This window comes from Pseudophryne corroboree, chromosome 1 (assembly GCF_028390025.1).
Source record: "Pseudophryne corroboree isolate aPseCor3 chromosome 1, aPseCor3.hap2, whole genome shotgun sequence".
NCBI classification, from domain to species: domain Eukaryota; kingdom Metazoa; phylum Chordata; class Amphibia; order Anura; family Myobatrachidae; genus Pseudophryne; species Pseudophryne corroboree.
This window is the reverse complement of record NC_086444.1, coordinates 557165375-557237463: the sequence shown is the minus strand read 5'-3', so window position 1 is coordinate 557237463 and position 72089 is coordinate 557165375.

The following is a 72089-nucleotide window of genomic DNA, read 5'->3' as shown; positions in this document are numbered from 1 at the left end:
ATATCAAATTCCAGCTTTTCAGTGAATTGTGCTGTTTCTTTGAATATGGTATCTCTAGACTTGACAAGCTTTTTGGCACATGGATTCCATCATTTCTATCCTTTGCTTTCATGGCAGTAGCCAAGTATGATGCATTTTACTGATTTTGAATCCAGCTTGCGTTTTCTTTCTTTTGGTATGTGCACACAGGCAGTACTTCCAAAAGTTCTGAGATGCTTTATACTTGTTTTTCTCTTTGACCATGCTTCAAAATCAGTTATGTCCTTTAGGGCAACTGTAGGACAACATTTTTTGAGATAAACTGCTGTGGACATGGCTTCTGCCCAAACTTGTATGTCTAGGCCTGCATTATTCAGCATACATCTACCTTGCTTCACTAGTATACAGTTTGATTGTTCACTTACATCATTTTGATCAGGAGTACAGGGCCGAATGGGGGGGGGGGGGGGGGGGTCAAGGACACTTAAGACAGTGCAACGGAATATGCTGAGCTATATAAGAAACTGTTAATAAATAAATAAGGACAGGGGGGGCCAGTGGAGGGTGTGGGGGGGGGGGGGGGGTATTAGATTGTGCATACCTCCAAACATGACCAATTCCAGGAGGGACAAAATGCTCTCTGCCTGGACTTCCCTCTTAATATAGGATTGCTGTCACCTGTGTGGAATTATTTAATTGATAATAAAGGTATTTTAACAGATGTTATGGAAATAATAAATTAAGAGAGAAGTCCAGGTAGAGAATATTTTGTCCAACCTGGAATGGGTCATGTTGGGAGGTATGGATTGTGTACAGTGCATCCGGAAAGTATTCACCCCCATTTTATAGCTTTTGATTGCTTTTGTATCCAATGGGACCACTTGTCACCAACATATAAGAGTGCTATGTTTCATGGATGTACAACTGCAGACATGCTGACACCTACTGCCTGTAGCTATGATGGTCGCTCTTCTGTTTTGAACAATGCACTTTACTTTAGCGAAGTGAACTCTGTGGTGTCTCCGTTCTAGGACACTTTTGGGGATAAGATTTGTCCCAATCTCTGGTACATAAAGCATGTCTTGCATCGTTGTGATTTTTGTGCTTGTTCCAACTCTCAAGCAGGCTTTAATTGTTTAAAATTTTGTAGCTGTAAGTACTTGATTGCGAGTTTAATTGTTCTAGATTCAGACTTGGTTAACGTGGTGAACCACTCCTCATTGGTACTGAAATGTTTTGTTGTGACCGAATTGATATACAGATGTAGCCGTGCTCAGTTTTGCCACTAAGCATCCTAGTTGGCTAGTGTGCCCATATTCTATGATGCGTATGCGCATTCACAAGCCGCTATAGGAAATACATTGGGCTATGGCTATCGCAGCCTGGTGTTTTAAGTCACACTCATGGCATGGCATACCATGTATGGCCATGCCTCTGTGCTACAGGTGCGATGAGTAATGCTACATCTGTACTGTACGGATGGTCTTCAGTTTGCCGGCTGTCGGGATCCCGGCGCACAGTATACCGGCGCCGGAATCCCGACAGCTGGCATACCGACACCTTTTCTCCCTCTTGGGGTCCACGACCCCCCTGGAGGGAAAATAGATAGCGTGGCGAGTGCAGCGATCCCGCAAGGGGCTCATTTGCGCTCGCCCAGCTGTAGGTATGCCGGCTATCGGGATTCCGGCGCCGCTACGCTGGCCGCTGGGAGCCCAGCCGCCGGCATACCCTACTACACCTGTACTGTACTAACAATCTATTCTGTGGCTATCTGTAACACACAGGGCTGATTCATCTTTGCCGCTGAATTTCTTGCTGTGAGTAGGATTCACATTCTTTTCCTTTTATTCAAATGATTTATGTCCTATCTTGTGACAATTGTAGCAATTAAACTTGAATTTTCTAAATTTTCTATTTTTTTATGCAATACAGTAGTCTCAGCATTTGACTCACAAGACACACATTATTGGAACTACAGTGACTTTGCTCTGATTGTGTCTATTTTTTAGTCTGCTGTGTTTGTTTCCAACATCACAACTAGGAAGTCAAACTCAGGTGTCAAGTTCTGTAATATTTCTGCAGCCATCTCTTCATCAACTATTTGCACTCCAACAGACATTAGCTACTGAGAAACAGATATAATGTTGTCAATATAGCCATTCATGCTGTTTCATTCACATAACTTGGTGTTGTACAACACATTTCTTAAATGTATTCTTCTCATGAGACCTTCATCCTGGGATGCTGCCTGAGTTGTTATCCACATGTATTTTGCTGACATCTTTCCATGTACTATAGAGTACACATGTTGAGCTACACTTAAGCCAATAGTACCCATGGCTCTCGTTACATCATCTGAGTTTGGATTGTCATCGAGATCTATTGTCACTTTCCACAATGACTCACACTTTAATTGCATTTCCATAACAATCTTCTCGGTTGTATAATTTTCTGCACCTTTTAGCTTGATAAACCCCAGTATGGGTGTAGCATGTACAGTATGCTTCTTATAGACATAATTGTGCATCTTCTGTGATATTTCTGATTTTTCCAACTCCCCATTTCCCCTCTCTGACCACCACCTGCTCTCCTTATACCTATCTCTCTCGACTTCCCCATCTCTACCTCAGAAGGCTACCATCACTAAGCGTAACATTGAAGCTACTGACACCACATTCCTTTCCTCCCTGTTTGACTCACTTCTCTTTCCTATTCTCTCTCTCTCATGCCCTGAACAAGCCACTTCCACATACAATGCATCCCTGACTTCTGCTCTTGACTCTATTGCTCCACCAACCACTATTCACCCTCGCAAATTAACACCTCAACCCTGGCACACCAAATGCACCAGATATCTGCAAAAATGCTCGCGTACTGCTGAGCGACACTGGAGGAAATCACGCTCTAAGGCAGACTTCCTCCATTTCAAACTTATGCTCTCATCTTTCAGTGTTGCCCTTTCTCTTGCTAAACAGTCATACTTCAAGAACCCCATCTCCTCCCAGTCTTCCAAACCCTGGCGCCTCCTTGCCACTCTCAACTCACTTCTATACCCACCTCCACCTCGTCTCCCTTCCTCACTCTCTGCTCTTGACTTTGCCTCTTACTTCACATCCAAAATTGACTCCATACGTCAGGACATCACATCACACCAGACCATCAGTAACCAGCCTTCTCCCATCCCTTACCAACCCTCCCCATCCCTCGCACCTACTCTGACATCTTTCTCCCATGCATCTGGAGAGGAAGTCATGGCCTTCATTCGTTCCTGTTCCCCTCACCACCTCCCCACTTGACCCTATCCCCTCCCACCTCCTCTGCTACCTCTCTCCTTCTGCTTGTTCCCATCTTTCCCACCTTCTCAATCTCTCCCTCTCATCAGGCACTGTCCCCTCTGACTTCAAGCATGTACTCATCTCTCCTATACTTAAAAAATCTACCCTTGATCCAAACACTCTCTCCAACTACCGACCCATCTCTCTCCTCCCTTTTGCCTCCAAACTCCTTGAGCGTATTGTCTACAACCACCTCACTTCCTTTCTTTCCTCACACTCACTGCTTGACCCATTTCAGTCTGACTTCCGTCCTCTCCACTCCATTGAAACTGCCCTCACAAAAGTATGCAATGACCTCCATGCTGCTAAATCTAAGGGACACTACTCTCTACTTATTCTACTTGATCTCTCTACTGCTTTTGACACTGTGGACCATCCTCTCCTACTGCAAATCCTTCACTCCATTGGTCTGTGTGACACTGCCCTCTCTTGGCTGTCCTCCTGCCTTTCTGACTGTTCATTCTCTGTCTCCTCTCATGACTCCACTTCCCCCTCACTTCCACTAACTGTGGGGGTACCCCAAGTTTCTGTCCTTGGTCCTCTTCTCTCTCTATACATCCTCACTAGGTAAGCTCATTAGTTCTTTTGGTTTCCAATAGCATCTCTATGCTGATGATACCCAAATCTATCTTTCCTCTCCAGACCTCTCCCCTGCTCTCCTCACTCATATCTCCTACTGTCTCTCTGCTACCTCTTCCTGGATGTCCCAGCACTTTCTTAAACTTTACATGTCTAAGACTGAGCTGACTATCTTCCCTCCCTCCCGCATAACCCCACCTCCTACAATCTCATTATCTATTGATGGCACTACTATCTCCTCTAGCCCCCAAGTGCGCTGTCTTGGAGTAATCCTTGACTCCTCCCTCTCCTTCAAACCACACATTCAGCACCTCTCACAAACCTGCCGTTTTCATCTAAAAAATATTTCCAGGATCAGACCCTTTCTGACTCAGGATGCTACTAAGACTCTTATCCACTCACTGGTCATCTCCAGACTGGACTACTGTAATCTCCTCCTGACTGGCATTCCTGACAAATACCTCTCTCCACTCCAATCTATCCTCAATGGTGCTGCCTGGCTCATCTTCCTCACCAAATGCACTACGTCCACCTCTCCTCTCTTACTAGATCTTCACTGGCTCCCCTTCCCTTTCAGAATCCATTTCAAGCTTCTCACACTTGCTTACAAAGCCCTCACCCACTCCTCTCCCATCTACATCTCTGACCTTATCTCCCTTTACACTCCCACCTGTCCTCTTCGCTCTGCTAATGCACGCCGACTCTCCTGCCTACGGATTACTTCCACTCCTATCTCCAAGATTTTTCACGTGCTGCACCACTTCTCTGGAATTCCCTACCTCTCCCCCTCAGACTCTCCACCTCTCTACAAAACATCAAACGGGCTCTTAAGACCCACTTCTTCACCAAACCCAGCCAAATCTCATCCTAACCCTCTGTTCTACGCTCTCTATGTACCCCATCTGTGTCACCCCTGTCTGTCTACCTCTCCCCTTTAGAATGTAAGCTCTCACGAGCAGGGCCCTCTTCCCTCATGTGCTTATCCTTTCTTACTTTAATAATCTTCAACTGCACCAAATCCAACAGTCTTCTGCCACCTGATACTTATTCTAGTGTCATCTGCTGATGTAACTATGTTTATTTACCCTGTACTTGTCCTATACAGTCATCAACTGTAAGTTGCTGTTTTCCTGTTTGATTATTTGTTTATGTACTCTGTAATTGGGCACTGCGGAACCATTGTGGTGCCATATAAATAAAGGATAATAATAATAATAATAATAATAATAATGATAATAATCTTCTATGTGCTAATCTGCTGCTGTGCTGCTACACTGAGCTGGAAATACTCTTTGCTGTATTCATTCTGGGTTCTATGACAGTCTATATTGGGGGGGAGGGGGCCTGGACTGCACACCCTAGCTTCTTATAATGGGATGAGCTACCTTGCTGGGACTTAGTACTACAATATAGGAACAAGATTACAGGTGCACCATACACCATAAAAATTATAACAACCATAATATCCTAGGTTTTTGACATATATTGGCCAGTATATGAGCCTGCCCACTTACTTCACGGTGACCTCATCGGACAAATCCCTAATATTATAGGGGTTCGCCTCTGGGGCTCAGAGCACCTCTAAACCACCCCAGCCAAACCACCACAGGGCATCACACAGATTATGGGAACATTACATCAATGCCGCATTTTGAGGGCATTGATGCTCCATTTAAGAGGCACAGTCCAGACAATTGAGGCGTGTCTGGACCATTGTTGGGGCGGGTCGCGGCGGCTGTGTGATGTCACATGCAGCCGCTGCAACCCAAAACATGGCGGGTAACCATCTGCCTTCACAGCTAGGCTGCGTAGGCAGAGGGCTACTCAAAACATACAAAAACATTGCCACTGTGCAATGCTTTTGCATGTCTGTGGGGGGGGGGGGGGGGAGCTGGACTCGGCATACGGGGTGGACTTGCCCTGTGATGAGTGTCCCCCTGCATGTCAATGCATTTGATCGTAGATGTGCGTTTTTTTGCACATCTACGATCAGGTCTGAATTACCCCCTATGCACTGTAATATACTTTGGTACAGAGGTAGAACACATCAAAATCCTTATGAGGAACACCTGTGAATTATTGCTGAAGTTTATACAGCTTATTTGGTTGGGAGAAATAGGTTTGAAATGGGAGGGTAAAATTCATATAGGGACTCAGCTCTTGCAAAGATCATCATTTATCATAACGCTCAAAGAATTTTACTTCATTCTGTTCGCTAATACAGTCATTTGGTCCCATATAATGCAAAAAGTGGTTTTAAGAGGAATATAAGGATTTAGACAAAGCTAGATTTAAAATAAACAATGTAAAAATGTATACTTTTTTTAGGAGATTTTGCTTGCAGGCATGGTTACCTGGAGGAAGCAGGTTTAGGTATGTTCACTAATGATTTAATAGATTTTTCTGAAGTTCAGTGAGATATTTTAAATGAAGGTTTGCAGTGTTCATTGGTGAAAGCAACTTTTTTGGTGGCATTATTGTTTTAAAGCCATGGCATGAATACAAGGAATACTTATCGACTTTGCTACCGCCTCCTCTTGTTGGCGGCCTGGTCGGTCACATAGGGCATGTGGTGGGTGTGAAGGTGGGCTGTGCAGTGGGCGTGGTGGCACAAGTGCATCATCAGGTCCCTTCAGACTGCCCACTTGTGCTCTGTATGTTGGCAGCTGAGGGGAGGAGGATGTGGGAGACTTGCCCACCTTTCTCAGGGGCCAGGAATGCCACCTGGTTTTCGAGAGCAGGAGGGTAGACAAGTATGAAACAAGGGCTGCCCTGATCATATTATAAGTATTTGTAAAGTGTTTCAATTGCAATTGGGTTGGTAAGGCCAAGTAATTATATTGTTTAATGTTTGAAGACTTTGGAGATGATACAGTGTGTTAGGTTATGGTTAAATGTAACAAGCTTTGAAATAACAGGGCTCTGGCCTGTCTACCCCAAAAGTTGTGTGGTATCTTGTGACTAATCTACTCAAACTCATGAGCTGGACAGTTCAGAATTTCACGTAACATCAAGTGAAAGGGTTCTTCATCTGATCACTGCTACCGAATACACAGGGTAAATGTAATAGGATCTGAGTTGCCGATGGTGCAGGACCAACCTGGTTTGCCTTGTAAATGATTGCAGCTTTACAAATACCGGTATTCTCACCCGAAGTCCCGCCCCTCCAAAAACTCAGACCTTATTACGTTCACCACGCTGTATTGTTAGCAAAATTTGCCAAAATAGGGAGTAAAACATTATTACAGAGACTGCAGCCAGTTCAAATCACTTTCTATTTTGTTATTGCTATATATATTTGAGTGCAGATATAGCAAAAAAAAAGTGATCTTTGATCAAGTCCTGTTGCTTACATTCTAAATTGTTTTAATTGTTTAGTTACTTATGACATGCTCACTTTTATAGTATATATATTGGCATTTAATTGTGGTTGAAGCTCTTTATTTGATGAAAAGGAACTGTTTATTGGAATGTTATGTACTCTTTATTTGTGTTATAGATAAAACAAAATCAATTATCAGCACTAATTTGTATATTTGCTATATTAATAATAGTGTATATACATTACTTGCACAATTACATTTACATATTATACTGTATATACATGTATTTATGTTTCTAATCTCTCACCAGTTATTGTACTTCTAATACATTCTATGAACATCAGTTTAACCTTATTAACTAACATCTGATCTCTAGACTTTGAAACACAGTGTCATCTTCATACAAAATGAAATGAAAGACTGCGATTTCATAACTCCTATGTCTCTCCCCTGCCAAATGTCTGACTAATTCTTTTGGTCAGTCACAAAGAACAGGCAATGCCCCACTTTGTATAGTCAAATATTTTTGCAATTTTCAGTGAAAAAAAACAAACATGTCCAACAATTGGCTCATAAAATGATTCAATATCTTTCGAGATGCACTAAAAAATAAAGGAACGGCCTAATCATTTTATTCTTTAGTGTTTCCAGATCTTCTGTTAACATTTCCCCTCGTTCTTTCGCTTGGCTACAAACATTGACTTATAAATAATCCAATATGCTTTCTCTGGCCACGCTACAGGCATTTCTGACAAGAGATAGCATAGAATTTATACATGCAAGCAAAAAAATCTGTTTTTATTCTCTGCATTTAACGGAACATTTCTAGGAGCATTTTACCTATAATTACATTGTTTTGTTGGTTATTTAAGCAACAGCTTAAAACTGCAGGAACTCCATATACCATTTAGCCAAAATGAGTTGCCTTTAGTAGTGGACTGAAATTACAAACATGCACTAACAGTAAACAGAAAATATCAGCATGCACTAATTACAACATGCTCTCAGAGTAATCATGCTACGGAAAAATTAAAATTATGAAGTTGGAAAGACAAATTTCTTATTAATGGTAGATATTTTGAAAAACTAGCTTTATCACCTAACTCCCACTTACATGAATGGTATACGGGTATGGTATATGGGTTCATGTCTGTAGTCAAACTATTGACATTTAAAATCTCAAAATCCAGAATGTTAATACGGCATAAATGTCGGCATTCAGAATGTCAACACTGACATAATGCCGATATTGTGAATGTTGACCGGCATAATGACAACAGCTCATGTTAGTGTTATAGGTAGGGAATAGGCTGTGGTAAGGGTTAGAATAGGTTTAAGGATTAAACAGGGCTGTCTTAGCAGCATTGTAGGCCCTGGGCAAAGCAATGAACCACCCATTAATGGAAACCAATAAAAAAAATAAAAATCATAACATGCCCCTCCGGCACAGCCGCATGCTTCCATACAGTGAATGGCTGTCAGCACTCTGAGTTGTGGATAGCTCCAGTCATCCACCAATCAGCATGCTGACAACCATTCACTGTCTGGCTGCAAGCTGGGAGGTAGGTAGAGAATGCGGCCTAGTCGCTCTGATTGTGTGACCGACACCCACTCCTGCTCGAAGGCCCCTAGAACTGTGGGGCCCTGGGCAGCTGCCCAGTGAACTTATACTGTACGTAAAGATGGCCCAGGGGTTAATTATACAAAAACGCTATGTTGACATGCTGTCAACATTCACAATGTCAGCATTATGGCAATGTCAACATTATGGCAATGTGTAATGTTGAGATTTCACATGTTGACATAAAGTCCATATAACCATAATAGAGGGGAGATGGAAAGATCAACTCCTATTCCTCTGCGCTGTGTACTAAAAATAATTAAAGGGAAATATCCAGCTGCACGTGAAGAAAGCTAGCAGGCTTTACTAATTAATCCAATACTGATATTCAATATATTACTGCGCTCTGATAATTCCCAATTCCCAACCCAACCTCAGAAGTGGTCAACTGCTAAGCTGCATCTCTGCCCTGGGCTTCTCCAGGAGGGTAGAAACATAAAATAGGTTTATGGAGCAAAATGATTATCCGTACAGCAGTGTTTGCCAACCACGGTCCTCAAGAGACACGAACAGTACATGTTTAAGTGATATCTATGCTTGAGTGCAGATGGTTAAATCAAAGTAACTGAAACACTATTTGTCACTTGCATGGACGTAAGGCAAACTGGAGTTTGGTGCCCCCTAATTTAAAATAAAAAAAGAAGATGAAAATATGGGGTATATGTGTGTGTGTGTATATTATATATATATATATATATATATATATATATATATATTAGTGATGTGCACCGGAAATTTTTCGGGTTTTGTGTTTTGGTTTTGGATTCGGTTCCGCGGCCGTGTTTTGGATTCGGGCGCGTTTTGGCAAAACCTCCCTGATAAATTTTTGTCGGATTCGGGTGTGTTTTGGATTCGGGTGTTTTTTTAACAAAAAACCCTCAAAAACAGCTTAAATCATAGAATTTGGGGGTCATTTTGATCCCATAGTATTATTAACCTCAATAACCATAAGTTCCACTCATTTCCAGTCTATTCTGAACACCTCACACCTCACAATATTATTTTTAGTCCTAAAATTTGCACTGAGGTCGCTGGATGACTAAGCTAAGCGACCCAAGTGGCCGACACAAACACCTGGCCCATCTAGGAGTGGCACTGCAGTGTCAGACAGGATGGCATTTAAAAAAATAGTCCCCAAACAGCACATGATGCAAAGAAAAAAAGAGGTGCACCAAGGTCGCTGGATGGTTAAGCTAAGCGACCCAAGTGGCCGACACAAACACCTGGCCCATCTAGGAGTGGCACTGCAGTGTCAGACAGGATGGCACTTAAAAAAATTGGCCCCAAACATCACATGATGCAAAGAAAAAAAGAGGCGCAATGAGGTAGATGTGTGACTAAGCTAAGCGACCCAAGTGGCCGACACAAACACCTGGCCCATCTAGGAGTGGCACTGCAGTGTCAGACAGGATGGCACTTCAAAAAAATAGTCCCCAAACAGCACATGATGCAAAGAAAAAAAGAGGCGCAATGAGGTAGCTGTGTGACTAAGCTAAGCGACCCAAGTGGCCGACACAAACACCTGGCCCATCTAGGAGTGGCACTTCAGTGTCAGACAGGATCGCACTTCAAAAAAATAGTCCCCAAACAGCACATGATGCAAAGGAAAAAAGAGGCGCAATGAGGTAGCTGTGTGACTAAGCTAAGCGACCCAAGTGGCCGACACAAACACCTGGCCCATCTAGGAGTGGCACAGCAGTGTCAGACAGGATGGCACTTCAAAAAATAGTCCCCAAACAGCACATGATGCAAAGAAAAATGAAAGAAAAAAGAGGTGCAAGATAGAATTGTCCTTGGGCCCTCCCACCCACCCTTATGTTGTATAAACAGGACATGCACACTTTAACAAACCCATAATTTCAGCGACAGGGTCTGCCACACAACTGTGACTGAAATTACTGGTTGGTTTGGGCCCCCACCAAAAAAGAAGCAATTAATCTCTCCTTGCACAAACTGGCTCTAGATGTCCACCTCCTCCTCATCGTCCGATTCCTCACCCCTTTCACTTTTACATCCCCCTCCTCACAGATTATTAATTCGTCCCCACTGGAATCCACCATCTCAGGTCCCTGTGTACTTTCTGGAGGCAATTGCTGGTGGTGAATGTCTCCACGGAGGAATTGATTATAATTAATTTTAATGAACATCATCTTCTCCACATTTTCTGGAAGTAACCTCCTACGCCGATAGCTGACAAGGTGACCGGCTGCACTAAACACTCTTTCGAAGTACACACTGGAGGGGGGGGGGGGGCAACTTAGGTAAAATAAAGCCAGTTTGTGCAAGGGCCTCCAAATTGCCTCTTTTTCCTGCCAGTATACGTACGGACTGTCTGACGTGCCTACTTGGATGCGGTCACTCATATAATCCTCCACCATTCTTTCAATGGTGACAGAATCATATGCAGTGACAGTAGACGACATGTCAGTAATCGTTGGCAGGTCCTTCAGTCCGGACCAGATGTCAGCACTCGCTCCAGACTGCCCTGCATCACCGCCAGTGGGTGGGCTCATAATTCTTAGCCTTTTCCTCGCAGCCCCAGTTGCGGGAGAATGTGAAGGAGGAGCTGTTGACGGGTCACGTTCCGCTTGACTTGACAATTTTCTCACCAGCAGGTCTTTGAACCTCTGCAGACTTGTGTCTGCCGGAAAGAGAGATACAACGTAGGTTTAAAATCTAGGATCGAGCACGGTGGCCAAAATGTAGTGCTCTGATTTCAACAGATTGACCACCCGGGAATCCTGGTTAAGCGAATTAAGGGCTCCATCCACAAGTCCCACATGCCTAGCGGAATCGCTCTGTTTTAGCTCCTCCTTCAATCTCTCCAGCTTCTTCTGCAAAAGCCTGATGAGGGGAATGACCTGACTCAGTCTGGCAGTGTCTGAACTGACTTCACGTGTGGCAAGTTCAAAGGGTTGCAGAACCTTCATTCTCCACTGCGCTTGAGTCAGGTGCATTCTCCCTCCTTTGCCTATATCGTAGGTAGCTGTATAGGCTTGAATGGCCTTTTGCTGCTCCTCCATCCTCTGAAGCATATAGAGGGTTGAATTCCACCTCGTTACCACCTCTTGCTTCAGATGATGGCAGGGCAGGTTCAGGAGTGTTTGCTGGTGCTCCAGTCTTCGGCACGCGGTGGCTGAATGCCGAAAGTGGCCCGCAATTCTTCGGGCCAACGACAGCATCTCTTGCACGCCCCTGTCGTTTTTTAAATACTTCTGCACCACCAAATTTAATGTATGTTCAAAACATGGGACGTGCTGGAATTTGCCCAGATGTAATGCACGTACAATATTGGTGGCGTTGTCCGATGTCACAAATCTCCAGGAGAGTCCAATTGGGGTAAGCCATTCTGCGATGATGTTCCTCAGTTTCCGTAAGAGGTTGTCAGCTGTGTGCCTTTTATGGAAAGCGGTGATACAAAGCGTAGCCTGCCTAGGAACGAGTTGGCGTTTGCGAGATGCTGCTACTGGTGCCGCCGCTGCTGTTCTTGCTGCGGGAGGCAATACATCTACCCAGTGGGCTGTCACAGTCATATAGTCCTGAGTCTGCCCTGGTCCACTTGTCCACATGTCCGTGGTTAAGTGGACATTGGGTACAACTGCATTTTTTAGGACACTGGTGACTCTTTTTCTGACGTCTGTGTACATTTTCGGTATCGCCTGCCTAGAGAAATGGAACCTAGATGGTATTTGGTACTGGGGACACAGTACCTCAATCAATTCTCTAGTTCCCTGTGAATTAACGGTGGATACCGGAAACACGTTTCTCACCACCCAGGCTGCCAAGGCCTGAGTTATCCGCTTTGCAGCAGGATGACTGCTGTGATATTTCATCTTCCTCGCAAAGGACTGTTGGACAGTCAATTGCTTACTGGAAGTAGTACAAGTGGTCTTCCGACTTCCCCTCTGGGATGACGATCGACTCCCAGCAGCAACAACAGCAGCGCCAGCAGCAGTAGGCGTTACACTCAAGGATGCATTGGAGGAATCCCAGGCAGGAGAGGACTCGTCAGACTTGACCAGTGACATGGCCCGCAGAACTATTGGCTTTCCTGTCTAAGGAGGAAATTGACACTGAGGGAGTTGGTGGTGTGGTTTGCAGGAGCTTGGTAACAAGAGGAAGGGATTTAGTTGGCAGTGGACTGCTTCCGCTGTCGCCCAAAGTTTTTGAACTTGTCAATGACTTCTGATGAATGCGCTCCAGGTGACGTATAAGGGAGGATGTTCCTAGGTGGTTAACGTCCTTACCTCTACTTATTACAGCTTGACAAAGGCAACACACGGCTTGACACCAGTTGTCCGCATTTCTGTATAAATAATTCCACACCGAAGAGGTGATTTTTTTTGTATTTTGACCAGGCATGTCAATGGCCATATTCGTCCCACGGACAACAGGTGTCTCCCCGGGTGCCTGACTTAAACAAACCACCTCACCATCAGAATCCTCCTTGTCAATTTCCTCCCCAGCGCCAGCAACACCCATATCCTCATCCTGGTGTACTTCAACAGTGACATCTTCAATTTGACTATCAGGAACTGGACTGCGGGTGCTCCTTCCAGCACTTGCAGGGGGCGTGCAAATGGTGGAAGGCGCCACCTCTTCCTGTCCAGTGTTGGGAAGGTCAGGCATCGCAACCGACACAATTGGACTCTCCTTGGGGATTTGTGATTTAGAAGAACGCACAGTTCTTTGCTGTGCTTTTGCCATCTTAACTCTTTTAAGTTTTCTAGCAGGAGGATGAGTGCTTCATCCTTATGTGAAGCTGAACCACTAGCCATGAACATAGGCCAGGCCCTCGGCCGTTCCTTGCCACTCCGTGTCGTAAATGGCACATTGGCTAGTTTACGCTTCTCCTCAGACGATTTTGATTTAGATTTTTGGGTCATTTTACTGAGCTTTATTTCTTTGGATTTTACATGCTCTCTACTATGACATTGGGCATCGGCCTTTGCAGACGACGTTGATGGCATTGAATCATCTCGTCCATGACTAGTGGCAGCAGCTTCAGTACGAGGTGGAAGTGGATCTTGATCTTTCCCTATTTTACCCTCCACATTTTTGTTCTCCATTTTTTAATGTGTGGAATTATATGCCAGTAATATATCAATAGCAATGGCCTACTACTATATATACTGCGCACAACTGAAATGCACCACAGATATGGATGGAGAGTATACTTGACGACAAAGAGGTAGGTAGAGCAGTGGCCTACTCTACCGTACTGCTATATATTATATATACTGGTGGTCAGCAAACTGTGCAAAACTGAAATGCACCACAGGTATGGATGGATAGTATACTTGACGACACAGAGGTAGGTAGAGCAGTGGCCTACTGTACCGTACTGCTATATATTATATATACTGGTGGTCAGCAAACTGTGCAAAACTGAAATGCACCACAGGTATGGATGGATAGTATACTTGACGACACAGAGGTAGGTAGAGCAGTGGCCTACTGTACCGTACTGCTATATATTATATACTGGTGGTCAGCAAACTGTGCAAAACTGAAATGCACCACAGGTATAGATGGATAGTATACTTGACGACACAGAGGTAGGTAGAGCAGTGGCCTACTGTACCGTACTGCTATATATTATATACTGGTGGTCAGCAAACTGTGCAAAACTGAAATGCACCACAGGTATGGATGGATAGTATACTTGACGACACAGAGGTAGGTAGAGCAGTGGCCTACTGTACCGTACTGCTATATATTATATACTGGTGGTCAGCAAACTGTGCAAAACTGAAATGCACCACAGGTATGGATGGATAGTATACTTGACGACACAGAGGTAGGTAGAGCAGTGGCCTACTGTACCGTACTGCTATATATTATATACTGGTGGTCAGCAAACTGTGCAAAACTGAAATGCACCACAGGTATGGATGGATAGTATACTTGACGACACAGAGGTAGGTAGAGCAGTGGCCTACTGTACCGTACTGCTATATATTATATATACTGGTGGTCAGCAAACTGTGCAAAACTGAAATGCACCACAGGTATGGATGGATAGTATACTTGACGACACAGAGGTAGGTAGAGCAGTGGCCTACTGTACCATACTGCTATATATTATATATACTGGGGGTCAGCAAACTGTGCAAAACTGAAATGCACCACAGGTATGGATGGATAGTATACTTGACAACACAGAGGTAGGTAGAGCAGTGGCCTACTGTACCGTATTGCTATATATTATATACTGGTGGTCAGTAAACTGTGCAAAACTGAAATGCACCACAGGTATGGATGGATAGTATACTTGACGACACATAGGTAGGTAGAGCAGTGGCCTACTGTACCGTACTGCTATATATTATATATACTGGTGGTCAGCAAACTGTGCAAAACTGAAATGCACCACAGGTATGGATGGATAGTATACTTGACGACACAGAGGTAGATAGAGCAGTGGCCTACTGTACCGTACTGCTATATATTATATACTGGTGGTCAGCAAACTGTGCAAAACTGAAATGCACCACAGGTATGGATGGATAGTATACTTGATGACACAGAGGTAGGTAGAGCAGTGGCCTACTGTACCGTACTGCTATATATTATATACTGGTGGTCAGCAAACTGTGCAAAACTGAAATGCACCACAGGTATGAATGGATAGTATACTTGACGACACAGAGGTAGGTAGAGCAGTGGCCTACTGTACCGTACTGCTATATATTATATACTGGTGGTCAGCAAACTGTGCAAAACTAAAATGCACCACAGGTATGGATGGATAGTATACTTGACGACATAGAGGTAGGTAGAGCAGTGGCCTACTGTACCCTACTGCTATATATTATATATACTGGTGGTCAGCAAACTGTGCAAAACTGAAATGCACCACAGGTATGGATGGATAGTATACTTGACGACACAGAGGTAGGTAGAGCAGTGGCCTACTGTACCATACTGCTATATATTATATATACTGGTGGTCAGCAAACTGTGCAAAAGTGAAATGCACCACAGGTATGGATGGATAGTATACTTGACGACACACAGGTAGGTAGAGCAGTGGCCTACTGTACCGTACTGCTATATATTATATACTGGTGGTCAGCAAACTGTGCAAAACTGAAATGCACCATAGGTATGGATGGATAGTATACTTGACGACACAGAGGTAGGTAGAGCAGTGGCCTACTGTACCGTACTGCTATATATTATATACTGGTGGTCAGCAAACTGTGCAAAACTGAAATGCACCACAGGTATGAATGGATAGTATACTTGACGACACAGAGGTAGAGCAGTGGACTACTGTACCGTACTGCTATGTATATAGTTATACTGGTGGTCAGCAAAATTCTGCACTCTCCTCCTACTATATACTACAATGCAGCACAGATATGGAGCGTTTTTCAGGCAGAGAACGTATAATACTGGTGGTCACTGGTCAGCAAAACTCTGCACTGTCCTCCTACTATATAATATTGCTGGTCCCCAGTCCCCACAATAAAGCAATTAGCACACTGAGCACAGATATTTGCAGCACACTGAGCACAGATATTTGCAGCACACTGAGCACAGATATTTGCAGCACACTGAACATAGAAACTGAGAGGACGCCAGCCACGTCTTCTCACGATCATCTCCAATGCACGAGTGAAAAATGGCGGCAACGCGCGGCTCCTTATATAGAATACGAATCTCGCGAGAATCCGACCATGGGAAGATGGCGTTCGGGAGCGCTCGGGTTAACCGAGCAAGGCGGGAGGATCCGAGTCTGCTCGGAACCGTGTAAAAAAAGGTGAAGTTCGGGGGGGTTCGGATTCCGACGAACCGAACCCACTCATCACTAATATATATATATATATATATATATATACATACATACATACATACACACACACACACACACACACACACACACACACACACACACACACACACACACACACACACACACACACACACACACGATTTACAGAGTTATGTAGACACTGATCTCAGCCAGTCTACAGGGACCAGTGAATTGGCATGGCTCCAGCTACACTGGCTATGCTGTGATTCAGCCATCTGCTGCATGAAGAATCAGCATTCTCTGGTGGGTAACATTACATAAACCCATGGGTGCCTACAGCTGTCAGGCCCCCGGTAATGAGGGGGGCACAGGCAACATGGGAGGTGTGGCCACACCCCCTTGTTTGAAAAGTTAAAAGGGTATAATATGTGCGGGCACAGGGGCCGCTGGTGAGAGCAATACTGGGCGGCGGGAGTATGGGTGCAATCCTTCCCCCACAATTCACACAAGAAAATAGGACTGCCTCTGCAGCTGCCTCTATCCACAGTCAGCACACAGTCGTGTGTGCTCTGTTGGGGAGAGTCAGTCTTCACTTACACTGCAATAAACGAATGAGTGGGGGAATGGTGGAAGCGGGGCCCGGGTCCTTTCAAAATGCCCAGGCAAAGAGTACCCCCCTCTCGGCGCCATTGCATAAACCAACAGCAGCAGTGGGTGCACCAACGCTTGCTGCAGCGCAAGCTGAACAGTACCAAGCAGGAGCTGTCCTGTCCCCTATTGCAGGTGTCAGCAGGTCTCCTGGAACAGAGCCAATTTACTCTGCAGCATCACTGGGTGTATTGCAGAGCTCCACTGGAAGAGCAGCGGTCACACTTCGATCCTGCTGTGAACCACACAGGTGCTGCTGCACAAGCCTAGGTGTTTTGTGGAATGCTCTTCATAAATGACATTCTCTAAGTTCCTAACAATGATAATTCAGGGGTAATGAACCAATTCATGTACTTACGGAAATCTAGTAGAAAATATATTCTAATAATAACAACAAAAACAGAATCAGTATGTTTTACCGCTGCACAGGATCCCGGCACTTGAAATACAGACAGCAGGATCCTGAAGATAAAAACACAGACAGGGGTGAGTAAGGGGTGTTCTACCCTCTCTCCACCCCATAGCGCAAACCCTCCCTACGCGCAGCCTAACCCGAACCTCCCCCTTTGTGCCCAACAGTAACCATACCCCAGAGGTGCCTAAACCTAATTCCCCATTCCTGCTGCCTAAACCTAACCCCCCTTCCCGCCCCAGCAGCCTGACCCTAATCCCCCAGAGTGTGCCTGACCCTAACCTATTCTCCCCTCAGCCTAACCCTAACCCCCTACCCATAGGCTAACCCTAATCCCCCTGCCTGATGCCTAAACCTACCCACCCACCCCCTCCCCTGCCCCTAAACCTAATTTTGAGGCCATACTTATGGTAGGGATGCCAGCTGTCGGGATTCTGGCATCAGTATCCTGATCCAGTCCGAGTTCAGACAATGGGATTCTGAAGGGTGTCGAGATTCCAGTGTGGGTATTCCAACAGCCGGCATCTTCACCGCAACCCCAACAAACATATATAGAGCTGAAATTGAAAACTGGGAAGATACATAAGATCTGAAGTCACCAATGTTTGCAGCTCCAATGCTGGGTACACCCTGCGACTGATTCAGATGCGGTCGCAACTTCGATGGTGTTGCAACTCAGCAATTATCGACATACTGTGTATGCCTGGTGCCTATGTGATGCTGCTCGCAGTGTGGAACCAGTCACAGAGAGATTGACAGGAAAAAGCCATTTGGTGCTGGGAACAAGGAGTGTCTGCAAAAACACAGGCATGTTGTGATCGTTTTCTTGCAGATATATAGGTACCTCTGGCTGTGTGTATCCACCAACCGCGTGATAGGTCAGCAGCAGCCATTGAATATGACATCAGAAGTGGAGAGGCATATTCAAATGACTCCGCTCTGTGTAAGACATATCGGCAGCAGATTGGTTAGTGTGTATGCACAAGATCGTTTGTACATACAGTCCATCCGTAAAGTATTCACAGCGCTTCACTTTTTCCACATTTTGTTATGTTATAGCCTTATTCCAAAATGGAATAAATTCCTTTTTTGCCTCAAAATTCTACACACAATACCCCATAATGACGACGCAAAAAAGTGTTTTTGAGATTTTTGCAAATTTATTAAAAATAAAAAACTAAGAAATTACATGTACATAAGTATTCACAGCCTTTGCTCAATACTTTGTTGAAGCACCTTTGGCAGCAATTACAGCCTCAAGTCTTTTTGAATATGATGCCACAAGCTTGGCACACCTATCTTTGGGCAGTTTCATCCATTCCTCTTTGTAGCACCTCTCAAGCTCCATCAGGTTAGATTGGAAGCGTTGGTGCACAGCCATTTTCAGATCTCTCCAGAGATGTTAAAGTCTGGGCTCTGGCTGGGCCACTTAAGGACATTCATAGAGTTGTCCTGAAGCCACTCCTTCGATATCTTAGCTGTGTGCTTAGTGTCGTTGTCCTGCTGAAAGCTGATCCGTCACCCCAGTCTGAGTTCAAGAGCGCTCTGGAGCAGGTTTTCATCCAGGATGTCTCTGTACATTGCTGCATTCATCTTTCCCTCTATCCTGACTAGTCTCCCCGTTCCTGCCACTGAAAAACATTCCCACAGCATGGTACTGCCACCACCATGCTTCACTGTAGGGATGGTATTGACCTGGTGATCAGCAGTGCCTGGTTTCATCCAAATATGACGCCTGGCATTCATGCCAAAGAGTTCAATCTTTTCCCATCAGACCAGAGAATTTTGTTTCTCATGGTCTGAGAGTCCTTCATGTGCATTTTGGCAAACTCCAGGTGGGCTGCCATGTGCTTTTTACTAAGGAGTGGCTTCCGTCTGGCCACTCTACCATACAGGCCTGATTGGTGGATTGCTGCAGAGATGGTTGGCCTTCTGGAAGGTTCTCCTCTCTCCACAGAGGAATGCTGTAGCTCTGACAGAGTGACCATCGGGTTATTGGTCACCTCCCTGACTAGGGTGCTTCTCCCCCGATCGCTCAGTTTAGATGGCCGGCCAGTTCTAGGAAGAGTCCTGGTGATTCCGAACTTCTTCCATTTATGGATTATGGCGGCCACTGTGTTCATTGGAACCTTCAAAGCAGCAGATATTTTTCTGTACCCTTCCACAGATTTGTGCTTCGAGACAATCCTGTCTCTGAGGTTTACAGACTATTTCTTTGACTTCATGCTTGGTTTGTGCTCAGACATGCACTGTCAAGTGTGGGACCTTATATAGGCCCTCATTCCGAGTTGTTCGCTCGCTAGCTGCTTTTAGCAGCATTGCAGACGCTAAGCCGCCGCCCTCTGGGAGTGTATCTTAGCTTAGCAGAATTGCGAACGAAAGATTAGCAGAATTGCGAATAGAAATTTCTTAGCAGTTTCTGAGTAGCTCGAGACTTACCCAGCCATTGCGATCAGTTCAGTCAGTTTCGTTCCTGGTTTGACGTCACAAACACACCCAGCGTTCGCCCAGACACTCCCGCGTTTTTCCCAGAAACGCCAGCGTTTTTTCGCACACGCCCAGAAAACGTCAAGTTTCCGCCCAGAATCACTCACTTCCTGTCAATCACAGTACGATCACCAGAACGATGAAAAAACCTTGTTATGCCGTGAGTAAAATACCTAACTTTTGTGTAAAATAACTAAGCGCATGCGCTCTGCGAACCAGTAAGCGACTAATCGCAATATAGCGAAAATCGGCAACGAGCGAACAACTCGGAATGACCCCCATAGACAGGTGCCTTTCCAAATCATGTACAATTAACTGAATTTACCACAGGTGCACTCCAATTAAGGTGGTGTAGGAACATCTCAAGGATGAACAGTGGAAACAGGATACACCTGAGCTCAATTTTGAGCGTAATGGCAAAGGCTGTGAATACTTATGTACATGTAATTTCAAAGTTTTTTGTTTTGAATACATTTGCAAAAATCACAAAAAATTTTTTTTCACGTTGTCATTATGGGGTGTTGTGTGTAGAATTTTGATGGGAAAAATTAATTTATTCCATTTTGGAATAAGGCTGCAACATAACAAAATGTGGAAAAGGTGAAGCGCTGTGAATATATGCCACACTCAGTATGCAAATACTGTAACTCTATCTCAAACAGCTTTCTTATCTTGCCTGTATGGTGAGCAATTAAGGACTTCACTATAGCCACTAGAGGGTGATATGACATAAGAATTTACACAGCTGATGCCACTCCTCTGGTTAATACGGTGAGCAGTCATTATTACATTGTGTAACAAAGACTGATTTTCAAGGCATTTAAAGATGCTGCATTAATTCACTTACAGTATATCATTCATTTATTTAAGTTCCATTCAGAGAAATACAGAAGCAGCTTTTTCAGCATGTGCCAAATAACTGTAATCCTAGTGGTCTCATGAGTGAATATATATTTGCAAAACATGTATTGTAAGAAAATGCCAAAATTCTGTTTGATTATTTTCTCAGAAGAAACAATACATTTGCATTATGCCCATCTATGTAATAAAACTGGGCCAGCTGTAACACACTGTAGCTCAGAATTTACCCTATTGCCTGATGTGACAAAATACATTTACACTAGAGATGTGCACGGACACTTCTCGTGTTTTGTGTTTTGGTTTTGGATCTGGATCCTCGCTCATGTTTTGGATCTGGATTAGTTTTGCCAAAACCACCCTTTCGAGTTTTGGATTTGGTTTTGGATCTGGATGATTTTTTTAAAAAACAAACAAACAAACAAACAAAAACAAACAAACAAACAAACAAACAAACAAACAAACACAAAAACAGCTAAAATCACAGAATTTGGGGGTGTTTGTGTTCCTACAGTATTATTAACCTCAATAACATTCATTTCCACTCATTTCCACTCTATTCTGAACACCTCACATCTCACAATTTTGATTTTAGGCCAAAAGGTTGCACCAAGGTAGCTGGATGACTTTGCTAAGCGATACAAGTGTGCGGCACAAACACCTGGCCCATCTAGGAGTGGCACTGCAGTGTCAGACAGGGTGGCAGATTTAAAAAAATAGGCCCCAAACAGCACATCATGCAAAAGAAGAAAAAGAGGTGCAATGAGGTAGCTGGATGGCTAAGCGACACAAGTGTGCAGCACAAACACCTGGCCCATGTAGGAGTGGCACTGCAGTGGCAGACAGGATGGCACTTTTAAAAACTAGGCCCCAAACAGCACATCATGCAAAGAAGAAAAAGAGGTGCAATGAGGTAGCTGGATGGCTAAGCTAAGCGACACAAGTGTGCAGCACAAACACCTGGCCCATGTAGGAGTGGCACTGCAGTGGCAGACATGATGGCACTTTTAAAAACTAGGCCCCAAACAGCACATCATGCAAAGAAGAAAAAGAGGTGCAATGAGGTAGCTGGATGGCTAAGCTAAGCGACACAAGTGTGCGGCACAAACACTTGGCCCATCCAGGAGTGGCACTGCAGTGGCAGACAGGATGGCAGATTTAAAAATATAGGCCCCAATCAGCACATCATGCAAAGTAGAAAAAGAGGTGCAATGAGGTAGCTGGATGGCTAAGCTAAGTGACACAAGTGTGCAGCGCAAACACCTGGCCCGTGTAGGAGTGGCACTGCAGTGGCAGACAGGATGGCACTTTTAAAAACTAGGCCCGAAACAGCACATCATGCAAAAAAGAAAAAGAGGTGCAATGAGGTAGCTGGATGGCTAAGCTAAGCGACACAAGTGTGCGGCACAAACACCTGGCCCATCTAGGAGTGGCACTGCAGTGGCAGACATGATGGCACTTTTAAAGCTAGGCCCAAACAGCACATCATGCAAAGAAGAAAAAGAGGTGCAATGAGGTAGCTGGATGGCTAAGCTAAGCGACAAAAGTGTGTGGCACAAACACCTGGCCCATCTAGAAGTGGCACTACAGTGGCAGACATCACGGCACTTTTAAATCTAGGCCCCAAACAGTACATTATGCAAAGAACAAAAAGAGGTGCAATTAGGTAGCTGTATGACTAAGCTAAGCGACACAAGTCTGCGGCACAAACACCTGTCCCATATAGGAGTGGCACTGCAGTGTCAGACAGGATGGCAGATTTAAAAAATAGGCCCCAAACAGCACATCATGCAAAGAAGAAAAAGAGGTGCAATGAGGTAGCTGGTTGGCTAAGCTAAGCGACACAAGTGTGCGGAACAAACACCTGGCCCATCTGGGAGTGGCACTGCAGTGGCAGACAGGATGGCACTTTTGAATCTAGGCCCCAAACAGCACATCATGCAAAGAAGAAAAAGAGGTGCAATGAGGTAGATGGATGGCTAAGCTAAGCAACACAAGTGTGCGGCACAAACACCTGGCCCATCTAGGAGTGGCACTGCAGTGGCAGACAGGATGGCAGATTTAAAAAAATAGGCCCCAAACAGCACATCATGCAAAGAAGAAAAAGAGGTGCAAGGAGGTAGCTGGATGGCTAAGCTAAGCGACACAAGTGTATGGCACAAACACCTGGCCCATCTAGGAGTGGCACTGCAGTGGCAGACATGATGGCACTTTTAAATCTAGGCCCCAAACAGCACGTCATGCAAAGAAGAAAAAGAGGTGCAATGAGGTAGCTGGATGGATAAGCTAAGCGACACAAGTGTGCGGCACAAACACCTGGCCCTTCTAGGAGTGGCACTCCAGTGGCAGACATGATGGCACTTTTAAATCTAGGCCCCAAACAGCACATCATGCAAAGAAGAAAAAGAGGTGCAATGAGGTAGCTGGATAGCTAAGCTAAGAAACACAAGTGTGCGGCACAAACACCTGGCCCATCTAGGAGTGGCACTGCAGTGGCAGACATGATTGCACTTTTAAATCTAGGCCCCAAACAGCACATCATGCAAAGAAGAAAAAGAGGTGCAATGAGGTAGCTGGATGGCTAAGCTAAGCGACACAAGTGTGCGGCACAAACACCTGGCCCATCTAGGAGTGGCACTGCAGTGGCAGACATGATGGCACTTTTAAATCTAGGCCCCAAACAGCACATCATGCAAAGAAGAAAAAGAGGTGTAATGAGGTAGCTGGATGGATAAGATAAGCGACACAAGTGTGCGGCACAATCACCTGGCCCATCTAGAAGTGGCACTGCAGTGGCAGGCAGGATGGCAGATTTAAAAAATAGGCAACAAACAGCACATCATGCAAAGAAGAAAAAGAGGTGCAATGAGGTAGCTGGATGGCTAAACTAAGCGACACAAGTGTGCGGCACAAACACCTGGCCCATCTAGGAGTGGCACTGCAGTGGCAGACATGATGGCAGATTTAAAAAATAGGCAACAAACAGCACATCATGCAAAGAAGAAAAAGAGGTGCAATGAGGTAGCTGGATGGCTAAGCTAAGCGACACAAGTGTGCGGCACAAACACCTGGCCCATCTAGGAGTGGCACTGCAGTGTCAGACAGGATGGCAGATTGAAAAAATAGGCCCCAAACAGCACATCATGCAAAGAAAAAAATGGAGTGCAATGAGGTAGCTGGTAGCTGTATGACTAAGCTAAGCGACACAAGTGTGCGGCACAAACACCTGGCCCATCTAGGGGTGGCACGCAGTGGCTGAATGTCAAAAGTGTCCCACAATTTTTCGGCCCACGACAGCATCTCCTGCAAGCCACTGTCATTTCTCAAAAATTTCTGCACCACCAACTTAATTGTATGTGCAAAACATGGAACGTGCTGGAATTTGCCCAGATGTAATACACACACAATATTGGTAGCACAGGAGAGCGTACCCCTAAACCACACACACATGGCAAAGCCTGTAAAAATAATTTGGATCATAATAACCCTTTTATTTGGAGTTATTATAATAATATGCAGCACAGGTGAGCGTACCCCTACACCACGCACTGCAAAGCCTGTAATAATAATTTGGATAATAATAACCCTTTTATTTGGAGTTATTATAATAATATGCAGCACAGGCGAGCGTACCCCTACGCCACACAGGGCAAACCCTGTAAAAATTATTTGGATAATAATGTAAGAATATAACCCTTTTATTTGGAGTAAATAATATACAGCACAGGACACCACCACTGGACTTATGGCAGCACAAGGCACGACCACTGGACTGGACTTATACAGCAGTACCACTGGACTTATACGGCACTACCCCTGAACTTATACGGCTGCACCACTGGACTGGACTTTTACGTCAGTACCACTGGACTTATACAGCAGTATCACTGGACTGGACTTATATGGCAATACCCCTGGACTTATACGGCAGCAGCACAGTAAAAAAGAAAAAAGAAAACACAGGTGCATTCGTGGGAAGCTAGCAGGCCGAAAATTTATTTCTCCGGTAACCACCTAAGTCCTTTGCTCACCTGCTCACCCCCAGATTCAAAGAACAATCAAATAGAAGTGATACCCAAAAGACAGCCCTGTGCTTTGAAGAATAGAACTGTCAACTCTCGCTTTGTGACACCCATACCTAAAGCTCCTGCACTTAACATAAAGAAAACTGAAGGCCCTTAGCTATGCCCAATCAGGTCAGTCCTTTGTAATGCCAGATCTATAAGAAACAAGACTGCAACAATTGCTGACCTTATTGAATCTGCAGATCTAGCCTGTGTTACAGAGACCTGGCTAGATGAAAATGCAGCACCTATATTGGAGGCTGCGGTCCCAACAAACTACTCTGTCATCCACAACCCAAGACTGGACCGCAGGGGTGGCGGGGTGGCTATCTGCTTCAAAAAAGAACATAAACTTAGGGTCCACCCTATTGAAATTACTCGCTCATTCGAGTGCACTACTGCCTGGAGTTCGACAGGATTAGGTTTCAGAGTACTTCTCATTTACCGGCCCCCTGGAGATGGAAAGATATTTATACAAGAAATTGCAGACACTGTTGCTGGCCTGGTTTTTAAACATCAAAGATGGCTCATTCTCGGGGATTTCAATGCATGGGTGGATGATGAGCTCTCATGCCTTGGCCAAGACCTCCTGTGTATAATGAATGGTCTGGGCTTCACACAGGTCATTCCTTCTGCCACGCATAAAAGTGGTCACACTCTTGATCTTGTCTTTCAGATTGGATTAGAAGTCACTGACCTAAAAATAAACCCAGTCATCTGGTCAGACCACCACTCCATTTGGTTCTCAGTTGCAACCCCTCAAATAAGATCTCTGCCAATGGAGTTGACCAGGTATCGTCCAAGGAGGGGTATGACTCCCCAGGCTCTTGCAGCAAATCTGGATCTCTCTGCTATACTGTGTACCTGTAGTCCGTTATTATAATAGGGATGTTATGGCTGCAATTTATATTATCGCCCCTGTGCGTATAAGACCTCATAAACCACAACGTCGAGCTCCCTGGTTTGACAACAGTGTTAGTGAGCTCAAGAAAAGGGTGCGTAGACTGGAAAGACGATGGAGAAAGACTAACCTAATTGATGACAAAATAAAACTAATAAAGCATAACGAAGAATATCAATCGACAATCACTCATAAGAAATCACAGTTCCTGTCAAATGAGATCATGGCAGCAAACAATAGACCAGCTCTACTTTTATGCATAGTGGAGATGTTTTGCAAGCCAGCATGCCTGCATTACCGATGAAACCCTCTGCCAGGCAAGATGCAACGAGTTTGCAAACTTTTTTGCATATAAAATATCCACCATCCTGGCTGGAATCCCCACAGTGCCATCAAAGGAGTGCCAAACTACAAAGCCTGCCAATATAAGCCACCTGCCTTCATGGACCAGCTTTGACCCAGTGAATGTAAAGGACACTGCTGAAATTGCTAGGATTTTGCGTCCCACCACCTGTGATCTGGACCCAGCCGTAACCAAACTTTTAATAGGTTGTATGGATATAATTGGTCCTGTCTGTGCAAAATTTGTTCAATGCTCTTTGCAGACAGGCATTTTTCCTGGACCCCTAAAGGAAGCAGTTGTTAGACCACTTCTTAAAAAACCTAATTTAGATCCCGACTGCATGACCAAATACAGACCGGTATCAAACCTTCCTTTCCTAGGAAAGGTTATTGAGAAAGTGGTTGCAAATCAACTGGAAACCCACCTGACAACCCATGATATTTATGATCCATTCCAATCAGGATTCAGGAGAAGACATAGCACTGAAACAGCCCTGGTGTGTGTGTTAAATTATCTTCTGATGGCAAGAGACAAAGGTGACTGTTCAATATGAATCTTTCTGGATCTCTCTGCAGCATTTGATACCGTGGACCATGGGCTTCTGATTGAGCGACTGATACATTTCTGTGGTCTGGATGGCGCAGTCCTAAGCTGGTTCAAATGATTTCTCACAGGCAGGTCACAGAAAGTATCATCTGGAGTATAGTCATCACCATCAGTGTCATTGCCGTGTGGTGTCCCACAAGGTTCTGTACTATCCCCGATGCTTTTTGCAGTATGCATGCTCCAGTTGGGTGAAATAATCAGGCACCATGGCCTGGTCTACCACTGCTATGCAGATGATACACAACTGTACTTGTCCTTTGCTCTGGGCACTGATAACCCAATAGCAACCCTAAATGGCTGTCTAGCTGAGCTCCAGGAGTGGATGAGTGCCAGTTGTCTGTGACTGAACCCGGATAAAACAGAGGTCCTTATGATAGCCAACCAACTGGACTTACACTCGGGGATTCAGAATTACAGACAACTGATCGTGTGCGGAATCTTGGCATTGTCCTGGATGGTGGCTTGACACTTAAACATCAGATATCAGCCACAATCAAATCCTCATTCTTTCACCTGAGGAACACAGCCAGAATCAAGCACTTAATTCCCTAAGATGATCTGCCAAAAGTCATACATGCATTTGTATCATCTTGATTATATTACTGTAATGCCCTCTACCTTGGTCTCCCAGCAAAAGAATTGCACCGCTTACAGCTGGTGCAAAACACAGCTGCCAGGCTGTTAACCAACCAGCCCCGTTCTAGCCACATAACACCCATCCTCTACTCCCTTCACTGGCTGCCTGTAAGATGGCAAATCATCTTCAAGATTGGCTTACTGAGTTTCAAAGCACTACATGACCAGGGCCCAAGGTACCTGAAGCAGCTTCTGACCCCATACTGCCCCACTCGATTACTGCGATCTGTAGATGAAGGACTTTTAGCAGTACCTAGAATCTCCCGTAATTCATCTGGGGGTCGAGCTTTTAGTCATGCGGCTCTGACTCTATGGAACTCACTTCCCCGCACAGTGTGAGAGGCCCCAACTATAGAATCCTTCAAAAGTAGACTCAAGACTTTCCTGTTTACTCAAGCATTTCCATAATGTCCCCTTAGTATCTACATGCTTCTGTATTTTATGAAAATGTAGTTCATTATTTTCTGTACTATATTATGCTATGTACTGTATCTGTTAAGCACCTTGAGTCCTATTGGAAAAAGAGCGCTATATAAATAAAATAATTATTATTACTATTAATATTACCACTGGATTTTATGGCAGCACAGGACACCACCACTGCACTGGACTTATACAGCAGCAGCACTGGACTTATGGCAGAACATGGCACCACCACTGGACTTATGGCAGCACAGGACACCACCACTGCACTGGACTTATACAGCAGCAGCACTGGACTTATGGCAGAACATGGCACCACCACTGGACTTATGGCCGTACAGGACACCACCACTGAACTGATGCAGCACAACATAGCACCACTGCACTGGACTTATACAGCAGCAGTACTGGACTTATGGCAGCACAGGACACCACCACTGGACTTGTGGCAGCACAAGACACCACCACTGGACTGATGCAGCACAACATAGCACCACTGCACTGGACTTATACAGCAGCAGTACTGGACTTATGGCAGCACAGGACACCACCACTGGACTGATGCAGCACAACACAGCACCACTGGACTGGACTTATACAGCAGCACTGGACTTATGGTAGCACAGGACACACCACTGTGACTGGACTGATGCATCACAAGACACCACCACTCGACTGATGCAGCAAAAGACAGCACTGGAATGACACATAAGACAGAGCCGGTCACCACACCACTTTCCTGCACAAACAGACGCTGAGGAGACATGTCCTCTCGCTACACTCTCCAGGACTGGAGTGAAAATGGTGGCGACGTGTGGCTCCTTATATGGAATCCAAAACCCGCGAGAATCCAACAGCGGGATGTTGACGTCTTGCCTCGTTCTGGTTTCCGAGTCTGGCTCGGATCTGGGCTCAGGACGTGAAGTTCGGGGGGGGGGGTTCGGTTCTCAGAGAACCAAACCCGCTCATCTCTAATTTACACCCAGATCATCCCATATACAAACTACAATGCACATTTGTACACAATAGAGTGCACTTTTAAGAATACATTTTATGATTTGAAATACTATTTAACCAACCAAAAAGTACAAATCACTCATTTGTAATTTTATACCCGAAATTGATTCATTATAATTTACTACCTTCCTGTTATATGGGAGAGCTGCCTCATATTGGCCCAATGTATTACTGGGATAATTCAGACTTGATCGTAGATGTGCTAAATTTAGCACATCTACGATCACTTTCACAGACATGCGGGAGGTCGCCCAGCACAGGGCTAGTCCGCCCCGTATGTCTGGCTCTGCACCCCCTGCACAGGTAGAAAAGCATTGCTTGGCGGCGATGCTTTTGTACCTGAAGAGTAGCTCCCTACCAGCGCAGCTCCTGCGCTCTGGCAGGGAGCTACCCATCGCTCTCCGTGCCGCGGCGGCTGCATGTGGCATCATGCAGCCGCCGCAGCCCGCCCCCGGCAAAATGGTGGCCCATCGCTGCCGACCCGCCCCCTGCCGCCCAGTGAACGCCTATGCCTGTCAATCAGGCAGAGACGAACGCTGGGCTCAGATGCCGATCACATCTCTGGCATGCTCCGGCACGTTGCGGCGCCGGTGCATGCACAGTTCAGACCTGATCGCCCGCTGTGTGAAAACGCACAGCAACAATCAGGGCTCCTAAGTTTTAACAGGAGATAAAGTGGAAACGGATAAAGAGTGCCAAAGTACCAGTCAATCAGCCTCCTAACTGACACGTACTTGTGTGTGTGTATGTGTGTGTGTATATATATAGAGAGAGAGAGAGAGAGAGAGAGAGAGAGAGAGAGAGAGAGAGAGAGAGAGAGAGAGCAAAAGAATGTTTCCTGCTGCAGATGTTTCCTGCATAACTTTTCCTGAACATTAAAGGGAAACCATTATTTGAGCCAGTGGCACAGGACCTGACATAACCTTCATACACTTCTTCCTCAGAACCTTCCTTCTTTGCAATATGATATAGAGAAGTGTTACTATCCCTTTAAACTTTTATAGCTTTATATGGCAGGAAGTTTATTAAACAAAATAAACAATCGACATATGTACTATATCCCTACAATTTAAAGCAAATAGAAGAAAATTAGATCCTGGCAACTTCCACAACTTTTGATTAGTATATGTGTATATTATAAAGTAAATGACATCAGTATGAGTTCCCCTGCACGTCTGGATAATGTTTTATTGGCTAATGTCAGATTAAAGTCACCTGTCCTTAAGGGAAATTGATGCATGTTGACTGTTGCAAAAACATTTTGCTTATGGTTTAAACAAATACAATATCACTTGCCAACAGGAATATCCTGTTTGTGGCCGAACATTCGTTTACAGAGTCAACTGCACAAACCATTCTTAACCTCCTGATAAGTAGCTATAATTCAAAATATAGCTGCCTGGCACTCTAAACAAACAGACCCTATGTTGATTTGAAGATATGCCTTAAATTATCCATAACAAAAGCAATAATTACTCTTTGAAGTTTATTTTGTCTCAATAAAGCGCAATGTTTGATACTCTGCATGTGACGAAAAAAGAAAATCTAGCTATCCCCAATTTTGTTACTTGAGAACAAGTATAACCTGATGAATAAGCCCATTCCTGAGGACACTGGCTGTAAGCTCAGCAGATCAGAAATCTTCTTGTATCCATTTTTATAGTCATATAATACATGAAAACTACCAAGATATAATATTTATTAAACTTACAAGTTAAGATACAAAAAACAATTTTTTCCCTTGGATGTGCCATTTGCTGGATCAATGGAGATTCCCAAAGGTAATAACTACTCTTTCTCTGACGTCCTAAGTGGATGCTGGGACTCCGTAAGGACCATGGGGATTAGCGGCTCCGCAGGAGACTGGGCACAACTAAAGAAAGCTTTAGGACTACCTGGTGTGCACTGGCTCCTCCCACTAAGACCCTCCTCCAGACCTCAGTTAGATTCTTGTGCCCGGCTGAGCTGGATGCACACTAGGGGCTCTCCTGAGCTCCTAGAAAGAAAGTTTATTTAGGTTTTTTATTTTACAGTGAGATCTGCTGGCAACAGACTCACTGCAGCGAGGGACTAAGGGGAGAAGAAGCGAACCTACCTAACAGGTGGTAGTTTGGGCTTCTTAGGCTACTGGACACCATTAGCTCCAGAGGGATCGACCGCAGGACCCGACCTTGGTGTTCGTTCCCGGAGCCGCGCCGCCGTCCCCCTTACAGAGCCAGAAGCATGAAGAGTCCGGAAAATCGGCGGCAGAAGACTTCGGTCTTCACCAAGGTAGTGCACAGCACTGCAGCTGTGCGCCATTGCTCCTCATGTGCACCTCACACTCCGGTCACTGATGGGTGCAGGGCGCTGGGGGGGGGCGCCCTGAGGGCAATATATGACACCTTGGCTGGCAAATCTACATCATATATAGTCCTAGAGGCTATATAGATGTAAAATTACCCCTGCCAGTATTCCAGAAAAAGCGGGAGAAAGTAAGTTGAAAAAGGGGCGGGGCTTCTCCCTCAGCACACTGGCGCCATTTTCTCTTCACAGTGCAGCTGGAAGACAGCTCCCCAGGCTCTCCCCTGTAGTTTTCAGGCTCAAAGGGTTAAAAAGAGAGGGGGGGGGCACTAAATTTAGGCGCAATATATGTATACAAGCAGCTATTTGGGGAAAAATCACTCAGTTATAGTGTTAATCCCTGCATTATATAGCGCTCTGGTGTGTGCTGGCATACTCTCTCTCTGTCTCCCCAAAGGACTTTGTGGGGTCCTGTCATCAGTCAGAGCATTCCCTGTGTGTGTGCGGTGTGTCGGTACAGCTGTGTCAACATGTTGGATGAGGAAGGTTACGTGGAGGCGGAGCAGAGGCCGATAAATGGGATGTCGCCCCCTGTGGGGCCGACACCAGAGTGGATGGATAGGTGGAAGGTATTAACCGACAGTGTCAACTCCTTACATAAAAGGCTGGATGACTTAACAGCTGTGGGACAGCCGGCTTCTCAGCCCGCGCCTGCCCAGGCGTCTCAAAGGCCATCAGGGGCTCAAAAAACGCCCGTTACCTCAGATGGCAGACACAGATGTCGACACGGAGTCTGACTCCAGTGGCGACGAGGTTGAGACATATACACAATCCACTAGGAACATCCGTTACATGATCTCTGCAATGAAAAATGTGTTACGCATTTTCTGACATGAACCCAAGTACCACATAAAAGGGGTTTTATTTTTGGGGAGAAAAAGCAGCCAGTGTTTTGTTCCCCCATCAGATGAATGAATGAAGTGTGTAAAGAAGCGTGGTTTCCCCCGATAAGAAACTGGTAATTTCTAAAAAGTTACTGATGGCGTACCCTTTCCCGCCAGAGGATAGGTCACGTTGGGAGATATCCCTTAGGGTGGATAAGGCGCTCACACGTTTGTCAAAAGGTGGCACTGCCGTCTTAGGATACGGCCACCTTGAAGGAACCTGCTGATAAAAAGCAGGAGGCGATCCTGAAGTCTGTATTTACACACTCAGGTTATATACTGAGACCTGCAATTGCCTCAGCATAAATAGGGCTGCTGCAGCGTGGTCTGATACCCTGTCAGATAATATTAATACGCTAAGACAGGGATAATATTTTGCTAACATTGAGCATATTTAAGACGTTGTCTTATATATAAAGGATGCACAGAGGGATATTTGCCGGCTGGCATCCAGAATTAATGCAATGTCCATTCTGCCAGGAGGGTATTAGAAACCCGGCAGTGGACAGGTGATGCTGCCTGTAAAAGGCACATGGAGATTCTGCCTTATAAGGGTGAGGAATTGTTTGGGGATGGTCTCTGGGACCTCGTATCCACAGCAACAGCTGGGAAGAAAATTTTTTACCTCAGGTTTCCTCACAGCCTAAGAAAGCACCGTATTTTCAGGTACAGTCCTTTCGGCTTCAGAAAAGCAAGCGGGTCAAAGGCGCTTCCTTTCTGCACAGAGACAAGGGAAGAAGGAAAAAAGCTGCACCAGCAGCCAGTTCCCAGGATCAAAAATCTTCCCCCGCTTCCTCTGAGTTCACCGCATGATGCTGGGGCTCCACAGGTGGAGACAGGTGCGGTAGGGGCGCGTCTCGGGAACTTCAGGGACCAGTGGGCTTGCCCACAGGTGGATCTCTAGGTTCTGCAAATAGTATCACAGGGATACAGGCTGGAGTTCGAGGCGACTCCCCCTCGCCGTTACCTCACATCAGCCTTGCCGGCTGCCCTCGGAGAAAGGTAGTACTGGCGGCAATTCACAAGCTGTACTTCCAGCAGGTGAAAGCAAGGTACCCCTCCTTCAACAAGGCCGGGGTTACTATTCCAAAATGTTGTGGTACCGAAACCAGACGGTTCGGTGAGACCCATTCTAAAATTGAAAGCCTTGAACACTTATATATGAAGGTTCAAGTTCAAAATGGAATCGCTCAGGGCGATTATTGCAAGCCTGGAGAATTTCATAGTATCACTGGACATCAAGGATGATTACCTGCATGTCCCTATTTACCCTCTTCACCAGGAGTACCTCAATATTGTGGTACAGGATTGTCATTACCAATTCCAGACGTTGCCGTTGGTCTGTCCCCGGCACCGAGGTATTTACCAAGGTAATGGCCGAAATAATTATCCCGTACTTTGACGATCTCCTTATAAAGGCGAGGTCCAGGGAGCAGTTGTTCGTCGGAGTAGCACTATCTCGGGAAGTGCTACAACAGCACGGCTGGATTCTGAATATTCCAAAGTCGCAGCTGGTTCCTACGACGCGTCTACTGTTCCTGGGTATGGTTCTGGACACAGAACAGGATAAAAAGGGTTTCTCCCGGAGGAGAAGTCCAAGGAGTTGTTGTCTCTAGACAGAGACCTCCTAATACATATACAGGTGTCGGTGCATCAATGCACGCGAGCCCTGGGAAAGATGGTAGCTTCTTACGAAGAAATTCCATTCGCCAGGTCCCATGCAAGGATTTTCCAGTGGGATCTGTTGGACAAGTGGTCCGGGTCGCATCTTCAGATGCATCGGCGGATAACCCTGTCTCCAAGGGTCAGGGTGTCACTGTTGTGGATGCAGAGTGCTCATCTTCTAGGGGGCCGCAGATTCGGCATACAGGACTGGGTCCTGGTGACCACGGATGCCAGCCTTCGAGGCTGGGGGGCAGTCACACAGGGAAGGAACTTCCAAGGCTATGGAAAAGTCAGGAGACTTCCCTACACATAAATATTCTGGAACTGAGGGCCATTTACAATGCCCTAAGTCAGGCTAGACCCCTGCTTCAACACCGGCCGGTGCTGATCCAGTCAGACAACATCACGGCGGTCGCTCATGTAAACCGACAGGGCGGCACAAGAAGCAGGATGGCGATGGCAGAAGCCACAAGGATTCTCCGATGGGCGGAAAATCATGTGTTAGCACTGTCAGCAGTGTTCATTCCCGGAGTGGACAACTAAGAAACCTCCACCCGGGAGAGTGGGGACTTCATCCAGAAGTCTTCCAAATGATTGTACACCGTTGGGAAAGGCCACAGGTGGACATAATGGCGTCCCGCCTCAACTAAAAGTTACAAAGATATTGCGCCAGGTCAAGGACCCTCAGGCGATAGCTGTGGACGCTCTGGTAACACCGTGGGTGTACCAGTCGGTGTATGTGTTCCCTTCTCTGCCTCTCTTACCCAGGGTAATGAGAATAATAAGAAGGAGAAGAGTAAGAACTATACTCATTGTTCCAGGTTGGCCAAGAAGAGCTTGGTAACCAGAACTCCAAGAAATGATCTCAGAGGACCCATGGCCTCTGCCGCTCAGACAGGACCTGCTGCAGCAGGGGGCCTGTCTGTTCCAAGACGTACCGCGGCTGCGTTGACGGCATGGCGGTTGAACGCCGGATCCTGAAGGAAAAGGGAATTCCGGAGGAAGTTATCCCTACGCTATTTGAAGCTAGGAAAGAAGTGAACGCAAACCATTATCACCGCATATGGCGGAAATATGTTGCGTACTGTGAGGCCAGGAAGGCCCCAAAGGAGAAATTTCAGCTAGGTCGATTTCTGCACTTCCTACAGTCAGAGGTGACTATGGGCCTAAAATTGGGTTCCATTAAGGTCCAGATTTCGGCTCTATTGATTTTCTTCCAAAATTGAACTGGCTTCACTGCCTGAAGTTCAGACTTTTGTTAAGGGAGTGCTGCATAGTCAGCCCCCGTTTGTGCCTCCAGTGGCACCGTGGGATCTCAACGTGGTGTTGGATTTCCTTAAGTCGCATTGGGTTGAGCCACTTAAATCCGTGGAGCTATAATACCTCACGTGGAAAGTGGTCATTCTGTGGGCCTTGGCGTCGGCCAGGCGTGTATCAGAATTGGCGGCTTTGTCATACAAAAGCCCTTATCTGTATTTTATATGGATAAGGCGGAATTGAGGACTCGTTCCCAATTCCTTCCTAAGGTGGTATCATTTTTTTATGTGAACCAACCTATTGTGGTGCCTGTGGCTACTTGGGACTTGGAGGATTCCAAGTTACTGGATGTAGTCAGGGCCCTGAAAAATATATGTTTCCAGGACAGCTGGAGTCAGGAAAACTGACTCGCTATTTCTCCTGTATGCACCCAACAAGCTGGGTGCTCCTGCTTCTAAGCAGACGATTGCCTGCTGGATCTGTAGCACGATTCAACTTGCACATTCTGCGGCTGGACTGCCACACCCTAATTCTGTAAAAGCCCATTCCACGAGAAAAGTGGGCTCTTCTTGGGCGGCTGCCCGAGGGGTCTCGGCTTTACAACTTTGCCGAGCTGTTACTTGGTCGGGTTAAAACATTTTTGTAAGAGTCTACAAGGTTGATACCCTGGCTGAGGAGGACCTAGAGTTTGCTCATTCGGTGCTGCAGAGTCATCCGCACTCTCCCGCCCGTTTGGGAGCTTTGGTATAATCCCCATGGTCCTTACGGAGTCCCAGCATCCACTTAGGACGTCACAGAAAATAAGATTTTACTCACCGGTAAATCTATTTCTCGTAGTCCGTAGTGGATGCTGGGCGCCCATCCCAAGTGCGGATTGTCTGCAATACTTGTTTATAGTTATTGCCTAACTAAAGGGTTATTGTTGAGCCATCTGTTGAGAGGCTCAGTTATATTTCATACTGTTAACTGGGTATAGTATCACGAGTTATAAGGTGTGATTGGTGTGGCTGGTATGAGTCTTACCCGGGATTCAAAATCCTTCCTTATTGTGTCAGCTCTTCCGGGCACAGTATCCTAACTGAGGTCTGGAGGAGGGTCTTAGTGGGAGGAGCCAGTGCACACCAGGCAGTCCTAAAGCTTTCTTTAGTTGTGCCCAGTCTCCTGCGGAGCCACTAATCCCCATGGTCCTTACGGAGTCCCAGCATCCACTACGGACTACGAGAAATAGATTTACCGATGAGTAAAATCTTATTATAACACTCTGACTCACCTTGTGCTGCTCAGTCTCCTGGACAGTGTGTTGATGAACGTCCTTTGAGAAATTACCCTTTGCATGAATGTTACATTTACAGAGGATGATTTTGCAGGTGGTTTTGTGTATTTTAGGGTTGGGTTTGGCATGTGAGGATTCCAAATGTAAAAATATATAGTAGTATTAAAACTAGCAAAAGGGGCAATACAGGGTTCTTATAGGTACCATATCACCATTACTTTTGGCCACAACCCACATAACATATATAAAAGGTCAAGCTTCCTCTAGCAGGTGTAGTAGCCAACATCCAACCAAGAAACCAAGGCCTTGTAGTATGTATTCAAAGAAGAGAGAGCATTCAGCATGTTAGTAAAGCAAAGGGAATTAAAGGGGTCTATTCCTGAAGCAGTGAAAAGTGTGGATAAATGAGCCAGTGGAGTAGTTGCCCATGGCAACCAATCAGCATTGAAGTAACATTTATAATTTGCATACTATAAAATTGCACGGAGCAGCTGAATGGTTGCCATGGGCAACTTCTCCACCAGCTCACTTCTCCACTCTTTTCACTGCTTCCTTTAAAATAGCACCTGTTCAGTGCTTAAGGGATCTGAAACTAAAAGTGAAAAATGGGTGCTACACAAAGTCTATTAAAAGTGTAATAAATTCTACAGTGCAATGATAATCTAGAAAGTATAGACGGTTGTGCATTACTGTTGCTGAGGTCATGACCTTCCATAAATCACGATCGCGGAGTCTCGTTAACCTGTATTCTAAGTGCTCTATGAGTAGCAAGCTGTTATGGTTATTTTTTGTTGTGAGCTGTTAAAATTAACCCTATGATTCAAATGACATATGTACAAAGCCCTGGAGAGAGATAAAGTGGTGAGAGATAGACTGCCAACCAATCAGCTTCTTACTGTCACTTTTCAAACACAGCCTGTAACCTGGCATTTAGGAGAGATTGGCTGGTACTTTATCTATCTCTACATAATCACTCTCCAAGGCTTAGAACATTGCTCCCAAAATCCCTTTAATTTTGGAGTTGAGTGTTATTCGAATCTTGAATGCGCAGAAAGTGAGACTTAATGAAATGTATTGTCAATTAAATCAGGTGTATGATGAAAGTTCTGTGAAAAGTTCAAGAATGGATGGATGAAGAAACATGCATGATGAAGATCAACCGGGATTCCCAACACATGTCACAGATTTGGGTGGGAGATTTTAGATCATCCACCCTATAGTCCGGAACTTTCTCCAAGTGATTTTTACTAAGCTTAATGAGTTCCTGTGCAGACAACATTTTTGAAGTAATGATGGGCCTAATTAAGACCTGATCGCAGCAGCAACATTTTCCTCTGTAATGGGCAAAACCATTTGCACTGCAGGTGGGGCAAATATGACATGTGCAGAGAGAGTTAGATTTGGGTGTATTTGGGTGAGAGAGTTGTATTATCAAATACAATGATGTTTACTGTTCAAACTATAAGAATTAAAAATACTATAGAATACTGACAATACTGCCATTTAAGATTGAACGGGCAACTTTTTCTAGGTTCATTGAACATCATTTGTTTTAATTGACAGTTGCTAACTCAAATTAACTGTTACAAAAACATCATCATACTGCAAACAAGTTTAAGGGCCAAAATCAATAACATTTTAGGTCCATTATTTTAGGCATCTCTAGTTATAGCTGTACATACACCAATACTTTGAAGGCTCTACTCAGTAAAGGGCACACTGGTGTTCTAATGCCATGTAAAAGGTTTACAGACTTTAGGATCCCATGCATAGGCGTGTTACACTTAAATAAAAGTAGAGAGGCATTATAAAACAGTTTAATGTCTCCTTAGGATTGCTGGTTTCAAGTATTGAAAAATATTAGTTTTAGTACTCAAAGTCAAAGTCTATGACACTTGACTTATAGCTGTCCTACCACCTGGAGCATTACATGTCTGACTTAAGTGACCTCTCTCTGAAGCTCCGCCTACTGTTGTGAACAAATATATTTCCTTGGGCTCTGTGGCTAGTTTCACAGCCTTGTCTCAAGTTTTGCAGTTAGAAAATTAGATTTAGTATATATTTGTACATCATTAACATTTCTTAAATGTTCATTATTATCCACATGTCAACACTTTGAGCATTTTTCTTTTTGGTCAAAAATGTGATAAATTTTTTTTTTACTAATATCATTGATTAATTATTCCTGAACAATAGCAGGAGCAGTTTCAATTTATTTTGGTTTTGTTTCAGTTTTAAATAAACTCAGTTATTTCTGATGGGCCTGCTCTTTCACAAAAAAACCCAAAAGATTGTGTGTGGAGAAACAAAGAGACCTCCACTACACAAAGGAAGCGCTGTGTATAACTGGACCAATTATTAAATGCTTTTATTGCTTAAAACAATATAAAACAATTAATTATACATAAAAAAAGAATTGTATCCTTTCATATTAAAAATACACACACAATTGTCACCAATATAATTCGAAAGCCAGCATATTGCTTTATAAGCAGTTATTACTTATTAGGCTCTGTTTTAATCTTTACTGAACCATTGCACAGAAAATAAGATGTCCACTTAAAAACCAGATTGTATAATAATGAATAATTCCAGGACAAATTGATATTAGTTGTTGCAATACCAGGGATTACTTATATATATCCCTTTATTTGTTTCAATGGATTATTCCAGAATGAATATTTAGTCCATATACTGTACATCATATTTCTATGTGCAGTATATGAGGCAATATATAAATCCACTACTTTATATCAGAAGTATAGCAGCTCCTTATAGCAGAAGTAGCATAGACATAATTATAATCTCAGGCAGGGTCGGACTGTACCCCACAGGGGAAACCACCGGTAGGCCCCACTGCCTGTGGGCCCTCCTCCTCCTCTAGGGATCAGGTTCCAGACTTTATCCAGGTGCACTTGAATTATGCATTATACATATGTTATATTATACTTCACAATAATATGGTTTATTATATATGTACCAAGGGGAACAGAACATGTACTCTGTAATGGTTAGCCAAACCTCTGTGGTTGCTGGCCATGTCCCAGTGGAGCCTGGCCACACCTTTAAGTATGGGCACCTACAACAGCATTCCCCCGGTGGACCCTTCATGCCCCAGTCCGACACTGATCTCAGGGCCAACTGTGCAAAGATCCTCCTTCAATTTATACTCACAAGCCAGGGATTATAAATGCAGAGTCCTCTTTTACCGCAAATGTTATGGACTGGTGTTCACATCCCAGCCAGAGTGGTATTTCCTTGGCCCCAAGCAGGGCCGGTTCTTGCCCTTGTGGCGCCCCGGGCAAAACGATAGGGGCGTGGCTTCATACGGGGGCGTGGTCAGTTACGCCCCCATTTGTACCCCCTGTAGCGCCGCTGAAAAAAAAAAATGTATACTTACTATCCCCGCTCCTGATTTCAGAGCGCTGCAAACAGCCGCCGGCGCCGCTCCTCGGATCAGCATAGACACTAGAGGTCAATTATGACCCCTTGCGTCTGTGCCGCAATGCTGTGCGGTGCGTGATGATGTCATCGCGCACCTCACAGCAAAGGTCCCCTCCACGAAGGGAAACTAGACGCGTAGTGTCTGGTTCCCTTCACAGCGGGGGACCAGCGGGGGGCACAGCGGCGGGGGGCACAGTAGCGGATCTTGCCATGGTGTGGTGCCCTCCGGATAGCGCCGGCATCCTCCGGAAGGTGGCGCCCCGGGCAAAAGTCCTGCTTGCCCATGGCAAGATCCGCTACTGGTCCCAAGTGGCCGTCTAGAGAACCAGTATTAATGCAGTATTAATGCTCCCAGATGGATAACAGACCCTTTTTTTGCAGCATACTTTGCCAATCAGATATTCCAGAGATGATTTGGGAATAATGGGGGTAATTCCAAGTTGATCGCAGCAGGATTTTTGATAGCAACTGGGCAAAACCATGTGAACTGCAGGGGAGGCAGATATAACATGTGCAGAGAGAGTTAGATTTGGGTGTGGTGTGTTCAATCTGCAATCTAATTTGCAGTGTAAAAATAAAGCAGCCAGTATTTACCCTGCACAGAAACAAAATAACCCACCCAAATCTAACTCTTTCTGCACATGTTATATCTACCTCCCCTGCAGTGCACATGGTTTTGCCCAGTTGCTATCAAAAATCCTGCTGCGATCAACTTGGAATTACCCCCAATGTTATAAAATCTCATCTGTAATTTACTTTTATTGTCAAGTATTTCTATCCATTATATTTTCTGAATACTTAGGCACTGATTCATGTTTGTAAGTAAAGCAATTAAATCAAGCAACTGGGCAAAACCATGTTGCACTGCAGGTGGGGCAGGTGTAACATGTACAAAGAGATTTAGATTTGGGTGGAGTGTGTTCAAACTGAAATCTGAATAGCAGTGTAAAAATAAAGCTGTCTAACATTTGTGGGCTACATGCAAAAGCAGCCAGTATTTACCCTGCACAGAAAAAATATGAATGTATTTGCTCCCTTTGCATGGCAACATGGTTTATTCCAGACACAAAGCTACTTGCTATTTTTGCTTTACTTACAAACATGAATCAGGCCCATAGTGCATGGTCTGCTGGATTATAGCCATGAAATGTGCAACTAATCAATGATTTGATGGGCTGCACTGCAAAATGTAAACGCAGAACCCTTAGACAGAAAATAATATTTCATGTTAAAAGAAAATATTAGGAGCCAAATGTAATAGAGTGAGAGTTTCAGAAAGTGGGTGATTTGGCAAGGTTTTTCAGTTTTTTTAAAGTGGCAATCATTTACACTGCAAAACCAGGTTGATCTTGCTGTGTAAATGATTGCCACTTAAAAAACAAACAAACTGAAAAACCTTACCAAATCTCTCCCTTTTTGAAACTCTCACTCTATTACATTTGGCCATGGTGTTCGTTTTTTTTTTAAATTGACGTTTTATCTTGATCATTATTTATTAAGGTTTATATTAACATAAAGATGCTTAGCAATTTCCCAAAATGTGTACATATTTACTGTAGAACAGTTTTACACTTCATTAGAAATAGAGTTGTCAACTCTATTACCTTGCCTCTCATCTCTCCCATATTGTCACCTCTTACGCTTCTCCGGGGTCCGTATCCTGTTTGGATATTGAAGCAGCCCACGTCAACCTTCTGGACCTGACCCTCTTGTGAGGTTTGCCCCCTACCTCCCAACCCCCAACCTCCAAACTCCTCCCCACTATTAAATTTAATCTTAGATTTTGGGATTCCCACTCTCTGAAGATTGGTGTTACCACTACCCCCTCCCCCTTGACCCCTGTCTGGCAGAACCCTATGTTTCCTCCTGGATACTCGATTACGAGGTTCTGTACATGGATAAAGCTGGGCTTCAAATTCCCGACTGTTTTTGCCGACCGGGGTCAATGGCTCTCCCTATCTGATTTCCAACAGAGGACCCCCTCGCACTCACTTAATCCCTTTCACTTCCTACAAATCCGTGACTTCTTAGGTTCCCTGCCCTCTTCCGCTTTGCTCCGTGACCTTACCCCCTTTGAAAGTTTATGCATAAACTCCCACCTCTCCAAAGGCTTAATTTCTCAACTTTACTCCCTTTTACTGGATTCTTCCCTTCCCTCCTCCTGGTCCCACGAACTCGCATGGGAGCGCGATCTTGGGCCTCCCCCGGAGTACGAAGACTGGGAAGACATGAGACTGGGGATTGCTAAGTGCTCTATTGCCACTGCTTTCAAAGAGACGGCTTACAAGATTTACTACCGTTGGTACTACACCCCTGATAGACTTAATAAATTCTTTCCGTCTTCCTCCCCTAACTGCTGGAGGAACTGCGGATGTAGAGGCATTATGCTTCATATATGGTGGACCTGCCCTGTCATCGTTTCCTTCTGGAATCTAGTCCACTCCCTCCTTAACTCCCTTCTGGACTCCCCCGTGCTGAAAGATCCCTGGATCTTTTTGCTGTGTTACCCTCCCCCGATGCTTGATAAATTCTCCCAAAAACTGACTACACACATCCTAACTGCGGCAAAATCACTGATAGCTCTTAATTGGAAAAATCCCTCTCCCCCCTCTCTCCCGTCCCTTAAAGCCAAGATCTGGCATATTGCATCAATGGAGAGGAATACATATTATCTCCTCGATCGGGGTCACGTTTTTGAGCAGGTTTGGGCCCCCTGGTTCGTTGCTGAACGTAGATCGCCGCATCTCCCCTCTTCTTCCTAGCTCCAACCACAGACCCATGGACATCGACTACCGCTCTTCCTCCATTTCTACTCTCCTTTTCTTTTTTCTTCTTCTTTTTCTTATCCTCTCTTGTCTCTCCATTGCTCACCTTCTCTTTCCCCTTTTCTGTTATAACTTTCCTCAGGATATGTACCGTGCCTTGATTACACAGTGGTTTTCCCCTCCTCTTATCCCCCTCTTCCTTCTCCCCCTTCCCCCCCATATTTGATACTTTGTTACCAATGTTTTACTTTTGATTGTTTTTGTTCCTCATTCTAAAAATGTGGTTTTTGTTGGGCGTTGGTCCTCTTGACCGCGTGTCCCTTTTCTTATTGTATTGTTTGCCCACTCTGTTTAACCACGCAAAAATAAAGTATTCCAAAAAAAGAAATAGAGTAGTCACTAAGGGGCATATTTATTAAATATTGGGACTTGGGCCCTCATTCCGAGTATATCGCATGTAGCAACTTTTTGCTGCTCGTGCAATCAATTTGACGCCGCCTATGGGGGAGTGTATTTTAGCATAGCAGGGCAGCGATCACTTGTGCAGCCTTGCTATGCTAAAAAAGTTTCCTGCAAAACAAGACCAGGATCAGACTTTCTTACCCTGTGCGACGGATCCAGCGACAAAGGTCCCGGAATTGACGTCAGACATCCGCCCTCCAAACACCTGGACACGCCTGCTTTCGCCTCACCACGCCTGGAAAACGGTCAGTTGATGCCCCGGAACGCCTCCTGCTTCCAACAAAAATTAACCCTAGTGTGAATGTGTCTGTGTGTACATGTGATAGGAAATATAGACTGTAAGTTCCACTGGGGCAGGGACTGATGTGAATGGCCAACTATTCTCTGTAAAAGCGCTGCGGAATATGTGTACACTATTTAAATAACTGATAATAAATAATAATAAATAATTTTAGTGACCGCCTTAAAATACAGATTGCATACTAGTGTCCACCATACAGTGTAGACAGCTTCCAGTAACTGCATTATAGGACAAACTTTTAGTGACCATCAGAAATGTAAATTGCAATTCCATGTGTCTTCATCGATATAGCCTCAATATGTATTGCAAGATGCCTGCTGTCGATGAACCACCAAGTCCCATGCAACTCTGCAAATGTCAGGAATCCTAATAGGATTGCGCAAAAACAATCTCAGCAAAATATCTGGAAACATTGCGGAAAGTGTCAGTTTTTCGCATCGGATGATTTTTCACTGATATATTCTGCGCCTTTTTTTCAACTATTTTTTACACGTTTTAACAATGTTAATTAAAAAAACAATGATCTGTGACCAGAGACAGGTCTATTATTTGTGTCTGGTTTTATACCCATTGTATAGTATGTCTGGGGTTTCTATACTTCTATACTTCTGCAACTAATGATGAGCTGATGTTCTATTGTTTTCTAAAGTCTGTATTTTCATTGAATTGCCAATGGAGTTGCCTTTAGTAAAGTAGCAAACCTGCCAAAAAGAGGCCAAACTGATGCTTAGTAATGTACCCACAAGTGTGAATTACATAAGGAGGTGAGTGAGAGAATAGATACATGCAATAAGGTATCGGTGGGATACATACTAGAAAAATAAAAAAAAGTAAAGACAATAGCACAGGGATTGAAATAAATGTTTGGAGTCAGGGGCTGAACATAGTATGACTGGGCCCAATAGTTGAGTCGCCCTCCCAAGGCCCCAATTTATGCTTCTGAGCTTGCTGGCAACTTTGGAACTATGGACCATAGCGACTGGAATTAATTCTTCCACTGGTTGGGATAACATTATGGGCACATTTTATGGATCACTCTGGTAGTAACTGCAGCTGTGCCCAGATTACTCCCAACAATATCTTTGCTTTTTCTTAGCTATACAGTAAATACAATTTTGTCTCCGCAGTTGCTACTGCAAGTGAATGGGTTGGAATCTACTGTACCAGATAAATGCAGTTGGAAGCTACCTACCATTTTTTAGGTATTTAGCAGCCTGGCTTAATTTGGTAGTGATGGCGTACTGGGCACAAAATGCAATGTAATACCTTTTATGGCAGTCATTCATGATTGTGTAATTTTGGTGGTGTCATTTGCAGAGGAGCATAAATTAGCAGCAGACAATGGTAGGAGATTGGTGGGGATTAAGTGTGAGATAGGTACACTGGTGCATATAGAGATATCATTTTGTACCATGAGATTACTGAAATGAGATTGAGCTGTGGAGAAGGATAATTTTTGGGGTGTTACTTTGTAGAGGATGAACAGCCATTTGCATTGCACAAAAACAATTCAATTTTGCCATAGATTTGGCAAAGTCTCATCTTCAAATATTAAAGGAATACATTTTGCTCTTCAAGTTGCACTTCAGCAGAGAAGAACATTTCAAAGCCAACTCACAACAGTCTGTCTATGACAAAATTAAGGATGTTTCTGAAAGAAACATCCTTGTACTTAATGCAAGTGGTGGCTGTGGAACTTCTAAGTCACACTTTCATCTGAAGTGCTGAGAAGTGGTTAATGGTGGTGGTTGGGGGCAGTAGGATTGCCTAGGGTGCAGAGTAACCTTGCACCGGTCCTGCAGCTAAGGCCAGGGATGAAAATCCAAGGTATATTTAATGCACATACCATGCCTTTTCTAAATATGTTCCTATATTGGAAAATGCATTTTTACATATGCAAAAAAAAATTAATTAGAAGAATTAAATGTACAAATGTAATGACATAAATGTAATGACATAAAGTCCCCTTACAAAGTGAAGCACCAATAATCAGTATTTTTAGAGAAATGGAAACATAATTAATAAAGTATGTAGAATCATCACAACTTAAAGCAGGTTGAACACGATGGGCAATTTGCCTCTATTCAACCTCAAATACTATGTTACTATGTAATTGATTACCCAAAAAGTAATAGTAAGCAGGACATTGATGTGACATCTACTGAACTTGTACGTTCCCATCAGTGAGAACAATTTCACAGGTGCACACAGCATCTGAATAGATGCACTTCAACACCACATTGCTTTTGGTTCAAGATTGATTCTATGTTGGACAAACAAATATTTGGTTTTGCAACAATAAAAAAAATCTTTAAAACAATATGCAGACATAAAGCATGCATTGTCTTATGTATCCCATTGTGCCACCCCCCCGTGGCTACCTGTAACTCTCCCAGCCACGCATTGAATCCGCCTGTTACTAAGTAACATAACTTGGGTGTGTGTAAAGAAAAATTGAGGCATCTTATAAGTGAAAAGCATGTCTGTTGACTCAGTGGATTTTACAGAACGTCACATAGCGAAGGTGTGTTATTTTCCATAAACAAACTGAACCTTTCACACAATGGAAAGCTGGAATGGTTAAGTAGATATTTAATGATGCAGGTGAGAAAATGTGTTCCACAAGAAGGAAATGTTCAGTTAATTGCTTCTCTGAAGAAACTGTCATGTTACCATACTGCGGTTTAGAATAACAAATGTGTAACATTTCTTCCTTTTCTTCATAGCTATCCTCACATAAAACATGTAACTTTAGACATGTTATTTTCAAAGGCGGAAGTTACCAGAGCTGTGTACATGTGAGTCCGTCTCATTATATCAACATTTACTTACTTACTTATAGATGTGAAATTATACCCAAGACAGACTGTTTCTAGGCTTTCAATGCTTTGTTGTAAAAAGAAATAAATGTAAAATAACCTTGTGTAAACAGAGCAGGAGAGTTATCCTTTTTATCTAACTAACTGCATCCATTCGGGAAGAATAGAGGGATATAGGGTAGAATATGAAACGCAGAGCTGATTTGGTAAGAGACATAGATCACCTACATTTCTGGGAGGTATTTGCTAGTTCTATGACACAGAAGGGAAGATTAATCTATGGATAAATAAACAAACTTGCAATAAAATAAAATATTGTGTATAAAGTATGAACTTTAATTGAAATACAGATTTTTAAACAGTTCTCTTTAAAAGTACAGTGTGTGTAGTAGGTACATTGTGGTAAGAAACACACATGTATTGTACTCCCAAGACCCTCATTCCCCCTCCCCAGTTACTATTGACATACCTCCCAATATTTCTAGATCTGTCTGCGGGACAACTGCTCGGCAAAGCTAGGCCCGCGTCTGAAAAGGGGGCAATACCTGTGTGAAAGGGGGCATGGCTTTGTGGGAGTGCCTGGCTTGCGAGCCATGCCCCCCATTTCCATCACTGAGGGGGCATGCCCAGTGCTCTGTGAGCTGCTGGTATGCCCTCTCTCCCTTGAATGCCCTCTCTTCCGTGAATAGATGCTGTGCGCATGCTAAGCAGAATAGTGAGTGACAGAAGCCTGTCACTAGAAGAATGAGACTGTCCCACGAAGATCGGGACAGTTCGGAGGTACGCTATTGATACTACTTCCGCTCTGGGTGGCTGTGATATACAGGTCAGAGTCTAATCATTTTCTTTGATTATTAATACGTGCCTATTGCTTCTTTTAAATTATTATTTGTCTATGAGGGTTATTCAAGTTTGTTAGCAAACCTAAAAAGCACACTAATGGGAAAAAACATGTTGCAGTGCAGGTGGGGCAGATGTAACATGTGCAGAGAGAGTTATATTTGGGTGGGTTATATTGTTTCTGTGCAGGGTAAATGCTGGCTTCTTTATTTTTTTATTTTTTTTTTATTTAATATTTTTATTAAGTCGAGTAAACTGTTACAATACAGACAGGAGATGACAACTCCGAGTAAATATTGAATCACATACAAGTTATCCCGTGGAGGGGTAACCCAATATAACAAGAACAAAGGAGTGCGTCAATGATGACAAATGTGTATATCGACTACAGTTTTTCTGAGTTTAAACAATGATAAACATAAAGAGGGGAAGTAGTAAGAGGAAAGAATAATCTGAGGAGGAGACAGAAAGAGTGGGAGAAAGAGAAGGAAAGGGAGGGGGGGATGGGAGAGTGGTGGATCGTCAGAGAAGTTAGCAGGGTGGGAGTGTGCCTTGGAGGGCAAAACCTCCCTGGCACAGACCCAGTCAACTGTCCAACCAAGGACGGCATAGCATCTCTTATATTTATTATGACCTTTTTGGTATAGGTTAATGCATCATACCGCATCACATTACATCACACCCCTGAGGTGGAGGGTGTAATAAAGATGAACCAAGGTTCCCATATCCTCCTATATTTGTCCGATCTGTCATGTAGGGATGCTGTAATTTTCTCCATTGTGGAGATATGCCAAATTTTAGCTATTAGCATGCTCCTACGGGGGGTAATGGTTTTTTTCCAATTCTTAGCTATAACACAGCGGGCTGCATGTAAGATTTGAAGTACTAGGCTATTTGCATGGCTATCTAAATTGGGTAAGGGAAGGCCCAGCAGGGCTGACCATGGGCCCAGGGTTATTCGTGAACAGAAGATAGAACTAATGAGAGCTTCCACCTGAGTCCAGAACATGTGTATTTTTGGGCAAGACCACCATATGTGTTTGAAATCTCCGGTTTGGCCGCATTCACGCCAACATAGTGGAGAGGACCCTGGAAAAATCCTGTGCAGGGTCGCAGGGACCCGATACCATCTCGTGTAGACTTTATAAGAATTTTCCTTTACTAAGGAGGAGATTGAAGATTGGGCTACTTTTTGTCTAATGGTTTCCCAGGAGTCTTCATCGGGAGGTGGGCCTAGGTCCTGTTCCCACTTACTTTCATGGGGGAGTAGATCAACAGCCTTCAGGGAACGTAACAAACCATAGAGTATGGATATAATGCCCTGCCGCATAGGAGAATAAATACAAAGACGCTCCAAGGGGGTAGGCTGGCGAAAAACCTGGGATTTGGGAAGGGAGCTTAAAAAGGAGCGGAGTTGTAAGTATTCATATGCCACAGGTTGGGAAATATTATATCTGTCACACAGCGATTGAAGGGACCGCCATGAGGACCCATCTATAAAATCAAACACCAGACCCGGGCGCGGGTCCAAATGGAGCCACGAGTGGGATCGCAATGTTGAGCCTGGGGGGAAATCCCGGTTATCCCAAATAGATGTGATGGGTGAAGGGAAAGTGGACAGGCCGTAATGTCGAATGCAGAAAAGCCACAGGGAGCAGGTGAGTTTTGTTGAAGGGATACAAGTATGCATTGGCCGTAGTGGCTTAGTTGGCGTAAGGAGGGAAACCAAAGTGGAGACCCCGGCCGCAAAGAGTTCAATTTGGATCCAGGGTAGGCGGGGGGTTGGGGAGAACCATGCTAGAGCCTGACTCAGGTGGGTTGCATGATAGTATTTACGGATATCCGGCAATCCCCTACCTCCCATTAATGGGTCACGTACTAGGGTGGAGGTCTTGATTCTAGGGGGTTTATTAGACCATATAAATTTTACGAAGAGTTTCTGCATTCGACGTAAGGCCTCCGCGGGGATACTTACGGGAATTGTTTGAATCAGATACAGAATCCTGGGGAGGATGTTCATTTTTACTGAGACTATCCGTCCGAACCAGGCTATGATCTGTTTATCCCAAGCTCGAAGGTCTGACTCTATACACTTAAACAGAGCTGGGAAGTTCTCCGAGTATAGAGAGTCGTAGGAATTAGTGATATACACGCCTAGATACTTAATTTTCTTAGTGCGCCAGGAAAAGTTAAAGTTAGCAGCTAGGAGAGATCTGGTATTCCCGTCAAGATGCAGAGGGAGGGCTTCTGATTTAGAGTAATTAATGCGATATCCCGAATAGTGAGAATATAATGATAGGGTTTTAAATAGATTAGGGATAGAAATATTAGGAGAGGAGAGAGTTAAAAGAACGTCGTCAGCGAATAATGACAATTTGAATTCCTCCCCACCAACAGGGATTCCCTTAATGTCGGGGTTGGACCTAACCATACACGCCAGAGGTTCGATCGTCATGGCAAAAATTAGTGGTGACAGGGGGCACCCCTGGCGTGTACCGTTACTGATGTGAAAGAGGTGAGAGTCTTTGCCATTAACCCGGACTCTAGCAGAGGGGTTGGAGTATAGTGCCTGAATACCCTGAAGTAGGCTTCCTCCCAGGCCGAACCTGCGCAGAGTGGCGAACATGAAAGGCCATAGTATTTTGTCAAAAGCCTTCTCTGCGTCAAGCGAGAGAAGGATGGAGGGCAATCTGGTTTTGTTAATAAGATGGACCAGATTAATAGTTCTCCGTGTATTGTCTCTAGCCTGCCGGCCTGGGATGAAGCCCACCTGGTCAGCGTGTATTAGATGTGGGAGAATTGGGTTTAATCTTAGGGCTAGGATTTTAGCAAATAGTTTAATATCGTTATTTAATAAAGAAATGGGGCGGTAGCTAGCACAGGAGTTAGGATCTTTCCCAGGCTTATGGATCAAAACTATTCGTGCCTCCAATGCGCGGGGAGAAAGGGGGTTACCGTTTAGAAATCCATTGAAGAGCCTGCAAAGGTGGGGTAATAAAGTCCCCTTAAATTTCTTATAGTACATAATTGAGATCCCATCAGGTCCAGGGGCTTTACCTGGTTTCTGAGTTTTGAGAGCATTCTCTAATTCCTCGACAGTAATCTCTGAGCTCAACTGAGAAATTGTCGAGCTACTCACGGATGGTAGATTACATTTATCTAGGAGGGAGTCGATCCCCTCATCAAATCTCTGTGATGAGGAGGAGGACGCTTCCGAGTTATACAATGATTTGTAAAACCCTTCGAATTCATCCAAAATGCGATCAGGGTCATGAGTCAGAGTTCCTTGTTTGGTGCGAATGGATAAAATATTTTTGGAAGAAATCTGAGCCCTCAACTTTCTGGCTAGGAGTTTATCTGCTTTGTCTCCTTTTTCATAATATAACTGATTAAGACGTCTAAGGCACTGTTCAGTTTTGTGTGTGATAAAAGCATATTGAGTTCGCCCCTGACTTTAAGTACCTTTTCTAAATCAGCAGATTTTAGGGAGGCCTTATGGGTTTCCTCCAACTGATGAAGTTGATTAGATAGCTCTAAAATTTTTTGGGAACGCTGTTTATGGAGTCTGGCCGCGGTCTGGATGAAGTGGCCCCGAAGGACCGCTTTATGTGCCTCCCACAGGGTCATGTCAGATATACCGGGTGTTTGGTTCTCGGTGAAATAATCAGTCAATGCCTGAGTGGTTTGTTGTAGCACTTCAGGCTGTTGAAGAAGGGCATCATTAAGGGACCAAGAGGGGGGGGAGGAAGAACGAGCCAACCCCGACAAAGTCAAAGAAATAGGGGCGTGGTCGGACCACGTTATTGCGTAAATACGGCAATTCTGTATTTTAGAGGTCAGGTCTCTTCCGACCATTATCATGTCAATTCTAGTATATAAATTGTGGACTGGGGAAAAAAACGTATAATCTTTAATTAAAGGGTCGGCAACCCTCCAGGAGTCAAATAGTAGATGATTTTTAAGTAGCGAGTGCAAGGCTCTGGAGTTACGGGCGCTTAAGTGTGACTGGGAGGGTGGGAGGGGGTGGGATCGATCAAGATTATGGTGTAGTATAGTATTAAAGTCTCCCGCTATTAAGAGGTCACCTTTCCTACATTGGGCAATTTTAGAGTCTAAGGAAGCAAAGAACGAGGCCTGATTAACGTTGGGAGCGTAAATATTGACCATAGTGATGGGAGCATTATTGAGTTTGCCTACTATAATAAGGAACCTACCGCGTTTGTCTTTAATGATTCGGTCTGGTTCCAAATGTAAATGAGCGGGAATCAGAATGGCGACCCCTCTTTTCTTTTGGGTGCGGTCGCAGGCGTGTATGGCGACAGGGTGGCGTCTAGAGCGTAGTTCAGGATGGGAGACACCTCTAAAATGCGTCTCCTGAAGGAACACCAGATCTCCCCCTACCTGTTTCAGGAACAGAAATAATTTGGTCCTCTTTTGGGGACTATTGAGACCCTTCACATTATAGGATATTACATTAATAGACATATTGTTACCAGTATGAGCTTATCATAATTAAACCTGACGGTCCAGGGATGATCTCCCGGGGAGACAAGGGGGACAAGGGGGAAAGGAAGAGAAGGAAGAGAAGAAAGAGGGGAAAGAGACAGGAGAAATAAAAAGAAACATCTAGAAGACTGTAAAATAAACATGTGTATTTGACCGAGCCAACGACCCATTGTACACGGCGTACGGGTCCGTATGTTTGAGCACCCGTATGGGGAATCTAAGGGAGATAGGAACTCCCCTATGCTCAAACTTGACTATAGTGGCTCGGCGGGGGGACGCAGCTCCGACCACCAAGGGGCCCACCAACTAAACCTGATGGGGGCGACCAAGGGGGTCGGAATAACATCCAACCTTAATGAACCACCGTTAAGAACCGATAAACAGAATAAACATAAGCTAAATTATATAAGCTCAGCTCAGGGAGGAACTTTTAAACCTCCAAATCAGATAGCATAACAGTATCAGTGAACATATAATAACCCATCAGAGCATCTATAAAGGAGCTTTCATGGTGGGTCCTGATTTGTAGGAATCTTCTCCGGGACTGTCGACCAAAGGCGTCGAGGAGCTCGCTGTGGGAGGGGAGAGTTCGGTGAATGTCGGGGATCTGGTGCTTCTCGTGGGGAGGATGATTTATTGGGCTCCGGTGGGGATAAGTTCAGTCTTAACAGGAGCCTGTGAGCTTCCTCCTTGGATCGTGCCAGCATTCTCTTCCCATCAAGCTGTACAATTAGGGCAAAGGGAAAACCCCATCTGTAGCGTATGTTATTATCCCTGAGGATTTGGGTGTGTTCCTTCAGGTCGAAGCGCCTCTTAAGAGTAGTAGGGGATAAATCCTGGAACACCAAGAGCTTGTGAGATTCGAACAGACAGACGTCCTTGTTCCGGGCAGCTATTAGGATTTTATCTTTAGTTTTGAAATAGTGGCAGCGTAGAACTACGTCGCGAGGAGGGGACGAGGTTGAGGGTTTTTGGCGAAGGGAACGGTGAGCCCTATCTAGGAGGAATTGTTCACGTGGGATGTCTGGCAGGAGGTGTTGAAAGAACCGGAGGAGGAAATCCTCCAGTTGTGTTGGTTCCACCGATTCCGGGATATATTTAATGCGCAGGTTATTACGTCGTGCGCGGTTATCAGCGTCCTCCTGTTGGTCCTGGATCAAGTAGATATCCTCTTGCATGACTTGAACAGAATGTTCTAGCTCTTGCTGTAAGGTGATGACCCTTTCGATTTTCTGTTCAACATCATTGGTGCGGGCCCCGAGATCAGATATCTCCGCCTTGAGACCGGAGATGGCTTTGTGAATCTCGGAATGGAAGGCCTGTTTTAGCGACTTCATTTCCGTTAAAATTGAGGCGAAGCAATCTTTCATGGAGGGGTCTGGGACAGACGAGTCTTCCTCCGATTCCGAAGCCAAGTCAGGGGGGGGGGCGGCAGGTAGTTTGGCTGCACTAGACTTCATTTTGGAAATGAAGGACGATATTTCCGCCGATGCTGCTGTGGCTTTCTTAGACTTGGATTTAGATTTAGGCATGGTGTGCGACAGTCCCGAAGATAGAGAGGGTCAAAGGTCAAAGCCGAGCCATAACGTGAGTAGTTAGTGATCCATCATGAAATGAGTATAGAGAATAAACATAGAAAGACCCCCAGGGTCGTACCCGCAGGTACTCAGCAAGCCATTCCCCCGGCCACCAGTATCATGGAGGGCTGATATGTAGAGGTGCACTGCCAATGTAGGGAAGAGAGATGATAGGCCAACATATGTGGGGGCCCAGCTGATCACAGCTTAGATGCCCAGCGCGGCTCACAATTGTGGTCCCGGCTACACGCCGAGGGGAAGGCCGCAACCCGCAGGAGGGCTAAAAAAAGCGCTCCCCGATTCCGCGGGTCCCCCTCAGTGGTTGCAGCGGGGCTTATGAGAGTGTCAGAGGGGCTCCTGGGTTCTCAGGGAGGGGATGAAAATCCGTGGGGTTATATATTTTAAAGTGCCCACTGGAGCAGCATAGAATTATTTCTTCTCACTCTGCTAGCCCCTTTCACCAGTAATTTACCCCAAGTTAGCCACCGGGGGGAGCCCTTGGCTTGGGTTTTGCTGTGGAGCCTATGGTTTGGTGGGCCCTGTCATCAGCCAGGCAGTGTGCTTAAAGAGAGTCCCTGGACTCTGGATGGGGGCTAGGCCGCAGCCCGCAGGCAGGCGGCAGGGATCTCGACCAGGTCCCAATCTCCAGCCTCAGATGCAGGGGGGTGACCAAACCCCTTCATTAGCCACGAGTGCGGAGGTAGGGAGAGAGCGTGTGTGCCCTGCTGATCTGCGTAGCAGTGCTCTCCGGCCAGGACAGGTGTCCGGAAGTATGGCGGGTCCCGAGGTCCGCACAGCGCGCGGCGGGAGAGGACAGCGCGTCTCCCCCTCAAGGTGAGCCAGCAGCCAGGTGGTCCGGGTGGGTGAAGCCTCCGCGTCTCGGGGCCGCGGGCGGGGAGCGGCAGCTCAATGTGGGCAGCTGGCGCGGCAGTCACGGGACGGGCTCCGGCTGTGGAGCGAACTCACCGCTGCGGAAGGGTCCCTCTCCAGGTCCTATGAGCAGGTCCCGATGGATGCAGGTAGGGGGTCCGGTCTCAGCAGGGTGCTCGCGCGCGCCGCCGGGCGAGCTCCTCCGGCTTCCGCTCCACTCCAGGCCCCGGCTTCCGTTTGGGGAGGTAGGCCGCAATCCGCAGGAGCGCTTAAAAGCGCTCCCCGACTCCGCGGGCTCCCCAGGTATCGGCAGTAGGGTCAGGCAAGCCTGAGAGGTGTTTTATGGCTGGATTGGGGTACAGGAGCAGGGGGAAAAAGGGCTTTATGAGCGCCGTTTAGGGAGAGCTAGTTTGCTGCACGTCTTCCCAGTTTGCCAGCCAGGCAGCGGCTTCTTTATTTTTTACACTGCAATTTAGATTTCAGTTTGAACACACCCCACCCAAATCTAACTCTCTCTGCACATGTTACCTGCAGTGCAGCATGGTTTTGCCTATTAGTGGGCTTTTTTGGTTTGCTAACAAACCTGAATAACCCCCTATATGTGATATTGACACTTTTTGTACTTTGTATTGTTGTAGTCATATATGTCAAATTTGTTTGAATGTATTGTGTATTCATGCTTCATTCAAGAAAATTTTTTTAAAGAAAAAAAATGTATGTGATGCGTTAACTAACCCTCTGATCATGTAGACAATGTGGAGATGTCAGGAGAATGTGAAGATGTCCTGATTTCCAGGTAAGTGGCTGTGCTAAAGATGAACAAAGTTGTGGTAAAATGCCCAATAAATTGAATAATGCATTGGATCAGATTGTTTCATATTGTGAAATAACAGTCATTGAAATACACTGATATAATCTTTGAGTTCATTTTTTTCTAATTCAGAACTTTATTTGTTATATTTCACATAATTTATAGTCTAAAAATATAGCTGGGGCTATGATAGTTAATTCAGTCTGCTGGGTGGTGTTTTGAGTAGAAGGTGAGAGATCTACCTAATACCTGACTATCAATAAAGGGGATTTCTGTGCAATCTATGGATGCTAATGTACATTACTAATGTAATTACTTCAGGATTATGTATGGCAGAAAATATGGCAGACCATGAAGGGTTTTCTGTGCAATGTATGACTGGCAATAACTAAGATATATCCTCTGCATACATTATTTCACCTATAAATCTAAATATAGTATATACTGTAGTTATATTTCTAGCCTAAGCATGTAGCAATATAATTAGGTTAGGAATTTGCTGATTCATGTTCTTACTAGTGTGTGCAAAAGGCAAGATATACTATGTATGATTATGGGGATTCTTGCTGGGTATGATAGTGGCATCATGCTGGGTAGGAGGATGGTGATAGCTTGCCTGGGTATTAGGATGGTGGCTTTTTGCCGGATATGAGGATGGTGGCTTCTTGCTGGATATAATGTTGTTTGCTGCTTGCTGGGTATGAGGATGCTGGCTTCTTACTGAGGAGGAGATTAGTAGCTTCTTGCTGGGTATGAGGTTGGTGGCTTTTTGCTGGGTTTGAGATTGGTCACTTCTTGCAGGGTATGAGGTTGGTGGCTTTTTTCTGAGGTTGAGGATGGAGGCTTCTTGCTGGGTATGAGGTTGGTGACATCTTGCTGGGTATGAGGATGGTGGCTTTTTGCTGAGTATGAGGATGGTGACAGCTTGCTGGGTATGAGGTTGGTGACATCTTGCTGGGTATGAGGTTGGGGACATATTGCTGGGTATGAGGATAGTGGCTTAATGCTGGGTATGAGGATGGTGGCTTATTGCTGGGTATGAGGATGGTGGCTTATTTCTGGTTATGAGGATTGTGACATCTTGGTGGATATGAGGATGGTGGCTTATTGCTGTGTATCAGGATGGTGGCATATTGCTGGGCATGAGGATGGAGGCTTCTTGCTGGATATGAGGTTGGTGACTTCTTGCTGGGTATGAGGTTGTTGACATCTTGCTGGGTATGAGTTTGTTGACATCTTGCTGGGTATGAGGTTGTTGACATCTTGCTGGGTATGAGGTTGGGGGACATCTTTTTGGGTATGAAGTTGGTTACATCTTGTTAGGTATGAGGATGGTGGCTTCTTGCTGGGTATGAGGATGGTGGCTTTTTGCTGAGTATGAGGATGGTGACTTCTTGCTGGGTAAGAAGATGATGACTTCTTGTTTGGTATGAGGTTTGTGGCTTTTTGCTGGGTTTGAGGATAATGGCTTTTTGCTGGGTTTGATGCTGGTGACTTATTGCTGAGTATAAAGATGGTGGCTTCTTGCTGGGTATGAGGATGGTGGCTTGTTGCCGGGTATGATGGTAACTACTTGATGGGTATGATGATGGGGACTTTTTAATGGGTATGATGATGGGTTGCTTCATGTTGGGTAAAAGGATGATGGCTTTGTGCTGGATATGAGGATTGTGGCTTTTTGCTGGGTATGATAATGGTGACTACTTGCTGGGTATGATGATGGTGACTTTTTCTGGTTATGAGGATTGTGGCATCCTGCTGAGTTTGAGAATGGTGGCTTCATGCTAGGAATAAAGATAGTGACGTTTTGCTAAGCATGATGAATTTGACTTCTTGTTGGGTATGAGGTTGGTGAGTTCTTGCTGGTTATGAGGATGGTGGATTCTTGCTGGGTAGGAGGATGGTGGCTTTTTGCTAGGTATGAGTTTTTGGCTTTTGCTGGGTTTGAGGATGGTGGCTCTGTGTTGGGTATGAGGTTGGTGGCTTTTTTATGAATATAATGATGGTGACTACTTGTTGGGTATAAAGATGGTAACTTCTATCTGGGTATGATGATGGTGGCTTCATGCTGTTTAAGATGATGGTGGCTTCTTTCTGGGTTTGAGGATGGTGGATTCTTGATGGGTATGATGATGGTGACTACTTGCTGGTTTGGGGATGGTGGCTTCTTGCTGGGTATGAAGATTAGGACTTCTTTAGTATGAGGTTTGTGGCTTTTTGCTGGGTTTGAGGATGGTGGCTTCTTGCTGGGTTTGATTCTGGTGGTTTATTGCTGGTTATGAGGATGGTGGCTTGTTGCTGGGTATTAGGATGGTGGCTTTATGCTGGGTATGAGGATGGTGGCTTTTTTCTGGGTATGATAATGGTGACTACTTGCTGGTTATGATGATGGTGACTTTTTATGGTTATGAGGATTGTGACTTCTTGCTGGGTTTGAGGATGGTGGCTTCATGCTGGGTATAATGATGGTGATTTATTGCTTGGTCTTAAGATGTTGACTTTTTGCTGGGTAAGAAGATGGTGACTTCTTGCTGGATATGTGATTGGTGGAGTCTTGTCGGTTATGAGTATAGTATATTCTTGCTGGGTATGAAGATGGTGGCTTTATGCTGGGTATGAAGATGGTGGCTTTATACTGGGTATGAAGATGGTGGCTTTATGCTGGGTATGAGGTTGTTGGCTTTTTGCTGGGTTTCAGGATGTTGGCTTCTTGTTGAGTTTGATGCTGGTGACTTCTTGATAGGCACAATGATGGTGGCTTTTTTATGGGTAAGAGGGTGGTGGTTTTGTGCTTGGTATCAGGATTGTGGCTTTTTTCTTGGTATGATGATGGTGACTACTTGCTGAGTATGATAATGGTGGCTTCTTTCTGGGTAAGAGGATTGTGGCTTTTTGCTGGGTGTGAGGATGGTGTATTCTTGCTGGGTATGAGGATGGTGGCTTCTTGCTAGGTATGAGGGTTTTTGGCTTTTTGCTGGGTTTGGGGATAATGGATTTGTGCTGGGTATGAGCATGGTGACTTCTTGCTGGGTATGAGGATAATGGCTTTATGCTGGTCTTGAGGATGGTGGCTTCTTGCTGGGTATAAGGATGGTGGCATCCTACTTGGTGTGAGGATGATGACCTTTTGCTAGTATGAGGATGGTGGCTTCCTGCTGGGTATGAGGATGGTGACTTTTTATTAAGTGTAATGATGGCGGTAATTAACAGGGGGACCTTTTTTTTTAACCAAACAAGACAGACTGCCTCCTCACTGCAGTAGGTCCGGGGGAACAGGGGGGATTTGTTCTGCACTTGTGGAGAACAAAGCCGGGACACACAGCTGGGCGGTGTGGTCGCATGTAAGGAGACCTTGCCAGCTGCAGGACTTCTGGCTCCGGTTGCATCACAAGTGACTTTGTCAGGCAAGTGGTTAAGAGGAAAAACCTCCAGGACATCACTTTTCTATGACAACTTCAAGAGAGGGAACATGTGATAAAATAAAACCAGAAGTTTGAAAGATAATATTGTTGGGAATGTGTCTGCAGTTTTGGTTTTAAGCAGAGTACTGTACACACCAGCTGTTGTAAGTCAGGCAATGACCAATCCAATGGCTTAACCAGGCAATGTGGTTTATTTATCATAAGTGAAGGTAGAGCCGTACTCACTGTTACACTGCTGGGTTATCGGATGGAGCGGAGCCTGTACTGTAGCATGGGTGTAGACAGCTCACCAGCCGGTGGCTGGTGCTTGTCTCAGGTAGCAGTGCAAGGATTTGGATCAGCTGTCATAACAGGTTAATATTGCAGATCTCAGGAGCTAAGAGGAGGCCGTTCTCCACCATGCCACTCAAAAACAGTGACAAGATGGCACGGTGCATGCGCAGATACCCTATCCGTGTCCATCTTGATAAGGGAATGAAGTATCCCTAGAGGAGCCATGTTGTTGGACAAATTTTTTAACAAATATAGGTGCATTTTGTACTGGCAGTGTGACAGATCTAAGGAATTGTCTATGCGCAGATGTGGTTGAACTTATATAGGAATTATTACGTAACATTGACCTAAAACTGTGTTTTGGCTATAATATCCTTTGTGAAACTTGGTCCCCAAGGGATACTTACCTAGGGTCCGACATACAGGGAGCATGTTTTACACATGCACTCAGCGGTCATCATTCCTTTTCAGTGAAGCAGTGTAGATCATTGTTAAAGTACAAAAAAAGGCCACTCTACAGAAGAAATATAGCTTTTACACATGCAAATCTCATTGATTTACAGTTAAACAGATTTCCACTGTTGCATAAAGGATTGTGGAACAAGATAAATGCATTTGCATAGAATTTGCAATTAATTCAGAAGGAGAAGAAGGATTGGGTGGTGTGAAGGTATTACTACTCTTACTTCATTTGTCAGGCAGTGCATGAACAAAATTTCACTTTTACTTTGCAGTGGTGAATACTGGGTGATCTCTGTCCACCTAGAACATGCTTGCATATGGCAGAATGCAGTAGTGAGGGGAGCAGTTATGTGCATGTACTATACAACATTGAGAGAATCACTGGAAATCATGAATTCTAGATCAGTAGGAGTGATAAGCAAAATGATTAATGATAACAGTAGACTACAAGAATGCAAAGAAATGGTAGTACTTTCAGCTAAGCGCAGTAATGAAAATGATGCTGCCCAGGTCCAAAACAAAGGAGACAAACACAAATCTCCAGCAACATAAACAAGAAAAAAAGTAATAATGGACCCCTGGCGCACAATAATCGTAGATGCTACTTAGTACTCCTGGTACTAAATGATGGAGCCAACATGTGCTGGTTAATACACAAAAATAACAATATTTATTTAGACACAATCCCCAGCTGGGAATAAAATACAATAAAACAAATGTGCAAAAAGGGGGTGGGTAGATAGGAACCATGTGACTTCATAAAGTGCTTCACGTGCTTAGAGTCCTTCTTAAATGGAAGTTAATCTCTCACCATAGTTCAGGGCTGCGGTGGGCTAGCTTGAAAAGATAGCTGGGGTCCTAGGCTGAATGGCCCAGCACCACCGCAGCAAGCGTATCAGCTTACAGTCTCCTGTCCCAGAGTAAACCCCTCGTCTGTCCTCTTCCAAATAACGCGTTTCGGTCTTGTATTGGCCTTTCTCAAAGTTGGATGAGGAGTATCCTAGGTGCCGGCTTTTTATACCATTACTAATCACTGTGTAATGACCGGTAATTCGTTCCTCCTGCTACTTCCGGGTTCGTCCACCGGAAGTGAGGCGCATGCGTTTCAAAATCAATACCAGGAAGGGTATTGTTTGCGTTCCACCGGCAATTCAGCTACGGCCTTACGCGACTTCCGGGTATTCATGCTGCAAAGTCACATGTTTGCGGGTCAAACGTCACCGGAAGTGACGTACTTGCGGTTCAAACGTCTCTTCCTCCACAAGGAATGCCAGTTTTAATATGCGTTCCACCTTATACAACAGGATAACTTAGCCATTGTTCCATGCTCAGATTAGTAATCCGACATACCCCATCTATACCAAACTAGGTGGTACTTTATGTTCCCAACCTGTCCATCCCTATTACCAAGATGGGGTAAATCGCTTTCACATGTGTATCCATTCGATAAGTCCGCATATTTAGTGGAGAAAGAAATACATAAACAAAAGATTAATACATAATAAATATAATATGATATATAAAAACATAATATGTAAAAAAGGGGAATATTTAAAAAAGGAGAATATTAAAAAATGAGAATATTTAAAAATATATAAAGATGAGGGGAAACATTTTTACTATGAAGATGAAACTGGACACAAATCCTAGAAATGGGCAAATTAGGACTGGGCACAAAATGGAAGCTAAAAAATCATTAAAACCATTTTAACTCAAAATCAACATTGAGTCCGTTTGGTTTTATGGTGTTTAACATGTAGATCCACTTCATCTCACACTTCGCTAATCTGGTTTCTACATTATTGCTTCTCCAGTTAGGTCTAATTTGCTGTATACCCAGATACCTCTTAATTTGGCCTTCACATTTACCATGTACAGTCCTAAAATGTTCTGACAAAGGGTGTGTATCGAGACCTTTCCGGATATTGTACACATGCTCTGCTACTCTTGTTTTCAACGGTCTAGATGTTTTCCCAATGTACACGTGCCCACACCCGCACTCCAGCAGGTAAATCACATTTTTGGAGTGGCATGTTATAAAATCATTGATTTTAAACACTTTACCCTTATATTCGAATTCTGTAGTTTTTCTTACTATGTCTTTTTTTGTTGTAGACCGACACATGATACAAGACCCACAACGATGTAACCCTTTATTACATGATCTCACTGTGTTTTTATCTTGAAGACTACTTTGTACTACATGGTCCTTAATGGACTTGGCTTTCTTATAGATGAATACCGGTTTAGGCGGTAAATACCTTCCCAAAACGGGATCATCTAATAAAATACGCCAATTGTCTTTGAAGATTTTTTCTATTTTTTTGTAGTTTCCACCGTACTGAGTGATAAAGGCCCATTGGTAGGGATTATCTCCGCAAGGTTGTGGCTCCTTTACTTTCAGAAGGTCTTTTCTTTCTATTTTTTCGACCCTCTTCTTTGCTACTTCTAATAATGATGGGTCATATCCTTTTTCTAAAAACCTATTCGACATTTCATCCATTTGTGAATTTAAAATATCTGGATCCGTGCAGTTTCTCTTCAGTCGTTTATATTGGCCCACTGGAATATTATTTAACCATCTATAATGATGTTCGCTGTTTATGTGGAGGTATGCATTTGAATCTGTGGGTTTACGGTGCGTCTTTGTGCAAATTGTCTGATCTTGGATATATACCCTTAGATCCAAAAAAACCAATTCTTCTTTACTTTGGGTATATGTTAAAACAATGTTGAACTGGTTGCTATTTAAAATTTCTTTAAAAGCTTCCAATGATTCATCATCACCATTCCAAATGCAAAAAATGTCATCAATGAACCGCCACCAGCGCACCAGGCCCGCTCCCTGCCCCCTCACTTGGTCTATGGTGAGGCTCTCCCAATAGGCCATATAGAGATTCGCATAGCTGGGAGCGAACCTGGTGCCCATGGCGGTCCCCCTTATTTGTAAGTAATAGGAACCATCAAAATAAAAATAATTATTCCGAAGAATAAAGTCAATCGCTTCCATCAAAAAGGACTTTGTTTCTTCTTTAAAATCACTCTTGTTTAAAAAATATTCGATGGCTGTTTTCCCTTTATCCCAATCAATGATTGTATATAAAGTGCTTACGTCTGCGCTCATTAAAGTGCTATTCATTTGCCAAGGTATCTCTTCTAGTTTCCTCAGTATATCTCCTGTATCTTTCAAATAGGCACTGGTAGTTACTACTAAAGCCTGTAGAAAAGAATCTACCATTGCAGAGAGATTGGACGTTACACTATTGGTTCCTGTAATTATTGGGCGTCCCGGAGGATTTTTTGCATCCTTGTGCACCTTAGGTAGCACATAGATGGTAGGAGTCGAGGGATCGCTCACATTGATGAACTCCTGCTCGCCCTCAGTAATTGCTCCACTGTCCACTGCCCTTTTTGTTAAAATCTTCAGATTTTCAATTATACTTTTTTGTGGGTCAGACTTCAATTTTTTATATGTGTCCTGATCTCCCAGCTGCCTGTACACTTCCTTTAAATAATATTCTTTCGTCATTACTACGACTCCTCCACTCTTGTCAGCTGGCTTTATTATAATTTCGTCATTAGATTGTAATGACTCAATTGCCTGAAATTCTTTTTTTGTCAGGTTCTTTTTCTTTGACCGTGGTATGGTTCTAAGCTCCTTGGATACAATGGAATTAAAGCAATTAATGCTTCCACCTTTTATATGCTGAGGATAGAAGCTTGACTTTTTCTTGAATTTTGGAACCTCAATGGTTTCCTCCTTATCTGACGACCCCTTGCTCAAGAAGAATTTTTTGAGGGTGATCTTCCTGATATATTTTTGGAGATCGATAAAAAGATCAAATGGATTGGGGTCACTAGATGGGGCAAATTTAAGCCCCTTTAAAAGTACACTTTGTTCATGAGGGGTCAAGGCATGACTACTGAGATTAAATATTTTACTCTCAGTGTCAGTGGTATACCCAGTATTTCCTGTCTGTGTATTACCAATGTCATTGACTACCTTCTTTTTACACTTTTTTGTGGGTTTTTTTTTGTTTTTTTTAAACCCCCTCTATTCCCCCTTTTGGTTGTTTTTAAACGTGTAATGATCATTCCCTCCTTGGGGATCGCCGACCCCTTCCTAAAAAATGACGGCTATCCCTCGGGGTGGATGGATTCTCTTGTCTTACGTTCTCCCTAATATATTTCCCCTCTGCATTGGAATTGCCAGTTTCTTTGTACATATCCTTCCTTTTTGTTATATATTTTGGAGATTGATGATAATCTCTTCTCCCATCTGGATTATCATATCTCCTTCTTGTGTCAAAACTGGGGGGAGGTTTATCTAATGGTTGCCTCCTATCCCAATTCCGATAATGATTCCTTTGGATGAACCCACCATTCCTATTGGTGGGGGAGTCATGAAATTTTCTTTTAGAACCAATGGCTCTTCCCCGCCAGACTGGAGTAGAACCAGCTTGTTGAGTTACCTTCTGTTTCTTAAAGTTTGGTCTAATGGGGTCAGATAAAGTCCCCTCTTTTGGTTCATTACAATCTCTCTGAAGTTTGCGTTTCTTCCTATTTTTTAACTCCTTGGTTTCTTTTTCCAATTTGAGGAGTATCTCTTTCTCTCTCTCTTTCACTTCTTTTGAATCAATAAAGGGATCAACTAATACCTTTAAAGATTTAATTTCCTGATTGGTTTCTATGAGAGTTTTCTTTCTCTCCTTTATAATTAATTCTATTAGAGATAGACTGCAGTGTGTTAGAATTTTATCCCATTCCTTGGTGAATCCTTCATTTTCATTAGTAAATGATGATTTTTTTCGAAATTTGCAGGCCTTTGGGTACTAAACGGTTAGCCAGATAGTACTCGAGTGTGGTCACCTCCCACCACAGCCTGTTTTCCTTAATCATATATTTTTCTAATTTATTCAAAATAGTGGAGAGGTCTTCATCCTCCAAATTAATTTCACTACAGGATTCATCTAAAAATCCTTTGGATAAATTTCTTCTAGTTTCTCTATATGAAAACATCCCTGCTGCTCGTCTTACTAATACAATGTGTTTGAAATAATTCGTGAACAAAGAAATGGTAGTACTTTCAGCTAAGCGCAGTAATGAAAATGATGCTGCCCAGGTCCAAAACAAAGGAGACAAACACAAATCTCCAGCAACATAAACAAGAAAAAAAGTAATAATGGACCCCTGGCGCACAATAATCGTAGATGCTACTTAGTATTCCTGGTACTAAATGATGGAGCCAACATGTGCTGGTTAATACACAAAAATAACAATATTTATTTAGACACAATCCCCAGCTGGGAATAAAATACAATAAAACAAATGTGCAAAAAAGGGGTGGGTAGATAGGAACCATGTGACTTCATAAAGTGCTTCACGTGCTTAGAGTCCTTCTTAAATGGAAGTTAATCTCTCACCATAGTTCATGGCTGCGGTGGGCTAGCTTGAAAAGATAGCTGGGGTCCTAGGCTGAATGGCCCAGCACCACCGCAGCAAGCGTATCAGCTTACAGTCTCCTGTCCCAGAGTAAACCCCTTGTCTGTCCTCTTCCAAATAACGCGTTTCGGTCTTGTATTGGCCTTTCTCAAAGTTGGATGAGGAGTATCCTAGGTGCCGGCTTTTTATACCATTACTAATCACTGTGTAATGACCGGTAATTCGTTCCTCCTGCTACTTCTGGGTTCGTCCACCGGAAGTGAGGCGCATGCGTTTCAAAATCAATACCAGGAAGGGTATTGTTTGCGTTCCACCGGCAATTCAGCTACGGCCTTACGCGACTTCTGGGTATTCATGCTGCAAAGTCACATGTTTGCGGGTCAAACGTCACCGGAAGTGACGTACTTGCGGTTCAAACGTCTCTTCCTCCACAAGGAATGCCAGTTTTAATATGCGTTCCACCTTATACAACAGGATAACTTAGCCATTGTTCCATGCTCAGATTAGTAATCCGACATACCCCATCTATACCAAACTAGGTGGTACTTTATGTTCCCAACCTGTCCATCCCTATTACCAAGATGGGGTAAATCGCTTTCACATGTGTATCCATTCGATAAGTCCGCATATTTAGTGGAGAAAGAAATATATAAACAAAAGATTAATACATAATAAATATAATATGATATATAAAAACATAAGAAGAAACAAAGTCCTTTTTGATGGAAGCGATTGACTTTATTCTTCGGAATAATTATTTTTATTTTGATGGTTCCTATTACTTACAAATAAGGGGGACCGCCATGGGCACCAGGTTCGCTCCCAGCTATGCGAATCTCTATATGGCCTATTGGGAGAGCCTCACCATAGACCAAGTGAGGGGGCAGGGAGCGGGCCTGGTGTGCTGGTGGCGGTTCATTGATGACATTTTTTGCATTTGGAATGGTGATGATGAATCATTGGAAGCTTTTAAAGAAATTTTAAATAGCAACCAGTTCAACATTGTTTTAACATATACCCAAAGTAAAGAAGAATTGTTTTTTTTGGATCTAAGGGTATATATCCAAGATCAGACAATTTGCACAAAGACGCACCGTAAACCCACAGATTCAAATGCATACCTCCACATAAACAGCGAACATCATTATAGATGGTTAAATAATATTCCAGTGGGCCAATAAAAATGACTGAAGAGAAACTGCACGGATCCAGATATTTTAAATTCACAAATGGATGAAATGTCGAATAGGTTTTTAGAAAAAGGATATGACCCATCATTATTAGAAGTAGCAAAGAAGAGGGTCGAAAAAATAGAAAGAAAAGACCTTCTGAAAGTAAAGGAGCCACAACCTTGCGGAGATAATCCCTACCAATGGGCCTTTATCACTCAGTACGGTGGAAACTACAAAAAATAGAAAAAATCTTCAAAGACAATTGGCGTATTTTATTAGATGATCCCGTTTTGGGAAGGTATTTACCGCCCAAACCGGTATTCATCTATAAGAAAGCCAAGTCCATTAAGGACCATGTAGTACAAAGTAGTCTTCAAGATAAAAACACAGTGAGATCATGTAATAAAGGGTTCCATCGTTGTGGGTCTTGTATCATGTGTCGGTCTACCACAAAAAAAGACATAGTAAGAAAAACTACAGAATTCGAATATAAGGGTAAAGTGTTTAAAATCAATGATTTTATAACATGCCACTCCAAAAATGTGATTTACCTGCTGGAGTGCGGGTGTGGGCACGTGTACATTGGGAAAACATCTAGACCGTTGAAAACAAGAGTAGCAGAGCACGTGTACAATATCCGGAAAGGTCTCGATACACACCCTTTGTCAGAACATTTTAGGACTGTACATGGTAAATGTGAAGGCCAAATTAAGAGGTATCTGGGTATACAGCAAATTAGACCTAACTGGAGAAGCAATAATGTAGAAACCAGATTAGCGAAGTGTGAGATGAAGTGGATCTACATGTTAAACACCATAAAACCAAACGGACTCAATGTTGATTTTGAGTTAAAATGGTTTTTATGATTTTTTAGCTTCCTTTTTGTGCCCAGTCCTAATTTGCCCATTTCTAGGATTTGTGTCCAGTTTCATCTTCATAGTAAAAATGTTTCCCCTCATCTTTATATATTTTTAAATATTCTCATTTTTTAATATTCTCCTTTTTTAAATATTCCCCTTTTTTACATATTATGTTTTTATATATCATATTATATTTATTATGTATTAATCTTTTGTTTATGTATTTCTTTCTCCACTAAATATGCGGACTTATCGAATGGATACACATGTGAAAGCGATTTACCCCATCTTGGTAATAGGGATGGACAGGTTGGGAACATAAAGTACCACCTAGTTTGGTATAGATGGGGTATGTCGGATTACTAATCTGAGCATGGAACAATGGCTAAGTTATCCTGTTGTATAAGGTGGAACGCATATTAAAACTGGCATTCCTTGTGGAGGAAGAGACGTTTGAACCGCAAGTACGTCACTTCCGGTGACGTTTGACCCGCAAACATGTGACTTTGCAGCATGAATACCCGGAAGTCGCGTAAGGCCGTAGCTGAATTGCCGGTGGAACGCAAACAATACCCTTCCTGGTATTGATTTTGAAACGCATGCGCCTCACTTCCGGTGGACGAACCAGGAAGTAGCAGGAGGAACGAATTACCGGTCATTACACAGTGATTAGTAATGGTATAAAAAGCCGGCACCTAGGATACTCCTCATCCAACTTTGAGAAAGGCCAATACAAGACCGAAACGCGTTATTTGGAAGAGGACAGACGAGGGGTTTACTCTGGGACAGGAGACTGTAAGCTGATACGCTTGCTGCGGTGGTGCTGGGCCATTCAGCCTAGGACCCCAGCTATCTTTTCAAGCTAGCCCACCGCAGCCATGAACTATGGTGAGAGATTAACTTCCATTTAAGAAGGACTCTAAGCACGTGAAGCACTTTATGAAGTCACATGGTTCCTATCTACCCACCCCTTTTTTGCACATTTGTTTTATTGTATTTTATTCCCAGCTGGGGATTGTGTCTAAATAAATATTGTTATTTTTGTGTATTAACCAGCACATGTTGGCTCCATCATTTAGTACCAGGAGTACTAAGTAGCATCTACGATTATTGTGCGCCAGGGGTCCATTATTACTTTTTTTCTTGTTTAGACTACAAGAATGGTCAGAAGTGTAGAAATTGCAATTAAATGCACAAATGCTAAATCATGCACTTTCAAAAACTTAAAGATTGACTATCATATTAATGGCAGTAACTATCCATGACTGAGATGGAAATGATCTAATAGTCACTATTTCAGTAGACTTTAAATTAGGCACACAATGTAAAATTCATGCCATCAATTTTACCTATCCAGGTTAGTGTCGTGTCTGTTTTGTGAACCCGGATTCTGTGTGAAGTCTGTGCGGGTAACTGGAGGACTATGACTTTAGGCCCAAACACCAGAGAGCCGAGCACAGTGGAGAATCAAATGCTGCACACAGGATCTGGCTGATTACTCACAGAAAAATTCCTACTCAGGTGGCTAATCAAGAATAAGCAACACAGGGCCTAATTCAGGGGGTAAATCAGACTGCATCGCTGCAGCGGCAGTGATCGCAGTCTGAATGTTTCTGCGCACCCCAGAATCACAGTGACATGCTAAAAGCATCTCAGGGCTGCGATTGCCCTTGCCTGATTGACAGGCAGAGACGGTCGTGGGAAGGGAGGGGGTGGCTGTGGGAAACCACACGCAGCCAATGCGACTCGGCAGGTAGCTCCCTGCCAGAGCACAGGAGCTGCACAGGCATGGAGTTTCTAGCTCAGTGCAAAAGCATCGCTGCCAGGTCAGAGCCAGATATGCGGGGTGGATTAGCACTGTGCTGGGCATCCCCCTGCATGTCTGAGAAAATTATCGTAGATGAGCTACAATTAGCACATCTACGATCAGATTCTGAATCAGGCCCTCAGTAAGGATCACAAATTCTGCTAATTAGCAGAATTTGCAATAATTGTGTTAGCATGCTGGGGGCCGCCCATCGCAGGACAAGGCCGTCCAGAATGCTGACCACCGGCTCCCCCCTTCAACAAGCAGAAATTGCGATCACATCGCAATTTTTCCTTGTTAGCAGGAATTAAGGATGCCTTCTGCCGGTGCAGCTTAGCTGCGCTCACAGGAGGCCCGCCACCATGTTTTACAATTGTGGTGCCTGCATGTGACAACATGCAGCCGCCGCGATCACACCCCCGCCATGCCCCCATTTGCGCCGTACCGCCCCCATTTGATAGCCTCCGCCCCTGCAACGCTCCGTCTCCAGCCTGGAAACAGAAAGTTGCCACCCCCCTGCCCCGCGACTGCCTCTGCCTGATTGACAGGCAGAGGCGATCACATTTTCTGCATCCCCTCGCAGAAAATGCGGGCGCATGCGCAGGATGGATGCTGCGCAAGAGCCCGCATCTTTTTCGCATTTTCTGCGGTTGGTTCGCGATCTGCGATCCAGCCTCAATTAGGCCCACAGATTGCAGTTTGCATGCTGAGCTAAAGCAAATGCAGGTTTACATGTGTAAAGCCACAGAACATGAGAAGAACAGTCAGGTTCACGACAGTTAGTAATCTTTTGGAACCAGGTTTCAATTAATCCACCCAAAGCTCAAAATTTACTTATTCTACACTTGAAAATAAAATGTTAAATGCCACACAAAGTATGTCTTTATAATACTGAAGTGCTATTGAACACAGGATGCCGGGGCTGTGGAAGGTAGTTTACAAAAGCATGGTAATGTAAGACCTACCTGCCCTAGATTATAGGCAGGGGAACGTAACTGTGAACTAATTGATTCCTTCAACCTAGGCCTTGTGAGCAGCACCACCTTTTGCTAGTCACACGCGCAGCTTCGGAAACATGGCATGACTACACTCAGAGGCCCTGATCATTAACACTGAATTGAATGAAACTCTTAGAATTAGCCCTATACGTAGGGTTGGACTGGCCTACAGGGGCAGAGGGGAAACTACTGGTGGGCCCTCCTCTAGGAATCATGTTCCAAACTGTACACTTGAATAATACATTATACATGCATTATGTTACACCAGAGGTGTAACTAGGGTGTTTGGGCACAGGGCAAGAGCTAGAACGGCGTCCTCTGCCCCCCCAAAAAAAATGCCTGCACCGAAGGAATGCTCGCTCTCAAAAAAAGGGTGTAGTTAACAGGGGAGGTGCGTCATTTCACTTTTGGTGAGTAACTGTGAAAGAGAGACCAGGGGCAAAATATACAAAAGTTTGATTTTGGTGATTCAAGGGATTTGGCATTCTGTTTCAATTCAATTTCCATTTGATTTGGGTTGAACAAATTTACTAAAGAAAAAAATTGAATGTCAAATCGATTCTAAAGGCAGATTCCACTCATATCCCAATAGAAATCGAATTTCTGAAAAAAATCAATGTTTTCCCATAGACCAACATAAAATTACCTAATTTGAAATCGAGCTCCAAATCGAACCTCAACTCCCCAAATGTTTAGAATGATGTTAGAGATTTGATTTTGACTTCTAAACCCATTTTAATGATAGGAAATTGATAGTGATGACTTATTAAGTACCCAAGAGCATGTAGGGCAGTGTGGAAGTAACAATAATGGATGCTCAAGGTTATGGTATGTTGTGCATCTACCTACACAATGCAAATAACCACCTGACTGAGATAACCCTGGAGGATCAATCAAAGCACCATCAGCAGCTTAAGTTGAATAGTGCACATATTTGTACTTATAGACATCAAACTTATTCCATTATTGTGCAATAGATAGCACCAGAGCACAATATTGGGCAATTTGTCTGAAATATATAGAAAATTAAAAACATGGGTGAAGTAACTGGCTACCCTGATTCAGCAGTACATCCTCAGCAATTATCCCTGTCTGCAAAAAAATTTGTTGGACAGATGTCAGAGGGATGGTTTGTGTGTAAGATACCAGTATGTGCTAATAAAATAAATAATAGTATATGTTACTATATTGTTCTAGTTTGTTCCCATTTCACAAAAAATTGGGTATTTAGGCTGTGATTGTTGGTCCTGCTGAGCATAAGTATAAAGAGGCACATATAGCCACCCAATCCATGACAGAGTGCATCTTTTTTTTAAATAATGCTTTTCAAAAGGCATATTGTTACTGTATATCATTTTGCTAAAATCTTAAACATTATGCTCTGCTGCCATCTATTGCATAATCGTGCAAAAAAAAAACACTTCCCCAAATTATGCAATAAACAGGAAGCATGCAGAGGTTTTTTTTTTTAACCAAAAACGGACTATAGAAACACATAAAGTTGTAGGAGTAACCTAATTCTCAACTATATCATCTGTATTAAAAAAAACACAAAATTTTAATCATCAGTTATGTTTTTATGTATAAAACAGTGTAACGAGTGAGCTTCTCCTTTAATTAGTGTGCATGTGATACATTTGAACCAATAGGAAGCAATGAGGAAGTTCTGTTCGATTTTACATTCGATTTTGCTAGGGATTTCAATGGGGATTTGAGGTTCGCTTTCGGAAGGGATTTCATAAATTCAATTTTAAATCCCTTCCAAACATGAATCCACATCGAATTTGATTTAAAAATCAAAGGGGAAAAAATCTATTTTTAGTAAATAAGGTGTTTTCTAAGTTTAGAAACGCCAAAACGAATCGATTTAAATCACTTTGAAGATTCATACAATGCTTCCCAAAATCGAATTTTAGTAAATATACCCCCAGGTGCAGAGAGAGGGAGAGAGAGAGAGAGAGAGAGAGAGAGAGAGAGAGAGAGAGCAACAGGCCAGGGGGAGAAAGAGAGGGGGAGACATAAGGAGAGATAGACCGGGGGCAGAGAGAGAGGAAAAACAAGGGAGAGAGAGAGACCAGTGGCAAAGAGAGGGAGACATGGGGAAGAGAGAGACAGAGACAAGGGGCAGAGAGAGAGAGGGAGACATGGGTAGAGAGAGTGACCAGGGCAGAGATAGAGGGATACATTGGAGAGAGAACAGGGCAGAGAGAGAGGGAGACATGGGAGAGAGATAGACAATGGCAGAAAGAGAGGGAGATATGGGGGACAGAGAGACCAGGGCAGAGAGAGGAGACATGGGTGCGAGAGACAGAGAGACCAAGGGCAGAGAGAGGCCGACATGTGGGAGAGAGAGAGAAAGACCAGGGGTAGAGAGTGTGGGAGAGATGGTCGAATAGATAGATAGAAGAACATGTTCCCAGTTCACTATGTTCTGCTTACCTGCTCCTATGGTGGTCATGCAGAGTGCAGTGTCCCCACTAGTCTCCAGCTCAGTGGCGTAACTAGAAATTTTCTCCCCCAAGCCAAAAAATTCTTCAGCGCCCCCCCCCCCCCCCATGCCCCATAATTGGAGCAAGAAAGGGCTAAATATGCGCGCGCCAAAGGCGCGCGCGCCGCAAAAAAGGAGCGTGGTTTCGTTGGAATGGGCGTGGTTTCTCATAAAGGGGCGTGGCATTGCAGGAAAAGACTACCTTATACCCCAGTTTTGCAACCTGCACGCCCAGACGTTAGCCACCACAGGAAAGAAAAATAATCCTGATTCATGCCCCTTACATTATTTGTCATTTTTCCTCCTTATAGTAATGCCCAGTATACATTATTCCACATACTGCAATGGCCCTTA